The sequence below is a fragment of the Haematobia irritans genome, chromosome 4 (genome assembly GCF_050003625.1).
Source record: "Haematobia irritans isolate KBUSLIRL chromosome 4, ASM5000362v1, whole genome shotgun sequence".
Taxonomy (NCBI): domain Eukaryota; kingdom Metazoa; phylum Arthropoda; class Insecta; order Diptera; family Muscidae; genus Haematobia; species Haematobia irritans.
The window spans coordinates 102,821,956-102,894,044 of NC_134400.1; the positions used below are offsets into that span (position 1 = coordinate 102,821,956).

At 34.9% G+C, this 72,089-nt stretch overlaps 2 long non-coding RNA genes across 2 annotated transcripts; one reads left to right on the plus strand and one right to left on the minus strand.

The window, feature by feature from the left end:
- Positions 1 to 30,939: 30,939 nt before the first annotated feature.
- LOC142233581 (uncharacterized) lies at positions 30,940 to 31,341 on the minus strand. Its single transcript, XR_012721442.1, has 2 exons — positions 31,231 to 31,341; positions 30,940 to 31,165 (listed from the first exon to the last, which is right to left on the minus strand). It is a non-coding gene; the product is annotated as an uncharacterized LOC142233581 (long non-coding RNA).
- A 16,084-nt stretch (positions 31,342 to 47,425) lies between these two features.
- On the plus strand, positions 47,426 to 48,179 carry LOC142236572 (uncharacterized). The gene is made up of 2 exons (XR_012722098.1): positions 47,426 to 47,883; positions 47,949 to 48,179. It is a non-coding gene; the product is annotated as an uncharacterized LOC142236572 (long non-coding RNA).
- The last annotated feature ends 23,910 nt before the right edge of the window (positions 48,180 to 72,089 follow it).

Consider the following 72,089-nt stretch of genomic DNA (forward strand, 5'->3'; position numbering starts at 1 on the left):
TTACAAACGGAATAACAAAGTTAATATACCCCCATCCTATGGTGGAATACTGTTTTCTGAAGGGAAAAAATACGGTGGAAGCAAAAACTTGGCTTGATAATGAGTTTCCGGACTCTGCCCCAGGGAAATCAACAATAATTGATTGGTATGCAAAATTCAAGCGTGGTGAAATGAGCACGCAGGACGGTGAACGCAGTGGACGCCCGAAAGAGGTGGTTACCGACGAAAACATCAAAAAAATCCAATGATTTTTAATGACCGTAAAATGAAGTTGATCGAGATAGCAGAGGCCTTTAAGATATCAAAGGAACGTGTTGGTCATATCATTCATAAATATTGGGATATGCGGAAGCTCTGTGCAAAATGGGTGCCGCGCAAGCTCACATTTGACCAAAAACAACAACGTGTTTATGATTCTGAGCGGTGTTTGCAGCTGTTATCTCGTAATACACCCGAGTTTTTCCGTCGATATGTGACAAGAATGAAACATGGCTCCATCACTACACTCCTGAGTCCAATCGACAGTCGGCTGAGTGGACAGCGACCGGCGAACCGTCTCCGAAGCGCGGAAAGACTCAAAAGTCCGCTGGCAAAGTAATGGCCTCTGTTTTTTGGGATGCGCATGGAATAATTTTTATCGATTATCTTGAGAAGGGAAAATCCATCAACAGTGACTATTATAAGTCTACAAATAATTACGAATCAATATGGACTATTGCACGGTACGTAGGGAGCCAGAATAGAAATATTGGGGTCCCTTATATGGGGGCTATATACAATTATGAACTTGATATGGACCAATTTTTGTGTGATTGGGGAGCGATTTATCTATATATAACTATAGACCGATATGGACCTAGTTAGGCATGATCGTTAACGGCCATATACTAGCACAATGTACCAAATTTCAACTGACTCGGATGAAATTTGCTCCTCCAAGAGGCTCCAAAACCAAATCTCGGGATCGGTTTATATGGAGGCTATATATGATTATGGCCTGATATGGACCACTTTTGGCATGGTTGTTAAATATCATATACTACCGCCACGTACCAAATTTCAACCGAATCGGATGAATTTTGCTCTTCCAAGGGGCTCCGGAGGTCAAATCTGGGGATCGGTTTATATGGTGGCTATATATAATTATGGACCGATTTCGACCAATGTTTGCATGGGTGTTTGAGGCCATATATTAACACCACGTACCAATATCAACCGAATCAGATGAATTTTGGTCTTCCAAGAGGCTCCGGAGGTCAAATCTGGTGATCGGTTTATATGGGGGCTTTATATAATTATGCACCAATGTGGACCAATATTTGCATGGTCATTAGAGACCATATACTAACACCATGTTCCAAATTTTAGACGGATAGGATAAAATTTGCTTCTCTTAGAGGCTCCACAAGCCAAATCGGGGGATCGATTTATATGGGGGCTATATATAATTATTGACCGATGTGGACCAATTTTTGCATAGTTGTTAGAGATCATATACCTACACTATGTACCAAATTTCAGCCGGATCGGATGAAATTTTCTTCTCTTAGAGGCTCCGCAAGCCAAATCTGGGGATCGGTTTATATGGGGGCTATATATAATTATGGACCGATGTGGACCAATTTTGCATCGCAAGCCAAATTTGGGGGTCCGTTTATATGGGGGCTATACGTAAAACTAGACCGATATGGCCCATTTGCAATACCATCCGACCTACATCGATAACAACTACTTGTGCCAAGTTTCAAGTCGTTCGGAAGTTAGCGTGATTTCAACAGACGGATGGACGGACATGCTCAGATCGAATCAGAATTTCACCACGACCCAGAATATATATACTTTATGGGGTCTTAGAGCAATATTTCGATGTGTTACAAACGGAATGACAAAGTTAATATACCCCCATCCTATGGTGGAGGGTATAAAAAGTGTTGTTCCACCAAGACAACGCACCGTGCCACAAGTCATTGAGAACGATGGCAAAAATTCATGAATTGGGCTTCGAAATGCTTCCCCACCCACCTTATTCTCCAGATCTGGCCCCCAACGACATTTTCCTGTTCTCAACCTCAAAAGGATGCTCAAAAAGATGCAAATAAGTTAATAATTTTAGTAAGTTAATAATTTGTTTATAGGCTATAAATAGGTTAAATAGTTGGTAGTGTCCGTATAAATAAGTTTATTATAATTTGTAATTATAATAAATTAAGTAATAAATGAATAAATAATAAATAATAATTTGTATCAAATTGAAGAAAATTTATTAAAAATTATATTTTCTTTTCTGTTGTTTAATAAAATTTCATATTTTGGAAGAGAAAAATGTAATTAAAAATTGTTAAAATGTCTTTATATGCAGTTCAAGTCAGACACAATTTAATTTAAAAATTTACAAAAACACTTATGAACTCAAGCAAACTTCACCCATTTTAGGAAAACAATAACATGAATATGAATAAAGTTAAATCGGCTATAAAAAGTTTCGTTGTCTTTTTTCTGGAGTGGGATGAAGGCTTTAATAAATTCGATATTACCGAACAATAAGTCTTATTTGCTGGTTTTTAATTGCGAATAGGAAAAATATGTACTGGTCACCAATCCAAGTTTGTAAAATTTGTTTGTCAATATAATACCGAACTGTGAAGAGAAACAAGAATGCTCCATCAAACTGTTCTAACTAAACTCCATTATTCTTCATTAAAACAGTCACTCTATTCCAACAACCATAACAATAAATAACCATTGAATTTGTGGTGCACAACATTCCGCCCCAGCAGTCACTTCCCAGCAAAACATGGAGCACTATTTTAGCTGTATTGTAAGGGAGAGAGGCAGTACCAACTGCTTACAAAACAACCGAATCAGCGCCAATGTCCTGATTTAGAGCAGCTTCTACATAGCGCTGATCTAATTGCTCATTTTAATAGAAATATTGCTCAGAAGTGATATATAATCTTGAGTATAGCATTGTTGGCGTGAAGGAAAACAGCACTACCTTTCATGTCTCTATACCGAATGAATTGGTTGCAATAACGTAAACGAATGATGATAAACTAGTTTGATTACTCGTTTTCGTTATTGCCACCGATTCATGCAGTGTGGATGCACTGCCTACTTTATTGCATACCAAAAAGCGCAACTTAACTCTTACTGCTGAAGTATTTTTTGCTGGGTTGTACCCATTATTCGTGTCGTCCAAGAAGTGGCATCATCAAAAAAAAAACGAAACTACAAAATCAAGGAAAAATCACCAACTCTAACCAAAAGGCATCGCTGAATTGCAGTGCACTGGAAGAACACATCAGCCAACCCGCAACAAAATTTATTTATGGATAATGGGTTGTCATTGTAGACGACGTTATACACCATCTTCGAATCTGGCTATAATGGTCTACATTGTTTTGCCAACATTGGATAAGGAAATGTAGTGGGTGAACAAACGGTTTTTGTTTTCGGACCGAAGTAATCAACATGCCACATTTGCATGTGAGCCTATACAAAAGTTTTATTGCTGAAACACTACTCTAGTACACTGAAATAAAGGTTATCGTGGTAAAAATCCTATCTCCAAATTAAGGATGCCTTTATATAAACGAAATTTTTGAGAAGCAAATACCGTTTCTCATTTCCTTTTCGGCGTAAGGAAGTTTGTTTGGAAGAAAAGTATATACAGTATGTCAAGAAAGTCTTTTGACATTGCCAAATATTTTAAATTCTAGAAATAATTGAAATATTAAATATTTTATTAAATTTTTAATTCTGTGTACGTATGTATACTTTGCAAAATACATAATAAAATATTTTTTTAAAATTTCATTATATTTAATTTTGGAACAAAACATAATTTTTATCCCATTGTCAAAACACTTTCTTGACAAACTGTACATATTACTGTTCACAAGATTTCGAAAAGATATTCGGCATTACATACCACTGAAACTTTTATTATGAAACTTCAAAATGTTTCTTATTATAATATTAATGGCAGAAAAGACCAGTGCTTGATACAAACGAAACAGACTGTGATTTTGGAACAAAAATATTAACCATGATTTAGCCCTTAAGATTTTTTCAACTTGTCTAGTTTATAATTCTCTTAAATTTTAGTTAATCCATAACATTGTATTTTAGTTCATTTTTACAACACCATAAGATTTATATACCCCCAGCCAAGTTAAAAAGTCAGTATTATTTTGGTTTACTTGCTTATTTTTTGGGAAACCCGATAATAAAAATTGGTTAACAGTCTCTTTAAAATGTCGACGACTAAACTATTTTTAAATCAATCATTCCACAGTAAAGAGAAATTAAATAATTAAAGGAACAACAAACCGTTTTACTATTATGAAAATTTTCATACAATAAAATTAAACTTTCTTTAAGCAAAAGTACTTTATTATAAAAACTTATGATGAGAGTTCTTAATACAATGTTTTTGTGAATAAAAATTATGACCACGCGGAACAAGAAAGTAGTTTATTTTAACTCGCTATTTGGACTTTTTGACTTTTCCTTAGTTTTTTATTCATCGTTAGTATATTCACATATCTTGCTGAAAAAAATGGAAGGAATAATGAAAATTGTTAAAAATTAACATGTAATAAAATATAATTTTTAATCTCTAGCTTGTAACTTACCATATTTGGGGGCATTTTATTAAATGGTGTAAGGAATTCAACTTTTCTTAGATAAACGTACCTCATAAAGTTTGTACCTGAAACAATTAGAGAAATATTGAATTAAGTAATATATTAACTCATAAAACTGTGTTGTTATCGATGTGAAGGCATAATACAATAAATATTCTTGTTAAAAGAAAGCCAAAGTTTTAATATAAAACTTACCAATTCTCTATTAAATTGTACGCTGAGGTTAGGTTATGTTAGGTTATGTGGCAGCCCGATGCATCAGGCTCACTTAGACTATTCAGTCCATTGTGATACCACATTGGTGAACGCTGAGGTTAAAAAGTTATCGAAATTCATTTGGGGTTACTCTGAAATTAAATATTTATTTTTTACATTAAATAAAAAACATTAAATTGGTTTCCAAAAAATCTAATTAAAGAAATAATATGCATAAAAAAGTAAATATTCTGGTTAAAAGAATGTTAAAGAAAGCTTACCAATTCATAAAAATGTTTCCAAATTGTTATTCTGAAATTAAATATTTGTTTTTTACATTAAAAATATTAAATTGGTTTCCAAAAATATTTGATTAAAGTAATACTAAAATAAGGTATTAAAAACCTGTAATTTTAATAATAAAAAGGTCATAAAAACGTAAATATTCTAGTGAAAAAAAAAAAACAATTTTTAAAAGAAAACTTACCACTTCTCTATAGTTTACGCTGAGGAGAAATATAAAAATTTGCACGAATCCATCTGGGGTTGCTCTTAAATTAAATATTTTTTACAACAAAGAAAAACATGAAACTGGTTAAAAAAAAAAAATAATAATAATAATTAGCAAATAATAATATACATAAAGAATATTATTTTTTAAAAGAAAACCACATTGAAAAAAGAACACTTACCTATTTATGATTAAACTATACGCTGAGGTGTAACAAACAATTTTCCAAATTCATCTGGAGTTACTCTGAAATTGAATATTTATTTTTTACATTGAATAATAAAAATTAAATTAGATAAAACAATTTCAATATACTTTCCATTTCAGCATTTTTTCCTAAATATTGAACATTCTTAATAACTTTTTTCTAAGCTACCGATCATCACTTCGCCATTGTACACCTCATCGCTAAAATATTAATAACTTTCATTTAAAAGTTTTAATAAACAAACACCAATATATGTCTCAAAAAAATAAAATATTCCATACCTTTATATTCCCTTGTTACATACTTGCTAAAAAGGTGCAACAGCCCACGCCAACGCCAACTATACAACTGAAGCATGCCAAACAAAACCAAGCAAATCCAAAACATATCTACAACAACAAAAACACATGTGCCTTCATTGAAAACAACACCTCATCACGACAAATAAACCATTTGCGAATAATAAACACACACACATACACACGCAAACCACTGACAGAACAAAAATAAAAACAACCCCACGCTCAGATATACACAACATCCCCATCACTCGCTACCATTTCTCATTATTGCATTGCATGCTCTCACTCTCAAAAAAATTTCAAGTAACATCATCTTTACATTAAACATATTCCACTTTGACTAGAAAGATCTCTGTACTATGCATTAGTTAATCGCATCTGACCACAATTTACTCTAAAAACAATAATCTTAAATGCATATCAGTATAAGAACGATGAAATGTTTAACTTAAAATTAGCAAAAACTTCATGAAATGATATCTACCCATTTTTGACGAAAATGTCTATAAATTTAATTACATGTGAACTAAAAATATTTCATTGAGAAATGTTGTTCCAACTATTATTAACTATAGGAATTGCCAGTAAGAAATTGCTATCCGCTTTCAAGTTCAATTTTCGTAAAAAAAAATATTTTCTCATACAAAAACTCTTTATAATAAATTACACTTATTATTTAGAAAGTATTTTACATTTCATAAGTAGTTTTATAGTATGACGAAAGAATTTTTAACTACCAGTTAAGAAAAATTTTAAGGAAATTTCCATCGTATTTTGTAGGCTATGAACTAAACGATTGCTACTTAAAATTTGTAAAATTTCCTTTCGAGTAGTTAATTTTCGTTAAAGATACGAAAAATGAACTAAAATTCTGGAAAATTCTTGTAATAAATTATTATAAAAATCTTCTTAAATTTACGAGACACTTTTTTTTCTGTGTACGGAGTTAGTATTTATGCCACTAATATTGAGCCCATTATTAAACAAGTAAGTAAAGTAGAAAGTCGGGCGGGGCCGACTATATCATACCCTAAACCACCATTACAGAATTAGTAATCATAAGCATTTGTGGGTTAACATTGATATAGGTCTGGGAGATAAACCGCAGTTGCATATTTAAGAAAATTAAGGGGTACATGTTTATGGGTGCTTTGTCTCAATCTGACTATAGCTCATAGTCAGTGTTGCCAGAGAAAATGTTCGGTTTACCCTACAAGGACATAAAAGTTCCCTACTTTCCCATATATTCCCAAATAATGTTCCCTACAATATTTTTCGTTAAATTTGAACAAATTTTACAAATCAACAAGTATATACGGCCGTAAGTTCGGCCAGGCCGAATCTTATGTACCCTCCAAGGATTGCGTAGAAACTTCTACGAAAGACTGTCATCCACAATCGAATTACTTGTGGTATCTTAAAACTTCTTAACATCGTTTTCTAAATTGCGAGGTATTCCATACGTGGTATATATTACACAAAATTGTTATGTATAGGTAAGTCTATAAATAATTACGAATCGACATTGACTTTTGCACGGTACGTAGAGAGCCAGAATTGAAATATGGGGGTCGCTTATATCGGGGCTATATAGGATTATGAACTTGATATGGACCAATTTTGGTGTGATTGGGGATCGATTTATCTAAGGGCTATATATAACTATAGACCGATATGGACCTAGTTAGGCATGGTTGTTAACGGCGATATACTAGCACAATGTACCAAATTTCAACTGACTCGGACGAAATTTGCTCCTCCCAGAGGCTCCAAAACCAAATCTCGGGATTGGTTTATGTGGGGGCTATATATGGCTATTATGGACTGATATGGACCACTTTTGGCATGGTTGTTAAATATCATATACTACCACCACGTACCAAATTTCAACCAGATCGGATGAATTTTGCTTCTTCGAAAGGCACCAGAGGTCAAATCTGGGAATCGGTTTATATGGGGGATATATATAATTATGGACTGATATGAACCAATCCCTGCATGGTTGTTGGATACTATATACTAACATCACCAAATTTCAACTGAATCGGATGAATTTTGCTCTTCCAAGGGGCTCCGGAGGTCAAACCTGGGGATCGGTTTATATGGGGGCTATATATGATTATGGACCGATGTGGACCAATTTTTGCGTAATTGTTAGAGACCATATACTAACACCATGTGCCAAATTTCAGTCGGATCGGATGAAATTTGCTTCTCTTAGAGGCTCCGCAAGCCAAATCGGGGGATCGGTTTATATGGGGGCTATATGTAATTATGGACCGATGTGGACCAATTTTTTTTCTCTTAGAGCAATAGCAAGCAAATTTGGGGGTCCGTTTATATGGGGGCTATACGTAAAAGTGGACCGATATGGCCGATTTGCAATACCATCCGACCTACATCAATAACAACTACTTGTGCCAAGTTTCAAGTCGATAGCTTGTTTCGTTCGGAAGTTAGCGTGATTTCAACAGACGGACGGACGGACATGATCAGATCGACTCAGAATTTCACCACGACCCAGAATATATATACTTTATGGGGTCTTAGAGCAATATTTCGATGTGTTACAAACGGAATGACAAAGTTAATATACCCCCATCCTATGGTGGAGGGTATAAAAGAGAAAATCGTTCAATAAGTGTGGGTAATAAATCCAAATTTGTAAAAATCGAGCAATATTCTTATGTAAGAGCTACGAGTACGTATAAATACGATCGGCCAGTACATCAAAATTTGAAATTTGAGTAACATAAGAGTACTATGGCCAAATTTGGGAAAATCGAGCGATCCATATATATGGAAGCTATATCTAAATCTGAACCAATTTGTAAAATATTTTGCGGGTTTGATTAATACCACAAAAGGTTACCTTGTGCAAGATTTGAGTAAGATCAGTTAAGAAATGAGGCCTGTATTGTCAAACAAAATGTTATTAGGGGCATATTTTTCAAAATCGGGCGATACATATATGGGAGCTATATCTGCATCTATCTGAATATCTGAACCGATTTCGATGAAATTTTGCACATATAGTTAGTACTATAGAAGACTATATTTAGCCAAAGTTGAGTAAGATCGGTTCATAAATAACGGTTTTATGGCCAAAATTAAAAAAAATCGGGCGGTACATATATATGGGAGCTATAGCTGAATCTGAACCGATTTCGATGATTTTTTACACATATAGTTAGTGCTATAGAAGACTATATTTAGCCAAATTTGAGTAAGATCGGTTGATAAATAAGGGTTTTATGGCCAAATTTAGAAAAATTGGGCGGTACATATATTTATATGGGAGTTATATCTAAATCTGAACCGATTTCGATGAAATTTTGCAGACTTGAAGGGCGATGAAAAAGATTACCTTTTTGCCAAATTTAGTTAAGATCCGTTTGAAAAAATGCGCTACGTGACCCCAGTTTTCGAAATCGGGCGATACATATATATGGGAGCTATATCTAAATTTTTATCCGATTTCTTCCAAATTCAATAGCGTTCGTCCTTGTGCCCAAAAAACGCCCTGTACCAAATTTCATCAAAATCGGTTAATAATTGCGACCGGAATCCTGTGAACAACAAATACATGGACAGACGGACGGACACCAAGCGCTAGATCGACTCAGGAGGTGATTCTGAGTCGATCGGTATATATTTTATGGGGTCTTAAATCGATATTTCTGGTAGGCACATTTTTTGGCAGATCAAACTTATTATACCCTGACCACTATATGGTTTAGTGTATAAAAAGAGGAAGTCGGTCAATAAGTTGTCGGTAATAAATCCAAATTTCTGCAAATAGGGCAATAGATTTATGTAAGAGCTACATGTAAGTCAAAATACGATCAGCTAGTACATCAAAATTTGAAATTTGAATAACATAGGTTAATAAATAAGAGTATTATGGCCAAATAAGACAAAATGGAGCGATGCATTTATATGGGACCTATATCTAAATCTGAACCAATTTGTATAATATTTTGCACGTATGATTGATACCACAGAAAGTCACTTTGTGTAAAATTTGAGTACGATCAGTTAATAAATAACAAAAATAAAGTTATTAGGAGGAAATTTTTCAAAATCGGGCGATATATATATATGGGTGCTATATCTAAATTTGAACCGATTTCGATGAAATTTTGCACATACAGTTAGTGCTATAGAAGATTACATTTAGCCAACCTTGGTTACGATCGGTTGATAAATAAGGGTTTTACGGCCAAATTTGTCAAAATCGGGCGATACATATATATGGGAGCTATATCTAAATTTGAACCGATTTCGATGAAATTTGGCACATACAGTTAGTGCTATAGAAGATTATATTTAGCCAACCTTGGTTACGATCGGTTGATAAATAAGGGTTTTATGGACAAATTTGGCAAAATGAGGCGATACATATATATGGGAGCTATATCTAAATCTGAACCGATTTCGATGAAATTTCGCACATACAGTTAAAGGTATAGAAGATTATATTTAGCCAACTTTGAGTATGATCGGTTGACTGCCAAATTTGGCAAAATCGGGCAATACATGTATATGGGACCTATATCTAAATCTGAACCGACTTCGATTATTTTTGGCACATATTGTCAGTACCATAAAAGATTAGAGTAACCCTAGTTTGAGTAAGATCGCTTTATACATAAGGTTTTTATGGCCAAATTTGTGAAAATCGGGCGATACATATATATGGGAGCTATATCTAAATCTGAACCAATTTCGATGGAATTTTGCAGACTTAAAGGGTGATGAAAAAGTTTACTATGTGCAAAATTTGATGACGATCGGTTTGTAAAAAAGCGCAACGTGACTCCATTTGTCGAAATCGGGCGATACATATATATGGGAGCTATATCTAAATTTGATCCGATTTCTTCCAATAGCGTTCATCCTTGTGCCTAAAAAACACCCTGTTCCAAATTTCATCCAAATCGGTTAATAATGGCGACCGGAACCCTGTGAACAACAAATACAATGGACGGACGGACGGACGCCAAGCGCTAGATCGACACAGGAGGTGATTCTGAGTCGATTGGTATATATTTTATGGGGTCTAAAATCAATGTTTCTGGTAGGCACATTTTTTGGCCGATCAAACTTATTATACCCTGACCACTATGTGGTTTAGGGTATAAAAACCGGTAAACGTCTTATTTTCTAAAATTTCATTTGCGAAGAGAGAATTATGTTTCGGCATACTGAGTTTGAGACCAATATTTCGATACGTTACAAGCGGAATAACACAGTTAGTAAGTCCTCAATTCTCTGGTGGAGGGTATAAAAAATGCCCACTGTGTAACTCCAGGATTTTAAAGTTTAAACACCCTCAAAAAAAAAACGCTTCTGTAACATATGCCCAAACATATTTTACTTCAAGCATATATATTTTCGGGAGCCACCGTGGTGCAATGGTTAGCATGCCCGCCTTGCATACACAAGGTCGTGGGTTCGATTCCTGCTACGACCGAACGCCAAAAAGTTTTTCAGCGGTGGATTATCCCACCTCAGTAATGCTGGTGACATTTCTGAGGGTTTCAAAGCTTCTCTAAGTGGTTTCACTGCAATGTGGAACGCCGTTCGGACTCGGCTTTAAAAAGGAGGTCCCTTATCATTGAGCTTAACATGGAATCGGGCAGCACTCAGTGATAAGAGAGAAGTTCACCAATGTGGTATCACAATGGACTGAATAGTCTAAGTGAGCCTGATACATCGGGCTGCCACATAACCTAACCTAACCATATATATTTTCAGTATTGGTCCAAACATAATATTGTTTGTATTGTTAAAACATATTATGTTTCACCTCAGGCATACACTGATAGAAAAAAATTTAATGAAATTTTCTTTGTGTATATATTTTTCAGGCACCAATTGGTTACTTTCAATATTTTACTTGCAGCATACTCTCTAGGTCTATCTTTCTAAACACATATATGTTTATAGGCTATTTCTAAATTAATATATGTTTACATCCAGGGATATTATATTTACAAACATAATATGTTGTAACATATTAACATATATGTCCCCAACATGTTATGCTAGTTTATGAATATTATATACATGCACTTAAAAATATTGTGTTAAAAATTTTGAGTTCCAAACATATAATTTTTACACACAAACATATGAAAAACAGCCTTTTTCGTCCGTGAATGACTTGTCTTTATTCAAAATAACTCAACTCCTAGAAGTAGTTTGGTCTTTACTACGACTTCTCAAAGAATCAGTCAAGCAACAACGTCGAATATGAGTAAGTGGCAGAATTTCGGTTTATTAGCATAAATTCTATTGTAGTAGTCAACATCCGCCCTCAAACGCACAAGCATTTCATATTTCGCTATATAATCATAAAATTGTGCGAAAGTTTATTAATGAGCAACAACACTTCCGGCATTTAACTGCCTCGCTAGAAGAATGGGCCACGGGCCCAACCTGACACTCCTGGCAACCAACTATTCATTCTCGTATTCAAGTCAGCTAACAATCCATAAAACGCACACCGACCCGATGAACAATGAGAGCAAAATACATATTAGATTTTAACACTTAGCATTTAAGTGTCCTTAAGAGGCTTTTCGAAGAACAATTTAGGGGTTGGGTTTAAATAAGGCCATAAGTGTTTACAACTCCATTTCATTGCGTTTTGGCCTACTAGGTCTATTTTGCATTGTCCCCTTTCTAAGAAGCCTAAAGCTAGTTGTTATTTGGACTATTAGCAGTATTATGAAGGCTACGTGCTCACTGAGGGATATGTTTGAATTGTTCAAACAATTGGTATTCAAATAATAAAACAATAGACGACGGTTACTAAACGTCGTTATCCATAATTAATATTAGCAGAATTATTTTCCCGTTTCGAAAGAAATGTATATTCAAACAGACATTATGGAGCGTAAATATTTAATTGCCATGTAAATGATGGATGGCAATGGAGGTACAATAGGGGCCATGAAACTACTAACTGTTTTATACTGTAATTCGGCAAAAACACTATAGGTGGAGAACTATCGATTGTCGGTTCCATCGACATAGTCGACAATCGTAATTTCTTAACCATCGATAGATGACGATATACTGATAAAAAAAAACTTCGGTATATTAACAAAATATTTAACTAAAATTAAGCCAGTGAAACAAATTAATTAATATAACGATATTTTTCGTTATTATAACGAATTTTCTATTACTTAACGAAACGTTTTGTGCTACTAACGAATATTTCATTGTCTTAATGTTCCGTTCAAAATAATACATATATGTGGATAGTATTTAATGTTACTTTAATATGAAACACCAAGTAGGGAATGTCTAAAGTCGGGCGGGTCCGACTATATTATACTGTGTCCACATTTTCGGTACCATATCAAATCCTTCACATGTGTTGGTTGCTATATATAAAGGTTTATGTCCGAGTACACCTATGTTTACATATGAACCGATTTGGACAACAATTTCTAGACTTCTACAAATTCTCAAGATGTAAAATTTAAATCTGCTAATACCGTGGGGCGAAACACAATGTGGCGCATCTAAAGCCATTTTTAAGCAATTTCGCAAAAGTGAATTTATTATTTATCGGAACATAGACATGTATTTGATGTATAGGAAAATTTGATTATTAATCATTTTTATAATTTTTTATAGTTTTTGGACTTAGCAGTGTCGATTTTACAAGGAAATGGGTATTTTGGCTATATTAGCCAAATTTGGAGGAACATAAGTATGGGTGCTATATCAAAATCTGAAACGATTTCAACCAAATTTAGCATACTTGACGATACTACACCTTGTGACAAATTTCAAAGCAAAATTGTGTAAAATTCTGGCTTCCAGGGGCGTACAAGTGCATATCGGACGAAAGATATAACAGGTTGGCTGGTAAGTCCCCGGTCTGACACATAGATGGTGTTGCTAGTATTAAATGCATATTATTTTTATATAGTACCAACCTTCAAATGATTCGTGTCAAAATTCGACTTCTGTAATTGATTTGTGAGATAGAGCGTCTTTTGTGAAGCAACTTTTGTTATTGTTTAAAAAAATGGAAACAAGAATATACGGCCGTAAGTTCGGCCAGGCCGAAGCTCATGTACCCTCCACCATGGATTGCGTAGAAACTTCTACTAAAGACGGCCGATTAAATACGTATATAATTAAGTTTGAAAAAAAATTTCTATAGAATAAAATTTTGACTAAAGTTTCTATAGAAATAAAATTTTGACAAAATTTTCTATAGAAATAAAATTTTGACAAAATTTTCAAAGAATTAAAATATTGACAACATACTCTATAGAACAAAAATTTTGACATTTTCTATAGAAATAAAATTTGACAAAATTTTCCATAGGAATAAAATTTTGACAAAATTTTCAATAGAACAAAATTTTCTATAGAAATAAAATTTTGATAGATTATTTTTGGCTCGAGTGGCAACCATGATTATGAATCGATATGGACCAATTTTTGTGTGATTGGGGATCGGCTATATATAACTATAGACCGATATGGACCAATTTTGGCATGGTCGTTAGGGAACATATAATAACACCACGTACCAAATTTCAACCGGATTGGATGAATTTTGCTTCTCAAATCTGGGGATGGTTAAATTGTAAGGGCCGATGTTGAATGTGAACCACACCTAAACGCCAAGTCTTTTTTTCGAATTTTATTTGACATTTTTCTATTTCAGACTTACTCAATTTGAACCATTGAGAGATACACAATCCAACAACGTGTTAAATGGTTCCAAGAAATGGCAACAGTGGATGATCAATTTTCGAAGAAAATCATCTTCAGTGATGAGTCACATTTTCACCTCAGTGGATTCGTCAATAAACAGAATTGCCGCATTTGGGCTGAGTGATTGTCGAAAAACCAATGCACCCACAAAGAGTGACTGTTTGGTGCGTTTTATGGGCTGGCGGCATCATCGGGCCGTATTTTTTCCAAAATGAGGCCGGTCAGGCAGTTACTCGCTATCGTGAGATGATAACGAACTTTTTATGGCCCGAATTGGAAGATATGGATGTGGACGATATGTCGTTTCAGCAGAACGGTGCCACTTGCCACACAGCTAACGAAACAATGGCTCTTTTGCGCAACAAATTCAATGGTCGTGTTATCTCACGTAATGGCGATGTCAATTGGCCGCCAAGATCATGTGATTTGACACCGTTGGACTTTTTTCTTTGGGGTTCTTTGAAAGAAAAGGTGTACGTCGATAAGCCAGCAACAATTCAGGAGCTAAATGATGAGATAATTCGGCACATTAACGGCATAGAACCTCAATTATGCCTCAGCGTTATCGAAAATTTGGACCATAGGATGAAGGTGTACCATCATTAGAAAACATATACCAACACCATGTACCAAATTTCAGCCGGTTCGGATGAAATTTTCGTTTCTTAGAGGCTCCGCAAGCCAAATCGGGGGATCGGTTTATATGGGGGCTATATATAATTATGGACCGATGTGGACCAATTTTTGCATGGTTGTTAGAGACCATATACTAACACCATGTACCAAATTTCAGCCCGTTCGGATGACATTTGGTTCTCTTAGAGGCTCCGCAAACCAAATCAGGGGATCGGTTTATATGGGGGCTATATGTAATTATGGACCGATATGGACCAATTTTTGCACTGTTGTTAGAGACCATATACCAACACCATGTACCAAATTTCAGCCGGATCGGATGAAATTTGCTTCTCTTAGAGGCTCCGCAAGCCAAATCGGGGGATCGGTTTATATGGGGCCTATATATAATTATGGACCGATGTGGACCCATTTTCGCACGGTTGTTAGAGACCATATACTAACACCATGTACCAAATTTCAGCCAGGTCGGATGACATTTGGTTCTCTTAGAGGCTCCGCAAACCAAATCGGGGGATCGGTTTATATGGGGGCTATATGTAATTATGGACCGATATGGACCAATTTTTGCACGGTTGTTAGAGACCATATACTAACACCATGTACCAAATTTCAGCCAGATCGAATTTTTACCACCCTTTATAGGGGCTATATATAATTATGGACCGATATGGACCAATTCGTGCATGGTTGGTAGAGTCCATATACTTACACCACGTACCAAATTTCAATGGGATCGGATGAATTTTGATCCTTCAAGAGGTTACGGAGGTCAAATCTGGGAATCGATTTATATGGGGGCTATATATAATTATGGACCGATATGGACCAATTCGTGCATGGTTGTTAGATACCATATACTAACACCATGTACCAAATTTCAGCCCGATCGGATGACATTTGGTTCTCTTAGAGGCTCCGCAAACCAAATCGGGGGATCGGTTTATATGGGGGCTATATGTAATTATGAACCGATACGGACCAATTTTTGCACGGTTGTTAGAGACCATATACCAACACCATGTACCAAATTTCAGCCGGATCGGATGAAATTTGGTACATGGTGTTGTACCAAATTTCAGTCGGATCGGATGCAATTTTCGTTTCTTAGAAGCTCCGCAAGCCAAATCGGGTGATCGGTTTATATGGGGGCTATATATAATTATGGACCGATGTTCACCAATTTCTGCATGGTTGTTAGAAAACATATATCAATACCATGTACCAAATTTCAGCCGGATCGGATGAAATTTGCTTCTCTTAGAGGCTCCGCAAGCCAAATCGGGGGATCGGTTTATATGGGGGCTATATATAATTATGGACCGATGTGGACCAATTTTTGCATGGTTGTTAGAGACCATATACTAACACCATGTACCAAATTTCAGCCCGATCGGATGACATTTGGTTCTCTTAGAGGCTCCGCAAACCAAATCGTGGGATCGGTTTATAAGGGGGCTAAATGTAATTATGGACCGATATGGACCAATTTTTGCACGGTTGTTAGAGACCATATACCAACACCATGTACCAAATTTCAGCCGGATCGGATGAAATTTGCTTCTCTTAGAGGCTCCGCAAGCCAAATCGGGGGATCGGTTTATATGGGGGCTATATATAATTATGGACCGATGTGGACCAATTTTTGCACGGTTGTTAGAGACCATATACCAACACCATGTACCAAATTTCAGCCGTATCGGATGAAATTTTCGTTTCTTAGAGGCTCCGCAAGCCATATCGGGGGATCGGTTTATATGGAGGCTATATATAATTATGGACCGATGTGCACCAATTTCTGCATGGTTCTTAGAAAACATATATCAATTCCATGTACCAAATTTCAGCCGGATCGGATGAAATTTGCTTCTCTTAGAGGCTCCGCAAGCCAAATCGGGGGATCGGTTTAAATGGGGCTTATATATAATTATCGACCGATGTGGACCCATTTTCGCACGGTTGTTAGAGACCATATACTAACACCATGTACCAAATTTCAGCCAGGTCGGATGACATTTTGTTCTCTTAGAGGCTCCGCAAACCAAATCGGGGGATCGGTTTATATGGGGGCTATATGTAATTATGGACCGATATGGACCAATTTTTGCACGGTTGTTAGAGACCATATACTTACGCCATGTACCAAATTTCAGCCAGATCGAATTTTTACCACCCTTTATAGGGGCTATATATAATTTTGGACCGATATGGACCAATTCGTGCATGGTTGGTAGAGTCCATATACTTACACCACGTACCAAATTTCAATGGGATCGGATGAATTTTGATCCTCCAAGAGGTTACGGAGGTCAAATCTGGGAATCGATTTATATGGGGGCTATATATAATTATGGACCGATATGGACCAATTCGTGCGTGGTTGTTAGAGGCCATATACTTACACCACGTACCAAATTTCAACTCAATCAGATGAATTTTGGTCTTCCAAGAGGTTCCGGAGGTCAAATCTGGGAATCGATTTATATGGGGGCTATATATAATTATGGACCGATATGGACCAATTCGTGCATGGTTGTTAGAGACCATATACTTACACCACGTACCAAATTTCAACTGAATCAGATGAATTTTGGTCTTCCAAGAGGCTCCGGAGGTCAAATCTGATGATCGGTTTGTATGGGGGCTATATATAATTATGGACCGATGTGGAATAATTTTTGCATGGTTGTTAGAGACCATATACCAACACCTTGTACCAAATTTCAGACGGATCGGATGAAATTTGCTGCTCTTAGAGGGTCTGCAAGCCAAATTTGGGGGTCCGTTTATATGGGGGCTGTACGTAAAAGTGGACCGATAGGGCCCATTTATAACAACTACTTGTGCCAAGTTTCAAGTCGATAGCTTGTTTCGTTCGGAAGTTAGCGTGATTTCAACAGACGGACGGACGGACGGACGGACATGCTCAGATCGACTCAGAATTTCACCACGTCCCAGAATATATATACTTTATGGGGTCATAGACCAATATTTCGATGTGTTACAAACGGAATGACAAAGTTACCCCCATCCTATGGTGGAGGGTATAAAAATAGGGGAAACATTTAAATCTGAAGCAATTTTAAGGAAACTTCGCAAAAGTTTTTTTATGATTTATCGCTCGATATATATGTATTAGAAATTAAGAAAAATTAGAGTCATTTTTACAACTTTTCGATTAAGCAGTGGCGATTTTACAAGGAAAATAGCGACAATGCTAATTCTACTCCCTGTGCAAAATTTCAACTAAATCGGAGTTAAAAATTGGCTTCTGTAAATCGGGCGGAAGCTATATATGGGAGCTATATCTAAATCTGATCCGATTTGGCTGATATTTTGCTAGTTTTTCGAGACTCATAAAATATTCGGATGTACGGAATTTGAGGAAGATCGGTTGATATACACGCCAATTATGCACCCAAAAAAAGTGAACCCACCGTGGAAGAAAATGTAGGTTTATTTTAGAAAATTTTAACCAAAATAGTTTTCTAATTGCAACATGTTCCAAATGAGTTCATACTTTTTGTCAAATTGAAGAAAAATTTTTTAAAATAATGATTTTTTTTCTGTTGTTTAAGAATATTTCATATGTTGAAAGAAAAAATTGGATTTAAAAATTGTTAAAATGTCTTTAGCGCTGTACGAAGTTCAAGACTGGTACATTTTTAGTAAAATTTACTCATTTGAGAGACTTATGAACTCAATTTAAGAAAACTTCTGTCATTTTAGGAAAATATGAACTAATTTATTTTTTAGTAAAATTGTGCACTATATTTGTATACAACTTTTTTTCTTGGTTTTAGTTCACGTCATTAAAGTTAGCAAAAAATTATTAAAATAAGGAACATTTACTCATATTGTGCAAAATTTAACTAAAATCAACTAATCTTCATGAACTAAAATAAAGTTCAGTTGGCATTAGAGCCCCTTTTTTCTGGGTGTGACCAGATGGTTGAAAAATATAGATGACAGCTATATCTAAATCTGAACCGATTTTTCCAAAATCAATAGTTATCGTCTTTGAGCCGAAACAGGACCCTATACAAAATTTTAGGACAATCGGACTAAAACTCCGAGATGTACTTTGCACACAAAAATACACCAACAGACAGACGGACAGACAGACAGACGGACATCGCTAAATCGACTCAGAATTTAATTCTATGCCGATCCGTATATTAAAAGGTTGGTCTATGATTACTCCTTCTTGGCGTTACATACAAATGCACAAACTTATTATAGCCTGTACCACAGTAGTGGTGAAGGGTATAAAAAGAGAAAATCGTTTAATTAGTGTGGGATTTCAATGATTTTTTGCACATATAGTAAGTGCTATAGAAGACTACATTTAGCCAATTTTGAGTAAGATCGGTTGATAAAAAGGGTTTTATGGCCAAATTTAGAAAAATCGGGCCGTACATATATATGAGAGCTATATCTAAATCTGAACCGATTTCGATGATTTTTTGCACATATAGTTGGTGCTATAGAAGATTACATTTAGCCAACTTTGAGTTAGATCTGCTGATAAATAAAGGTTTTGTGGCCAAATTTGGGAAAAGCGGGCGATACATATATATGAGAGCTATATCTCTATCTGAACCGATTTGGATAAAATTTTGCAGACGTGAAGGGCGATGAAAAAGATTACCTTTTTGGTTACGATCCGTTTGAAAGAAAGCGCAACGTGACCCCATTTGTCGAAATCGGGCGATACATATATATGGGAGCTATATTTAAATTTGATCCGATTTCTTCCAAATTCAATAGCGTTCGTCCTTGTGCCCAAAAAACCCCCTGTACCAAATTTCATCAAAATCGGTAAATAATTGCGACCGGAATCCTGTGAACAACAAATACATGGACAGACGGACGGACGGACGGACGGACACCAAGCGCTAGATCGACTCAGGAGGTGATTCTGAGTCGATCGGTATATATTTTATGGGGTCTAAAATCAATATTTCTGGTAGGCACATTTTTTGGCAGATCAAACTTATTATACCCTGACCACTATGTGGTTTAGGGTATAAAAAATAATCTAACATTTTGTGATATATAATTCGAGTTTCAAAATTATTTATTTAATATAAACATATCGCGTACTAGCTGATATATAATATTACCAAGAGTGCGATACGATTATTATAATTTTCGATAAGGATCTTAATAATATTGGCCAGCATAAAATGTCATATGAAGAATTATTGTAGTAATGAAGGGGCTTTTATGGATTAAATTAGAGCATTCCCCAATTTATTGTTTTTGTTCAACTGCACTTGTACAGGTGATTTCAATTTTTCGGCTAAAGCAATGTGCGTTGGTTTGGTATGGTGAATAGAGCAACGTTGTTTATAAGTAACCGGAAACGGAAGTGCCCTAACAACCGCGACACACCATGATTGCAAAGCGCTTTGTTCATGTAGTGGAAACTCCTAAGTGTGTAATTATTTCCTTTCATTTGAGTTTTTCAACTCATGCGTTGAATGTGGCATTTGGTTACCCCGATGATTACTCCCCACATTTGTTGGTTTGTGAAAAGAAGGCGCCTTAATGAAGACTTATTTTGTAGGATTCAAATGTGGAATAATAAAGGAGTACAATTTTCTTTATTTCAAATGACAAAACAATGGAAGTTTCTTGGTTTTGATAAATGTGAGTGAACATTAAATTGTTCACAGTAACAACCTAATTCGGGTTTTCAGTTGAAAAGATCTTTATTTTCGTGATTAAATTTTCTAAAATACAAATTAAAATAGTTCGGCAAACACTTTGGTGATAAAAACAGAACGCTTCAATTAAATAAACTTATCTGCATTAAAATGAATTATTTTATCGGAGTAAAAGCGAAATGTTCAATGGGAAAACCGAACATAGTACCTGTCTATACACAGAAAATAGTCCTTCCTTAAACTGATGCAAAATCTAACGTTGCATATTGCGAAACAAGTATACATATATGGCAGAGATGGTCTCTATCAAACTTTTTATACCCTCCACCATAGGATGGGGGTATATTAACTTTGTCATTCCATTTGTAACACATCGAAATATTGATCTTAGACCCCATAAAGTATATCGTTAGCTTAATGTGTAAAAGTGCTAAGTCTAATTTTTTAAATTTTACAGGAGAGACAAAAAACTGAATAAATTGTGAAATAAAACTGTTTTCTAAAAATTGTAAATGTAGTTTCCATAAATGCTTTCAATAAAAACAGACAAACAATTGCTATTAAATTTTTTTAGCAACGCCTACTCAATCTAAAATTTGATTTAGCACGTGTATTTTAACAGGTGCTGACTTAGCACTTTTACACATCATTACCAAACAGAGATAAAAACAGATATTTTATATATTTATTATGGTAAACTATGTATTTTTGATTTATCTGTCGATCTGCATCTTAATCCATGTTTTTGTAAAAGGTTGACTAGCACCTTTACACATTAAGCTAACGATATATATTCTGGGTCGTGGTGAAATTCTGAGTCGGTCTAAGCAAGTCCGTCCGTCCGTCTGTTGAAATCACGCTAACTTCCGAACGAAACAAGCTATCGACTTGAAACTTGGCATAAGTAGTTTTTATTAATGTAGGTGGGATGGTATTGCAAATGGGCCATATTGGACAACTTTTATGTATAGCTCCCATATACACCGATCCCCATATTTGACCTCCGGAGCCTCTTTGAGGAGCAAAATTCAAAGTATAGTATATGGTCTCTACCAACCAAAAAGTATATGGTCTCTACCAACCATGCAAAAAATGGTCTATATCGGTCCATAATTATATATAGCCCCCATATAAATCGATCCCCAGATTTGACCTCCGGAACCTCTTGGAGGAGAAAGTTTCATCCGATTCGGTTGAAATTTGGTACATTGCGCTAAAATATGGGCGCTAACAATCATGTCAAAATTGATCCATATTGATCCATAAAGCCGATCCCTAATCACACAAACAATGGTCCATATCGTCAAAATTAATCTACCAAAATTTTATTTATTGTTATACCCTCCATCATAACTTTGTCATTCCGTTTGTAACACATCGAAATATTGCTCTAAGACCCCATAAAGTATATATATTCTGGGTCGTGGTGAAATTCTGAGTCGATCTAAGCATGTCCGTCCGTCCGTCCGTCTGTTGAAATCACGCTAACTTCCGAACGAAACCAACTATCGACTTGAAACTTGGCACAAGTAGTTTTTATCGATGTAGGTCGGATGGTATTGAAAATGGGCCATATCGGTCCACTTTTACGTATAGCCCCCATATAAAGGGACCCTCAGATTTGGCTTGTGGAGCCTCTGACAGAAGCATATTTCATCCGATCCGGCTGAAATTTGGTATATGGTGTTGGTATATGGTCCTTAACAACCATGCAAAAATTGGTCCACATCGGTCCATAATTATTATAGCCCCCATATAAACCGATCCCCAGATTTGGCTTGCGGAGCCTAAAAGAGAAGCAAATTTCATCCGATCCGGCTGAAATTTGGTACATGATGTTGGTATATTGACTCTAGCAACCATGCAAAAATTGGTCCATATAGGTCCTTAATTATATATAGCGCCCATATAAACCGATCCCCAGATTTGGCTTGTGGAGCCTCTAAGAGAAGCATATTTCATCCGATCCAGCTGAAATTTGGTACATGGTGTTGGTATATGGTCTCTAACAATCATGCAAAAATTGGTCCACATCGGTCCATAATTATATATAGCCCCCATACAAACCGATCCCCAGATTTGGCTTGCGGAGCCTCAAAGAGAAGCAAATTTCATTCGATTCGGTTGTAATTAGGAACATGGTGTTAGTATATGATCTGTAACAACCGTGCCAGAATTGGTCCATATCGGTCCATAATTATATATAACCCCCATATAAAACATTCTCCAGATTTGACCTCCGGAGCCTCTTGGAGGAGCAAAATTCATTCGATCCGGTTCAAATTAGGAACGTGGTGTTAGTGTATGGTCGCTAACAACCATACCAAAATTTGTCCAATCACACAAAAATTGGTCCATATCGGTTCATAATCATGGTTTCCACTAGAGCCAAAAATAATCTACCAAAATTTTATTTCTATAGAAAATTTTATCAAAATTTTATTTCTATAGAAAGTTTTGTCAAAATTGTATTTCTAGAGAAAATTTTGTTAAAATTTTATTCGGTTCATAATAAAATTTTCATCATTATCAAAATTTTATTTCTATAGAAAATTTTGTCAAAATTTTGTTTCTATAGAAAATTTTGTTCAAATTTTATTCGGTTCATAATAATGGTTGCCACTCGAGCCAAAAATAATCTACCAAGATTTTATTTCTATAGAAAATTTTGTCAAAATTTTTATTTCTATAGAAAATTTTGTGAAAATTTTATTTCTATAGAAATTTTTGTCAAAAATTTCTTTCTATAGAAAATTTTGTCAAAATTTTTATTTCTATAGAAAATTTTGTGAAAATTTTATTTCTATAGAAAATTTTGTTAAAATTTTATTTCTGTAGAAAATGTTGTCAAAATTTTATGTCTACTTTGTCAAACTGAATTATATACGTATTGGATCGATCTTTTTATACCCTCCATCATAGGATGGGGGTATATTAACTTTGTCATTCCGTTTGTAACACATCGAAATATTGCTCTAAGACCCCATAAAGTATATATATTCTGGGTCGTGGTGAAATTCTGAGTCGATCTAAGCATGTCCGTCCGTCCGTCTGTTGAAATAACGCTAACTTCCGAACGAAACAAGCTATCGACTTGAAACTAGGCACAAGTAGTTGTTATCGATGTAGGTCGGATGGTATTGAAAATGGGCCGTATCGGTCCACTTTTACGTATAGCCCCCATATAAAGGGACCCTCAGATTTGGCTTGTGGAGCCTCTAACAGAAGCAAATTTCATCCGATCCGGCTGAAATTTGGTACATGATGTTGGTATATGGTCTCTAACAACCATGCAAAAATTGGTTCACATCGGTCCTTAATTATATATAGCCCCCATATAAACCGATCCCCAGATTTGGCTTGCGGAGCCTCAAAGAGAAGCAAATTTCATCCGATCCGGCTGAAATTTGGTACATGGTGTTGGTATATGGTCTCTAATAACCATGCAAAAATTGGTCCACATCGGTCCATAATTATATATAGCCCCCATATAAACCGATCCACATATTTGGCTTGCGAAGTCTCCAAGAGAAGCAAATTTCATCCAATCCGGTTGTAATTTGGAACATGGTGTTAGTATATGATCTTTAACAACCGTGCCAGAATTGGTCCATATCGGTCCATAATTATATATAGCCCCCATATAAAACATTCTCCAGATTTGACGTCCGGAGCCTCTTGGAGGATTAAAATTCATCCGATCCGGTTCAAATTAAGCACGTAGTGTTAGTATATGGTCGCTAACAACCATACCAAAATTGGTCCAATCACACAAAAATTGGTCCATATCGGTTCATAATCATGGTTGCCACTGGAGCCAAAAATAATCTACCAAAATTTTATTTCTATAGAAAATTTTGTCAAAATTTTATTTCTATAGAAAATTTTGTCAACATTTTATTTCTATAGAAAATTTTGTCAACATTTTATTTCTAGAGAAAATTTTGTTAAAATTTTATTCGGTTCATAATAAAATTTTCATCATTGTCAAAATTTTATTTCTATAGAAAATTTTGTCAAAATTTTATTTCTATAGAAAATTTTGTTCAAATTTTATTCGGTTCATAATCATGGTTGCCACTCGAGCCAAAAATAATCTACCAAGATTTTATTTCTATAGAAAATTTTGACAAAAATTTATTTCTATAGAAAATTTTGTTAAAATTTTATTTCTCTAGAAATTTTTGTCAAAATATTCTTTCTATAGAAAATTTTGTCAAAATTTTTATTTCTATAGAAAATTTTCTGAAAATTTTATTTCTATAAAAAATTTTGTTAAAATTTTATTTCTGTAGAAAATTTTGTCAAAATTTTATGTCTACTTTGTCAAACTGAATTATATACGCTTTGGATCGATCTTTTTTGATTTAATATATACCACGTATGGACTTACATACAATTTAGAAGATGGTGTTAGGAGTTTTTAAGATACCTTGCCATCGGCAAGCGTTACCGCAACTTAAGTAATTCGATTGTGGATGGCAATGTTTAGATGAAGTTTCTACGCAATCCATGATGGAGGGTACATAAGCTTCGGCCTGGCCGAACTTACGGCCGTATATACTTGTTTGATTTAATATATACCACGTATGGACTTACATACAATTTAGAACATGGTGTTAGGAGGTTTTAGGATATCTTGCCAAGCGTTACCGCAACTTAAGTAATTCGATTGTGGATGGCAGTGTTTAGATGAAGTTTCTACGCAATCCATGATGGAGGGTACATAAGCTTCGGCCTGGCCGAACTTACGGCCGTATATACTTGTTGTTTTTGATTTTAGCTTAAAACCATGCATTGAATAAACTATAAGCAAACCAACAATAACAAACAAAACAAAATTTTATTTCTATAGAAAATGCTGTCAAGATTTTATTTCTATAGAAAATTTTCTCAAAATTTTATTTCTATAGAAAATTTTTCTCAAAACTTTATTTCTATAGAAATTTTTTCTCAAAATTTTATTTCTATAGAAAATTTCGTCAAAATTTTATTTCTATAGAAAATTTTGTCAAAATTTTATTTCTATAGAATTTTTATACCCTCCACCATAGGATGGGGGTATATTAACTTTGCCATTCCGTTTGTAACACATCGAAATATTGATCTAAAACCCCATAAAGTATATATATTATGGGTCGTGGTGAAATTCTGAGTCGATCTGAGCATGTCCGTCCGTCCGTCCGTCCGTCTGTTGAAATCACGCTAACTTCCGAACGAAACAAGCTATCGACTTAAAACTTGGCACAAGTAGTTGTTATTGATGTAGGTCGGATGGTATTGCAAATGGGTCATATCGGTCCACTTTTACGTATAGCCCCCATATAAACAGACCCCCAAATTTGGCTTGCGATTGCTCTAAGAGAAGCAAATTTCATCCGATCCGGCTGAAATTTGGTACATGGTGTTAGCATATGGTCTCTAACAACCATGCAAAAATTGGTCAATATCGGTCCACTTTTACGTATAGCCCCCATATAAACGGGCCCCAAAATTTGGCTTGCGATCGCTTTAAGAGAAGCAAATTTCATCCCATCCTGCTGAAATTTGATACAATGTATTAGTATATGGTCTCTAACAACCATGCAAAAATTGGTCCATATCGGTCCACTTTTACGAATAGCCCCCATATAAACGGACCCCCAAATTTGGCTTGCGATCGCTCTAAGAGAAGCAAATTTCATCCGATCCTGCTGAAATTTGGTACATGGTGTTAGTATATGGTCTCTAACAACCATGCAAAAATTGGTCCATATCGGTCCATAATTACATATAGCCCCCCATATAAACCGATCCCCCGATTTGGTTTGCGGAGCCTCTAAGGGAACCAAATTTCATCCGATCCGGCTGAAATTTGGTACATGGTGTTGGTATATGTTCTCTAATGGCCATGCAAAAATTAGTCCATATCGGTCCATAATTATATATAGCCCCCATATAAATCGATATGATATGGTAGTATATGATATTTAACAACCATGCCAAAAGTGGTCCATATCAGTCCATAATCATATATAGCCCCCATATAAACTGATCCAGAAATTTGGTTTTGGAGCCTCTTGGAGGAGCAAATTTCATCCGAGTCAGTTGAAATTTGGTACATTGTGCTAGTATAAGGCCGTTAACAACCATGCCTAACTAGGTCCATATCGGTCTATAGTTATATATAGCCCTCAGATAAATCGATCCCCAATCACACAAAAATTGGTCCATATCAATAATTGTATATAGCCGCCATACAAGTGACCCCCATATTTCAATCAAAAGTCCATATCGATTCGTAATTATTTGTAGACTTACATACCTTTTTGTCAAATATATACCACGTATGGACTAACTCACAATTTAGAAAATGATTTAAGATACCACAACCCAAGTAATTCCATTGTGGAATTTTCTTTCGTAGAATCATTCTTTCGAAGAAGGTTCTACGCAATCCATGGTGCAGGGTACATAAGATTCGGCCTGGCCGAACTTACGGCCGTTTATAATTGTTTTTTTTTTTCAAAATTGTATTTGTATAGAAAATTTTGTCAAAATTTTATTTCTATAGAAAATTATGTCAAAATTTTATTTCTGTAGAAAATTTTGTCCAAATTTTTTTTTTTCTCGAGAAAATTTTGTCAAAATACGGCAAGTGTTACCGCAATTCTAGTAATTCGATTTTGGATGACAGTCTGTAGTAGAAGTGTCTATGCAATCGATGGTGGAGCGTACATAAGATGCGGCCTGGCCGAACTTACGGTCATATGTACTTCTAAAGGTTTGCAACTGTCGCAAAGTGGTAAACGTCACATACACGTCGTAAATGTAGAAAAAGTAGCAAACTCGGAAACTCAAAATACTTCAGTTCTTTCAGGTAGATAAACAACTTGTAGAGTTATTTCAATTGGAAAGAAAAAAAAAACGTTTAGAAAACGTGTACGGAAACGTTTTTCTTGAATTTCTTCGAAAATTTTAAACTTTTATCACAAAAAAAAAATCATTTGTAACAAAATTTTAATTTTTTTAATAAAAAAATATTTTTGAACCAACAACACAGTTCATTTCGTTTGTATCAAGCACTGTTATTTTCTAACTTTAAGTCTTTAACCTTTTCGGAATCTTCCGAACATATCTGGAATATATGTAAAAAAACTCTTTGGTGTTTGGTCGGAGCGAGGATCGAACCCAGAAACTTTGGTATGCAAGGCGGACGTAGCAACCACTGCTCCACGGTGCCCAACTAAATGTATGTTTCTGTTAAATAAAATTTTTTTTAATCGGCTCGTGGGCGCCGCAAGCTATACTATATAAATATAACTTACATGGATACTTGTCTATTGATGACAATAACAGCTACATAACTCAGTGTATAGTGTGTTGGCTTACAAATTGCATTTTTTGCACGTTGAAGAAAAGTTCTCCGATTTCCTTGGCAATTTTAGGGATTGTTGAGGTTCGTCTTAGACAAAAAAATATATTTTTCGAAGTTTGGTGGTCTGGAAGGAGACAATTTTATTTTAACATATCCGATTTACTTTAAATTCACAGAAAACATTGGGGGAGGTTATGAAAGTAATACAGCATACTTACCTTTTCGATATGTGGTCCGACTGTTTGAGGAAGGTTGGGATAAGCCATAAACAGGAACACCATGAAAAAAGTGGCCACCAAAAAAAGAGAAACTGTAGATTTATTTTAGAAAAATTTAACGAAAATAGTTTACTAATTTATTATAGTTCCATACAAATAAGTTAATAATGTTTGTCAAATTTAAGAAAATTTTTGAAAAAAAAATATTTTTTCCTTCCACCATAGGATGGGGGTTATATTAACTTTGTCATTCCGTTTGTAACACATCGAAATAATGCTCTAATTGAAATTTGGTACATGATTTTGGTATATGGTCTCTAACAACCATGCAGACATTGGCCCACATCGGTTGATAATTATATAAAGAGCCCCCATATAAACCGATCCCCAGATTTGGCTTGCGGAGGCTCAAAGATAAACAAATTTCATCGGATCCGGCTGAAATTTGGTACATGGTGTTGGTATATGGTCTCTAACAACCATGTTAAAATTGGTCCACATTGGTCCATAATTATATATAGCCCCGATATAAACCGAACCCCAGATTTGGCTTGCGGAGCCTCTAAGAGAAGCAAATTTCATCCGATCCGGCTGAAATTTGGTACATGGTGTAAGTACATGGTCTCTAACAACCATGTTAAAATTGGTCGACATCGGTCCATAATTATATATAGCCCCCATATAAACCGATCCCCAGATTTGGCTTGCGGAGCCTCTAAGAGAAGAAGAGAAGACGGTGTTAGGAGGCCTTAAGATACCTTGCCATCGGCAAGCGTTACCTCAGCCCAAGTAATTCGATTGTGGATGGCAGTGTTTAGAAGCAGATTCTACGCAATCCATGGTGGAGGGTACATTAGCTTCGGTCTGGCCGAACTTACGGCCGTATATACACGCAAAAAAATAATTCTTTCCTCCCAAACGAAATTTTAGACAAACAAAGTTCGTTTCTCATTTGCTTTTCGCTGTAAGGAAGTGTATTTGGAAGAAAAGTATATACTTTTTGTGATAAACGTTTATTCTTTTCCAGGATTTCATAAAGACAAACTCAAAAAAAAAAAAAAAAAACATTATTTTCTTGCTAATTGCATTGTCCCTCACATCTTTCTCACATCCACGAGGATTTTTAGTTCTTAACACCTTTTCCTGTAATACCAACAATGTAGAAGAAATTATACAATTTTATAAATTTTTAAAATTTTGTTTACCTTTCGCCTGGACGGAGAATCGAACCGCGGACCATGCACATTGTAAGCCAACACACTAACCACTGAGCTATGTACCTGTTATGGTTATCAATAGAAAAATATCCATATAAGTTATATTTATATAGCATAGCTTGCGGCGCCCACGAACCGAATAAACAAAGTTTATTTAACAGAAACAAACATTTAGTTTGGCACCGTGGAGCAGTGGTAGCTACGTCCGACTCTCATGCCAAGGGTCGTGGGTTCGATCCCTGCTTCGGCCAAAGTTTTTTTTTTTTTGATTTTGTTTTTTTTTTACATATATTCCAGATATATTCGGAAGATTCCGAAAAAATGTTCAACATTACATTGTACTATATTAAATTTTGAACTGTAAAATGTGTCTTATTAAAGACCTAAAGTCAGAAAAGAACAGTGTTTAATATAAACGAAATGGACTGTGTTGTTATTTCAAAAATAACTTTTTTTATTGAAAAAATAAAAATTTTGTAACAAACGAATTTTTTTGGTGATAAAAGTTTAAAATTTTCGAAGCAATTCAAAAAACTCTTACAAAAGAAAAACGTTTTCGGTACACGTTTTCCAAATGTTTTTTTTCTTTGCGTGTACTTGTTTTGTTTCAAATAGTATAAAAACAGAGTAAGAATTAATAAAATAGTACAAATCATTTAAATTTTGCCGAAAAAAATGCTAAATCCAATCTGAAAAAAATTGTAATTTTTTGAAAATATTTGAGGTCAAACATTTTCGACAAGCGTTAGAATTCATTAAAAATTATAAAAATTATTTATTTGACAAAATATCACAAAATTTTTTAATTTACATCCATACAGAAAAAAGTGAATAATTGAATCAAATACAAAAATTGTGAATTCAATTATTTTTGTATTTGATTTTCAGCTTATGACGAAAATTGTAAATCCAATTACCCAAATTGTAAGGTTGTCATAAAACTATTTTCAAATGAAGTAATATTTGCGTTGAGTATAAATGTAATTGGAATTTGTCAAAATATTCAAATGACATAGTACTCAATCCAAATACATTAGTATTTGAAGTATATGAAGTGTTTTCAATTACAGTCGTAATTGAACTGAGTACAATGTTTATAGGATTTTGTAACCTATACAATTACTATCGTAATTGTGTTTATTACGATGTTAATACAATCTTTGTACTATAATATTATATTATAATATTAATTTAAGAATATTATACAAATACACTCTGAAAAAGGTTTAATGCTTTTTATTATAAAAAAGAAATTCTGAAAATATGTATAATTGAAAATACAGCGAAGTACATGTTTGGTAGAAAAATACAGAATATTCATTATAAACGACGTATTTAACAGGCTAACTCACAAAGAAAAAACTGTTTTTGAATTATCTGTACTACCTGCTGAAATTTCCCAAATCTTCCTCATTTATATGCGATTTGTTTAGGCATCCTGGTCTTCTGTAATACAAACATCCATTCATTTCAAAGTTTCGAAAATATTTCAAAGTTCTACATGATTTTACCTTCTGTTGCTGGGAAGAAATCCTCGAAATCCCCGTTTTCGAAGTAAACACATTTTCCTCTAGGCCACATATTTTTGACAGTCGGCTTATATCCATTAATAGGGCAATTTGACGTGTAAGTTAATACATTTGGTTTCTTTTTCGTTAAAAAAATATTCTTTATTTTCATTTTATTTTTCTCACAACTACTGTCTCTGCCCATTGGCAACTTACAACTAGTGTCACTGCCCATTGGCAACTTGCAACTGCCTAGTATAACTTAAAGCTATCTTTTTTAAAAAAGCAAGCATAACTGCTGACAAATCTAAATATGTTAAATAAATATTTTCCACTGCTGACTTAGTGTCTGCAGAATAGTGTAATATGAAACTTTTGTTTTTCAATTCCACAATTCGGGTCGCGCGTGTGGCAAAGAATGCAAAGAAGCAAAAAATGACAAATAAAAAATATACAAAAATATTTGAAGATATTCGATCCCGTATCTTAACTCCTCCCCTCGTAAAATCAATCGTCCCGATTGTTAAAAAGTTGGGAGATCATTAGCACTACAGAATTTTCTCGTAGTTTCCGGTAAAGAAGATGAAGCGTTTGGAATAGTTTCTTCATTGACTATTTTAATTACGTTAATATCCGAATTGTTTTTATGTTTGCGAAAAAGTAAGCAAATTGCAAACGCTAGTATAACAAATAATCCGATATTACTACAAAACATTAATTTTCCTTTAGTTGATATGGAATTTATTGAATCAATATTATTATTTTGCAAATTTTTCATCATTTCTAACGATAGGACTTCTTCAATTAATGATTTATTTGTTGTTATTTGTAGCAAAGCCGGAAGGGGTTTCAAAGTCGAAATTTCTCTTGAAATGAATGTTCGATTCTCTATTTTTATTGATTCATTGTGGAATTGAATTAAGTACGATCCCGATAATTCGTATGTCTTATTTTCTGATACTTCGACGATACCGTTAAATTTGTTCAAAAATATAATTCCCGGATGTAATTCTTGTATTTTAATGACATGTTGATTATTTGTAAACGTGCAATTATGATTCTTGCTTTTCAAAAGTGAAGGTATACAATTAGTGTTACTTATATCAGTTAAATGTTCAGTATTGCATATTGTTAATTTATTAAATTGATTACATTCATTTATAATTTCAAAAAATCTATTTTCACATTTAATTATATTTTCTTTATTAATTTTTGTAATTATTTTGTCTTGGTTTACTGGTTTAATTAATAACTTTTCACAATTCGTTCGTTCGATTGATGGCAAGCTAACAATATAAACTAGTGACGAATGGTCAGTTGCTATTTTAATTTTTGCAAATCCTAAAGCTTCTTCCAAATTATTATATGGAAATTCCTCATGATCCAGAAACTCTTTAGATTCGTTAATTTCTTTTTCTGATAATATGAACGAATTTACTACACCTGCTTTAGCCCATTGCAGAGCGTACTCTATATTAGTTATTTCTGTTTTTAGAATGTTAATTTTGGTCCGAATAGATTCTTCTAATGTCCTTTGAACTTCTTCGAATGATTGAATTGTTTTAATAATTGTATTGGTTGTACTAGTCAGTTTGTTAATCCTTTCTATTGTGTTTTCGTTGATTAGTCTCTGTCGTTCATTATTTCTTAACAGTCCGTTAATTTTGTTTACTACAATGTCATGGTCGTCGTGGTCTGGTGAGCCTGCTATCCATTTCCAAGCTGATCCCAATAAATTAATTGATCGTTTGACTCTTGGTCTCATTTTTCTTATTTGAGTTTTTAATTGATAGATCTCATGTCGTAAGTACGGAAGTATTGTTCTATTTCGGAGTACTTTTTCGTCAATGTCTCTTTCCAAGTTGTCAATGGTTCGTTCATAGTCATTTAATTCAATAATATGAATAAGCTTAAAATTTCCATTCTGTATCCTCGCTTGGCCTAAATGAATTGTTATTAATTGAGAATTTGTATAGTCCAATATTTGGACTTCAGTTCCGCAAATTGTGAACAATGTTAAAAACAATATTAAAGGAATCATATTCTAAAAAAAAAAAAATATTTCAAATATCTAATTAGGTTTTGATATTATCTTTGTGGATTATCCTATTACGAAAATTAATTCTAATCTTATTTCCTAAGTCTTCCTTAACTTTTTGTTTCCTGAAACGTGGTAATAATTTATTTCTTTGTCCAATGATTTTCTCGTAAACTATGTCGCCTTCTTCATATGTTTTTACTTGATTTGACTTATTCTTTAATAACATTTTCTCCTGCGCCTTCTTAAGAGTTCCTACTAAATTATGCTGTACTTTGTTAAAAAATATATCTATTGGTTTACTTTGTGTCACGGAATGTATTGTCTGATTATATTGTTGGGCCGCTCTATAAAAGGTTTCTCTATCATCCACTAAATGAAATTCGTCTTTAATACACCTTGCTATCTCTGTTAGGGTAGAATGGACTCTTTCGATTTGGCCATTCGTTGTGCTATGACGTGGGGTACAAAAATATAGTTCAATTCCTAATCTTTGCATAAGAGATTTAAATTGTGCAGTGCAAAAGCCTGGTTCGTTATCTAATGTAATTTTTCTTGCATTTGGGAAGGATTGTAAAACATCTAAAATTTTTTCACCTAAATTAGTTTTATCTTCTATGTCTTTTATAACTAAAAATTTTGAATAAGAGTCTATGCAAGTTATAAATTTCAAACCTTCTGCATAGAAAATGTCTATATTTAGATACTCCCCCTCCTTGTTGGGAATCGGAGCCTCTCCGATTGGGACTTTTTGAGGATGTCTGTTATATTTATGCCTGTTGCATATAGTACAATGTCTGATGTATTCTTTAAAGTCTTTTGCCATTTTTGGCCAATAGTATTGTTTATAAATCTGTTTATGATTTTCTCTACAGCTTCGATGAGCTCGAGAATGTGTGTCCTGTATTATACTCTGTTGGTCATCAACATTTGTTACGTCTATTGGAAAAATACGCGTGTAAACAAATTTATTTGTAAAAACTCCTTTTACCGTCTCTTTAAAATCATAAAGATCCTCTTGAGTGCAATGGATCGCAGTTACTAAATTTGGCCTAAGAAATTCAATAAGGATGGATTTTAAATTTTCCCTGGTGTCATATTCGATGATATGTCTAGTCCTTTCAAAGTTCACTATTGTTTGGTGCAATGAAAAATTAGATTTACTTAAAAGAATCTGTTGTTTAAACTCGTTTAGAGGTTTTGCAATTTCTGTAATATGAAAATCATCACTACTTTCTGTGGAATGTTGGGTTTCACGCAAAAAAACCTTCATCAGATATATTATTTAAATACTGTCGAGAAAGAGCATCTGCGACAACATTACTGACCCCTGGTTTATAAATCATTTTGGGAGAAAACTCCTCAATAAAAGAACGCCATCTTTTAATTTTTGCATTAGGATTACGTGTGGAAATAGCGAATGTTAGTGGTTGGTGATCTGTATGGATTTCTATATTTGAGCTACCGTATAAATAGTTCCTTAAATTTTTTAAAGCCCAAACTATGGCATAGAGTTCCTTTTCGTTTGTTGCGTAGTTCTTTTCTGTCGAGTTTAATGTTTTGGAAATGAAAGTGATGGGTTTGCCCTCTTGACTAAGCACAGCTCCTATTGCGTCATTAGAGGCATCAGTAGTTAATACGAATTTTTTGTTGAAATCAGGCTGTACTAATTCTACTTGTTCTAAAAGCAATTTTTTTAATTTCTCAAATGTTAAGATTCCTTCTTCATCAATTTTTATTTCAATTTTTTTCGAAAGGTGTTGAGATACTTTACCATTTTCCCCTGTCAAGTATCTAGTTAACGGTTTTGCTATGTCCGCGTAGTTTTTAATAAATTTTCTATAATATCCGATCATGCCGAGAAAACTTCGGAGTTGTCTTAGAGTTTTAGGCAATGGATATTCATTAATCGTTACTATTTTCTTTGGATCAGTTTTAATTACGTTTTGAGCAACAACGTAACCCAGGAATTCTACTTCCTTTTCATAGAATTTAGATTTTTCTAAAGATATTTTCATATTGGACTCTTTTAGTTTATTTATTATTAAACTCAAATGTTCAGAATGATCTTTTATAGTGGACGAGTAGACGATTATATCGTCTATATAAACGTGACAAAATTTTCCTATAAATTCGCGAAGGATATCATCCATAGCGCGTTGAAAAATGCTTGGACTATTTTTTAGCCCAAAGGGTAATCTAATAAATTCATATTTTCCGTTATTAACGGAAAATGCCGTTTTTTCTATGTCTTGTTCTTTCATAAGAATCTGATGAAATCCAGATTCCAAATCTATCGTGGAAAAATACTTTGCTGTCCCCAAATTGGACAATATTACATTACAGTCGGGTATTGGGTATTTATCAGAAATTGTCTGTTCATTCAATTTTTTATAATCAATAACCATTCGCATCTTTTGCGTTCCATTCTCATTTGTTCCCTTTTTTGGAACAACCCATATGGGTGAATTGTAGGGACTTTTACTAGGACGTATAATTCCGTCCTCTAATAACCTTTTTACTTCTTGATTTACAAAACTGTTGGCAGAGAGGGGATAGGGATATTGCTTGCTCCATATAGGGGCTTCAGCAATTGTACGTATCTCTGCTTTAACATCCGTCCTAAACGGTAGATTCATATTTATGCCGGAATGTAACTTTTCTATATTCTGTACAACATTCCTTTTCAAAATATTTATCGAATCTTTACTTTCGTCATAAAGATTCTCATTATTTACCACACTTTCACTAAAAACATTGCTTTTAACGTTGTCTACTAAATTATCATTTTCACGAATTATATTTAGCGGTTCGCAGTTTATAATTTTCTCACAATGGTTACCACAAGTTAAAATACCTTCCTTAAAATTCAATATTATATTAGCTTTCTTCATAAAGTTATACCCGATAAGAATGTCCGCTTCTAAATTTGAAATTTCATAAAATCTCTCTTTGAAACCAAAAACCGTTGCTTCATAAAAATAATTGATGATGGTAAAACCATTGATGGTTCTTACCCTTTTTTTAATTTCTAATTCTTTTCTATTCGTGAGAACACCCGGACTACAGTAACAGCTAGTTGCGCCACTGTCTATCAAAATTCTGAGTCGTCTTCCTGTAGATGCTGTCCTGATGATGTAGGGCAGTCCGATCCTACTCCTAAAAAAGACTCCTCGTGTAAGTTGTTTATCCTTTGTGTCTTGTGTTTAGGTTGGTGGCTAAGTTGGCCACTGCTTGTAATCTGTCTTTTAACACCGTACTGATTACTATGGTGTTGCGGTTTGTAGTGGTTATTATGGTAAAAGGGTGTCTTGGTTACGATATTTTGGGAACTTCCTAATTCCATAGGTTCTGGTTTGGATTCAATCTGTCTGTTAAACTGTTGGTTAAAATGTGGTTCAGGCTGTCTATTAAAATGTTGGTTAAAATGTGATTCCTTTCGACCACGATTAGGAAAACGTAAATAACTCGGGGATTTAAAATTATTTTGACTATTCTGCCTACTAAAATGAAAGGCAAAATTAGCTCGAATTTTGTTGGATTCCAGTTCTTGGGCCTTTGCTAACGCATCTGGCAAACTACTTGGTGATATGGAAAACAATATATCGTTCAATGGAGGATTTAATCCTGTCATAAATACTCTAAGAGCGTACTGTCTATTGCGGTTGTTTAATTCCTTGGTCAGGTTCGAATTATTTCCGTGTGTCATTATTGTTTTATTAATTAGATCGGTTAGTTTTTTATTTACCTCATTATAATAGGTCATTATTGACTGTGGTCCCTGCCTCATTACACTGAGTTCCTGTTCGATAAGATGTAGTGGTCTTTTGTCCGCATACGCAAAATCTAAACGACTGATAATAGCGTCAAAATTTAGAACAGTTCCATGGTTAGTTAATGTGTCATTAGCTTCGTCTATAATTTTATTACGCAGAATGGTTAGAGCAGAGTAGTATCGCTTACTACCTCTGGTATACAAGTTCATGGTATGGGTTGCAGCTTCACGCCAGCTGACATACGAATTTTTGCCGTCAAACGTCGGCATAGATTTAACTACGTCTAGCGGTTCGTCACATCGAACGCCTATTTGAATGACTTCTTCCTCAAATTCTGTAACCGCATCAGAAGAGGTTAATCGCCCTAAGCTCCTAGTTATCTCCTCTATTTTGGTCAACAACGGACTTGTCTGTGCTATGATTAAAGCTTTTACTTCCTCTGTTGTAGCCATGGTGTTGGTGCTTAGTGAACTGAACAACTGTGACAAGTTATTAATTTCTGAATCCAGTTTTGACAATTTTCCAGTATTAGTTACAACAAATCAATCTCTTTTTTTAATACGCAGTAATTTTATCAACAGAAAGTATTATAGGCAATTCAACACAAATATATTCTATCGAAAGTATGGCTTAACAATTATTTAATATTTTGTAGTTATTTTTCCTTTATATCAACACAGTAACACAATTTCGCACAAATTCAAGACATTCAAAGATTATATGGTTCAATAAGATCTATATTTGTTCAATAGTTTAATATTCAAATCATTCAATAATTTCAAACAAAATCTGTATTTTTATATAGTATATAAAAGATTTTTAAAAGTCTAAATAATATTAATATAAATGACAATATTCTTACTATTCTTAGCTATAGTTGTAGGTGGTTGATGTTCCTGGTAATGATGATGATGTCGTCTTATTTGCTGTTGTTGATAATGATGTCGTCTTGGTTGCTGTTTCTGATGATGATAATGTTGTCGTCTGGGTTGTTGTTTCTTCTCTTATAGCATTTAGTTGGTTTTTCTCTTGCAATTTTAGATTTTAGCTTTCAATGTTTAATTTCTTCGTGAGATTTTTGTTTTATTTGTTAATGATTGACGGCACAGTCATTCGTAAATATTTTTGTTCAATTTGTTAATAATTCACGCACTGTCTTAGTTTTTTTCTTCTCTTATTGAGAATACTTTTAATTTTTTCTCCTTTTTTAGGATACTTTTTTATCACCTTGTAGCAAATAGTTCACTGCACAGTTATATAGTTTTTTTCTTCTCTTTATTGAGAATACTTTTAAATTTTTCTCCTTTTTTTTTTTTCAAGGATACTTTTTTGTCACTTTGTAGCAAATAATTCACTGCACAGTTATATAGTTTTTTTCTTCTCTTTATTGAGAATACTTTTAATTTTTTCTCCTTTTTTTCAAGGATACTTTTTTGTCACTTTGTAGCTTTGGAACACCACCGAAGTCCTTACTTTTTCTTTTCAGGACATAACTTTTCGATGGGACATCCCGGACGAACCCCCAGTTAATACATTTGGTTTCTTTTTCGTTAAAAAAATATATTCTTTATTTTCATTTTATTTTTCTCACAACTACTGTCTCTGCCCATTGGCAACTTACAACTAGTGTCACTGCCCATTGGCAACTTGCAACTGCCTAGTATAACTTAAAGCTATCTTTTTTAAAAAAGCAAGCATAACTGCTGACAAATCTAAATATGTTAAATAAATATTTTCCACTGCTGACTTAGTGTCTGCAGAATAGTGTAATATGAAACTTTTGTTTTTCAATTCCACAATTCGGGTCGCGCGTGTGGCAAAGAATGCAAAGAAGCAAAAAATGACAAATAAAAAATATACAAAAATATTTGAAGATATTCGATCCCGTATCTTAACTTGTACACGACCTAATTGTAAAAACAAAATAGAAAGAATGTAATTGTATATATATTCCAAAGCTTATTCGCAAGTTTTTAAACGACCCAATTCAGGATGTGTGTAAGTTTACACAACGAAAGAAATCATTTACATATTTTATTAAAGTTTTCAGCGAATTTTAAAAATTAAATATTAAATTAACTTTCCATAGTAAAAAGTTTGTGCTGTGATACTTTCGTCGTGATCCCGACTAATAGTCGAAGTCACGAGAATTCTCGTGAGTCTAAAAATTGTTGTGAACCGTTAATCGTCTTTAAAAGTTCTGTTTGCGTGAACGTACATGAGTATTTCGTGAATGTGCTTGAGAGAGAGAAAGAATTCTACCAACACGTCACAGGTTAGACTCACAATGAAAATGTTCATTTTTACGAAGAGAATTCTTTCAGTGTAGTTTCCAAAAAACGCGCTTGACCAAAAAAACTGGTATTTAGATAAAGGTACTTACCTGCGATAAAAATACGATATGGTGCACCAAAAATGTTGTAAATGTTAACATTTCGAATCGCGGTACCGATACCACGGTTTATTTGCGGGTAAATTCGACCATGTTCTTAAGAAGATTCTTAATAATAACAATAAATGACATTTTATTGTTTGTATTAATTTATTTTTCGTTACGTAGCAACGTCATAAACAGTTTTATCAGGCAATTACGCATTATACTTAAATCAATAACTTTTATACTTGGTCCAATTGAACATAGTAATTGATGTGTTGTGAATTCAATTACCAGTGCATTTTGATATTTTTGCCAGTTTTTCATTCAACCAATTATTTTCATGTTTGACTTAATAAAAATCGTATTTGATATAATTTTTTCATTCAATTATGCCAATAATTGATTTTTATTTTGCTTCAGTTTTTTCTGTGCAAAACATTGAATTCGGATCACACCTAAAGAAGTGATGCAAATTCAGTGCAACGGCTTTTGAAGTGGAGGACATCCGTCCTATGACAAGCCCATGTTAAATTCATCGCTTCTGCGCAAATTTTCCACCACTTCCGGATCGAAAAAGAACATTTGCAGTACTTTTTGGTGATGCTTTTATTTTTTTTTTTGCTGGGTATCGCAATTTTCTAAGTAAATGTGATATTTTATACAAATACTTGCTCAGTTTTAGAAAATTCATTCTCAATATATGTTTATTTATTATTTATAGTTCCCCAGCAAATGTTAATTGTACATTTTACTTGTCATCGATTATTTCAGCGTTTTAATTTTATTTCTTATATCCCTCTCTATATTCTTTATATTCATGTTTATAGCATTAAATTACAAAATACCAGTGCAATACATTTTGCTGAAGAGTGAGCCCTAAACTACAAGAAAAAAAAAACAAATATCTGTTCGTTGTAATCACAAAGAGGAAAATCTCATTAAAAACTGATATCTGCAGTAAAATCATGTATTCTGTTTATGAGCAAATTTTTATTGAAAACATGGTAGATGCATACGAATGCTTAGTATTAAAATTCTGAAGCATTGTATGATTCAGGCTGTTGTTCTCGAACCCACACTAAAGTATTCACACCTGTGTACCTGGCCCCGAAAGCAAAGAGACACTCTAACATTCGCTGAAACAGTATATCCTGGGTATGGGAGTAATGTCATAAACATGTTCACGTAGAAATTTAAGAAATGCAACACGTAACATTACTGCCATTGCATGTCGCCGTAAGTTTACTCGTGCATTCGAATATGCGTTTGTCTTAACAGTTCTTCCTTTTTCAGATTTAAGTTTCATGTGACAACCCTCAAAGAATGTTTCGGGATGAGTATACACTAGATGGGATTAATAGCGAAGATGTGAAAAGATATATACAGTGGGGAGCAAAACCGAGTGCACGTTTTCACATTTTGCAATCTTTATTAAAAAGAAAATGTCTGCTTTAGCCCACAAAGATTGGTCCAATCTTTGTGGACTAAATGACTTAAAATAAGTTATATGGTCAGATGAAACAAAAATAAACCGCTTTCCATCCGATGCAAAAGAACAATAGCGGTAGCGACCTCAGATAACCTGGTAACGACAAAGCCTCCAAAAACACCACGTCGAGCAAACCGTTAAACAAAGAGGTGGTAGACCATAGTATGGGGATGGTGGCAAACTTGGCCGCTTGTTAGTAAAAAGGAATCGTGAAAAATGAGGCTACCTTGACATTTTGCAATCAAATTTCACTAACTTTGTGGAGGTTTTCGCCTACTTTGAGGAGCAAGCAAAATTTTCAAATGGCCGCCACAAAGCTCCGATCTCAATCCTATTGAAAATGTATGGTCCTTGGTTAAAAGGCGCTTGAGATTACACCAAATATCACCAAAACTGGCGACGAGATCTAGAGCCAAGTTCAGCACAATTAGTCGGATGTCACAAAAGAAATAATAACAAGTATATACAGTAGTAAGTTCTGCCAGGCCGAAACTTAAATACGCACCACGATCACCACCACGAATCAAATATAATAGTTTCCTTTGAAAATTTCAGGGGGGGTAAAACCCCAATTATTTAAATGATTACGAGGAAATTTAATTAATTTTGGAAATTTAACATTCAGTTTCAAGCAATTTTCATGATCAGTGCACCTTCTGTACCGTCAATATCTGAAATCGGTCTATGTTATATGGAGACCTTGCCAAATGGACCGATAAGAACTAAATCATATACACATTTTTGTGGGTCTAAAATGCCAGTATATTTTCAATTTGTGGCAAATCGGATAAAAACTACAATTTCTAGAAACCTTAGGAGTTAAAACGGGAGATCGGTCTAATGAAGGCTATGCCAAAAACACGGAGGGATACACACAGTAGTCAGCCCATCTAATTGTAGTTCTAGAATCTAGACCCCAAATCGGAGGGCCGGTTTATAAGGGGACTATATCAAAAACTGTACCGATACACAATATATTCGACACACCTCTTTATGGTCCTAGAATACCTCTAGATTTCCGATTTCAGGCAAGGATAAAAACTACGGATTCTAGAAGCCCAAGAAGTAAAATCGGAAGATCGGTCTCCAATTTCCGGCAAATTGGGTAAAAACTACGGATGCTAGAAGCCCAAGAAGTAAAATCGGGAGATCGGTCTATATGTGGGCTATATCAAAACATGGACGTGTAATTTCTTTTTTGGCATACCTATTTATGGTCCTATAATACCTCAAGATTTCCAATTTCAGGTGAATTGGGTAAAAACTACGGATTATAGAAGCCCAAGAGGTAAAGTAGGGAGATCGGTTTATATGGAAGCTATGTAAAATCTGGACCGATATTGCCCACCTTCGAACTTGGCCTGCGTGCAGACAAAAGACGATTCTGTGCAAAATTTTAGGACGATAGCTCTATTATTGTAGCGTGATTACAACAGACAGACACACGGACTTATAACCGATTTCAACCTTATTTGGCACACTTCACGATACTATTAAACATACTTCTTGTGTAAAATTTGAAGTACATCAGGCTTTTGAGGCCATAGAAGTGCAAATCGGACGAAAGATATATATGGCGATTTGGCTGATGCTTAGTATATTTTACGAGAGCTCCAAAATATTTGGCTGTGCGAAATTTTAGGAAAATACGTTGATAAATAAAGGGCGATACGGTCAAAATAATCATTATAAACTTGACGTATTTCTTTCAATTTTGCATTTAAAAAAACTGAACACCCCTCATTTTGAAGGTGTGTGTGTGTGTAGAATGTTGCTCCTATTTTGATTTTGGAATTCACTCTTCAGTTGTCAAAATGCCGTCCAAGCATGAAGAGCAGCGTATCAAAATCTTGCTCGCGCATCGCGAAAATCCGAGCTACTCGCACGCAAAGCTGGCAAAATCGCTAAAAGTTGCCAAATCAACCGTTACAAATGTAATTAAAGTGTTTGGGGAACGTTTGTCGATAGCTAGGAACTCTGGATCGGGGGAAAATCGAAAACCGGTAGCCGCTGAGACGAAAAAGAGAGTTGCCGGTAGTTTCAAGCGAAACCCTAACCTCTCTCCGAGATGCCGCAAATAAGCTGGGTGTATCGTCTACAACCGTGCATCGAGCCAAAAAACGAGCCGGACTATCGACTTACAAGAAGGTAGTGACTCCAAATCGCGATGATAAACAAAATACGACGGCCAAAGCGCGATCCCAGAGGCTGTAATGGACGACGAAACCTACGTCAAAGCCGACTACAAGCAGCTTCCGGGACAGGAGTTTTATACGGCAAAAGGAAGGGGAAAGGTAGCAGATATTTTCAAGCACATAAAACTGTCAAAGTTCGCAGAGAAATATCTGGTTTGGCAAGCCATCTGTACCTGTGGCTTGAAAAGCATCATTTTCATAGCTTCCGGGATTGTCAATCAAGAAATTTAGCGAAAGAGTGTTTGAATAAACGTCTGCTGCCTTTCCTGAAGAAACACGGTTGTTCTGTACTGTTTTGTCCGGATTTGGCATCTTGCCATGATGGTAAAAAGGCCATGGAGTGGTACGCCGCCAACAACGTGCAGGTGGTTCCCAAGGACAAGAACCCTCCCAACACGCCAGAGCTCCGTCCAATTGAGAAATACTGGGCTATTGTCAAGCGGAACCTAAAGAAGACCATAAAAACAGCCAAGGACGAGCAGCAGTTCAAGGCAAACTGGCTTTCTGCGGCGAAGAAGGTGGACAAGGTGGCTGTACAAAATCTGATGGTAGGTGTCAAGCGTGAGGCCCGGCAATTCGGATTTGGAAAAGCGAAAGCCTAACTGAATATTTTTCCTGAATTTTATACTAATTGAACTTGAAAAAGAAATTTAATTTGATTTTTTAAATAACCGATTTACACGCGTTTTCCCTTGACCAAATTTTGACCGTATCACCCTTTACGTCAATTATGACCAGATCAGTGATAAATATATATGGCAGCTATATCTAAATCTGAAAAGATTTTTTCAAAATCAATAGCGATTGTCTGTGAGCCAAATTAAATCCCTGTGCAAAATTTGAGGACGATTGAACTTAAACTGTGAGCTGTACTTTGCATACAAAATTACATACACAGACAAACGGACATCGCTAAATCGACTCAGAATTTAATTCTAAGACGACCGGTATACTAAACGATGGGTCTCAAACTTTTCCTTCTTGGCGTTACATACAAATGCACAAACTTATTATACCCTGTACCACAGTAGAGGTGAAGTGTATAAAAAAAGGTTCAAAAATGTGAGATGTTCACTTGAAACACAGTATAATTTTTAGTTAACCCTCTAATGCCCCATATTTTTTGCCAGCTGATTAAATATTCAATGTTAATGACACCAAAGCAAGAAAACTAAACTAGAATAAGTATATCGTTAGCAGAAATGCAAAAGAACGTAACTAACAAAAATTCGAAAAATGGTTTTTTGACTGCATTTGGCGTGTTTTATCAACAGCCATGGTCTCACAAACTTTAAGGTTGCTACGATCAAAAATAAGTCGGAGCGTTTTAATCAGTATTTAAAAAAAATGGTTACGTAAACATTATTTTTGCAGATTTTATAAGGTTTTTTTTCTCCTGTAAAAAATGAAAATTGTAGTTACGTTCTTTTGCCTTTCTGCCAACGATATACGGCAGTAAGTTCGGCCAGGCCGAAGCTTATGTACCCTCCACCATGGATTGCGTAGAAACTTCTTCTAAACACTGCCATCCTCAATCGAATTACTTGGGTTGCGGTAATGCTTGCCGATGGCAAGGTATCTTAAAACCTCCTAACACCGTCTTCTAAATTATAAGTAAGTCCATACGTGGTATAAATTAAATTAAACAAGTATATACAGCACTAAGTTCGGCAGTGCCGAATCTTAATACCCACCACCATAAACCAAATATTAGGGTTTCCTTTGAAATTTCAGGAGGGCTTGGGGACTTGAGGACACTTCCCGAAGATAAATTTAAAGATTTCACCTATGAGGACTATATCAGATTCTGGATTTATAAGAACCATTTTTGTTTGAGTTTTAGAGGAATCATTAACATCTCTTGTAAGTGTGCAAGAAAATTATAAAATAACGTCTTGATTTGAAATCTTAAATCTGTAGAAGTAAAATCTGGAAATTTTACATTGAGTTTCAAGCAATTTTCAGTGCGCCTTCTACACCCTCAAGAAGTGAAGTCGGTCTATATGGAGGCATTACCAAATGGACCGATAAAAATTTAATCCTATACACGTTTTTGTGAGCCTAAAATACCAGAATATTTACAATTTCAGGCAAATCAGATAAAAACTACGGTTTCTAGAAACCCAAGGAGTTAAATCAGGAGATCGTTCTTATTGGGACTATACTAAAATATGGACCGATACTCACCGTTTTCGGCACACCTCTTTATGACCCGAAAATACCTCTATATTTCCAATATCATGCAAATAGGATAAAAACTTCGGATTCTAGAAGCCCAAGAAGTAAAATCGGGAAATCGGTCTATATGGGGGCTATGCCAAAGTATGGACCGATACTCACCATTTTCGGCACATATCTTTATGGTCCTAAAATACCTCTAGATTTCCAATTTCAGATAAATTGGATAAGAACTACGGTTTCTATAAGCCCAAGACCCCAAATCGGGAGGTCGTTTTATATGGGGACCATACCAAAACATGGACCGATACTCACAATTTTTGGCACACGTATTTGAGGTCCTACAAAACCTCTAGATTTCCAATTTCAGATAAATTGAATAAAAACTACGGTTTCTATAAGCCCAAGAAGTAAAATCGGGAGATCGGTCTATATGGGCACTATACCAAAATATGGACCGATACTCACAATTTTTGGCACACGTATTTGTGGTCCTACAATACCTCTTGATTTCCAATTTCAGGTAAATTGAATAAAAACTGCGGTTTCTATAAGCCCAAGAAGTAAAATCGGGAGGTCGGTCTATATGGGGGCTATACCAAAACATGGACCGATACTCACCATTTTTGGCATAAAATACCTCTAGATTTCAAATTTCAGGCAAATTGGATAAAAACTACGATTTCTATAAGCCCAAGACCCCAAATCGGGAGGTCGGTTTATATGGGGACTATATCAAACTCCGAACCGATATAGCCCATCTTGGAACTTGACCTGCCTGCAGACAAAAAACGAGTTTGTGCAAAATTTCAGCACGATTGCTTCATTATTGAAGACTGTAGCGTGATTACAACAGACAGACAGACAGACGGACATCGTTATATCGCCCTAGAATTTCTCCCTGATCAAGAATATATATACTTTATATAGTCAGAAATCGATATTTCGATGTGTTACAAACGGAATGACAAACTTACTATACCCGCGTCACCATTCTATGGTGGTGGGTATAAAAAGACCGTTTAAATATGTATATAATTCAGTTTGACAAAATTTTCTATAGAAATGAAATTTTAACAAAAATTTTTTTTAAAAATAAAATTTTAACAAAATTTTCTATAGAAATAAAATTTTGACAAAATTTTCTATAGAAATAAAATTTTGACAAAATTTTCTATGGAAATAAAATTTTGGTAGATTATTTTTGGCTCGAGTGGCAACCATAATTATGAACCGATATGGACCAATTTTTGTGTGATTGGAGATCGGCTATATATAACTATAGACCGATATGGACCAATTTAGGAATTGTTGTTAGCGGCCATATACTAACGCAACGTTCCAAATTTGAACCGGATCGGATGAAATTTGGTCCTCCCAAAGGCTCCGGAAGTCAAATCTGGAGAACGGTGTATGTGTAGGCTATATATAATTATGGACCGATATGGACCAATTCTGGCACGGTTGTTAGTGACCATATACTAACACCATGTACCAAATTTCAGCCGAATCGGATGAATTTTTCTCCTGCAAAAGGCTCCGCAAGCCAAATCTGGGAATCGGTTTATATGGGGGCTATATATAATTATGGACCGATGTGGACCAATTTTTGCATGGATGTTAGAGACAATATACCAACACCATGTACCAAATTTCAGCCGGATCGGATGAAATATGCTTTTCTTAGAGGTTCCGCAAGCCAAATCTGAGGGACCCTTTTTATGGGGGCTATACGTAAAAGTGGACCGATATGGCCCATTTGCAATACCATCCGACCTACATCAATAGCAACTACTTGTGCCGAGTTTCAAGTCGATAGCTTGTTTTGTTCGGAAGTTAGCGTGATTTCAACAGACGGACGGACGGACATCCTCAGATCGACTCAGAATTGCACCACGACCCAGAATATATATACACACAGAGAACATATTGGTTGAAAATTGATTGTTGTAATAAAAATTCTGCATCTACAATGAAATCACAGTTGTGTCAATCAATTTACATTATTTACAACCTTAATTCGTTCCTACTACCATTTGACGATAATTATTATAGAGTTTTGTTTGTAATACAAGTCAAATAGTTGTCTGAACTAAATGTCTCTCTTTTTAAAAAAATTTGATTGAATTCGATACGCGCAACCAACATTAAAAAACCTTCATAACTGTCATTTAGTATTCAGAAATTACAATTGATATTCGCAACCAAATTCCTTTGGAAATATTTCTCAAATGTCATTAATATTATTAAAAATTATTCAATGTTGAAGGAAAACGTGTCTTTTCAATTTAAAACAATAAAAATTACTGAAATCAGAGTATTTTCAGCTTCAGTTTATTTGAACTCTTGGTGGATTGCCTATCAAATATTTCATGAACAACTCGCGCAGTGTGAAACTGTTCTAAGTACACCATATTCGATACGAGTCATATAAACAGTTCTATCTTCAATTGTTTGGGATCGAGTTTTAGATGTGGAACAATTTTATAGTGTTAAAAGGTAAAAGTTTGAACCATGTTACAAATTTAAAGCGGCTCTAATGGGAAAATTCATCTCCACGTCTGTCTTTATCTATGGAACACATAAGGAAGTGATGGTGGCGAGTATGTTCTTATTTATTTTTTTAAACTCCACACTAATTTTCTGATTTAATTTGTTGCGTTTTTAGACTGGCTATGTCATCCCATTTATCATGTGCTCAATTCGGACGCCACTTATAAATACTTGTATACTAAGAGTTCCAAAGATTTAACTACCATTGCCTGTCAATTCTGCAATCAATGCTGGAGGGTGTACTTTCAAAGGTGTATATTTTTTAATTGTTAATGTATTGTAATTTTATGTACTTTTCTGTTATTCATAAAAATATGAATAAAATACAATATTCTGAAGGAAAAAATCATTTTCAATTCGGTTAAGGTGGGTGATATAACCATATAAAGAAAGGAGCAACGACCAATTCTATCGTCTAATACAACCAACTCTATATATAGTATTAGTTGGATTTTCCATAATTCGATTGAGTCGACTGAATTTGTCGGGTGTCACAACTGCTAACAGAAGGTTGCTGCAACTGCCAAAAGGAGGTTGGCAATAAATTCGGTTATCACAACCAATCTGTATTCTCTGTGTACTTTATGGGGTCTTAGAGCAATATTTCGATGTGTTACAAACGGAATGACAAAGTTAATATACCCCCCATCCTATGGTGGAGTGTATAAAAATGTATACGGTTAAATTCTCTATATGCTGCAAAGCCTCTTGAACAGTTTCAACTAAGTTTTCTTTTTATATTACCGATTTTTGGCCTTAGCGTGTGTTTTACTAAAAGTTTTCTTATTTAATGAAGGCCGCCTAAAGGCGGGATTGGGTCGGAAAACTCGAGTCGGAAATTGAAAATAATTTGTCGTTAATACGGTTTAAAAGATTCTGTTAGCACAGGGGGAAAACAGCAGAAATAATTTATAAATTCAAATGTGTCTCCTAGCATCAAGTACATTGTTAGCTCAAATTTAAACGTAATTTTAATTGTATTGACAATCAAATTAATTGATATTTTTTTGTGTGTACGCAAAACTCAAATTTAAAAGAGAATGTTTTCCTAAAACTATCCTTACTTCAATTTTCTGCTTCTTTGGCTCGGAATCAATACCAAAATCATTAGTATAAAGACAAAACGCTTGGAACCAGGCAAGCTTTTTTCAGTGTATGAACTTAACTTTTTCCATTTAAATTTCTAGCGAGTAGCGACCCCACTTAAAACTCTACCATGTGTATAGTCACATTCTATAAACACAAATGTTTCTATGTTTACTACTCTTACATCCAGCATCGTTGTCATATGATTCGCTGGACACTATAGTTCTTGAACTGCAATGAAAAGGAATAGAAGACGTTGTTAAAAGAATTGAAAATACTGATGCAGCTACCAGCAGGTTGAAATATTTATTCCTGATGTATGTTTAGAACCGGAAATAATACATGTTGTGGAAGCCATATATCTATGGGACATGACATCCACCCATGGTGAACTCACGTCTATTGATACACCTACTCTTTCAAAGTTGCGCTTCTTTATTCTGTTGTCCTTTGTCCAATGGACAAAAAGGTTATAGGAAAATATAGACATAGAGGAAAGCTATAAATGTCATACTAAGTGTTATTTAATAGATTGAAGGAATTGATCAATTAAGAAAAATGTAATGTAAAAATAATGTGAGCTTTCCTAAACGCTGTCGAAATTGTATCAGAGAATACTGTCAAACTGTGATACATTATCGGCAGTGATTTTCCATAGGAAAATTTTCATATCATTCGTTATAGAGGGAAGATTTGTCATTCTGTATGGAAAAGTTTTAATATTTGTTCTAACCAGGGATCAGGAATGTGAAAGTGAGGGATCCTTCTTTTTTTAGGCCTTTAGATATCTTGTTGCGTGTAATTTATAGTTCCTATTGTGTTAGTGTCCTGCATTTTCGGTAAAGCGTAAGCGAATTTTAATTAAGCAGTCTGCTAATGTCTTTGGAACAATCAGGTTGGTTCTAGAGACGGAAATAATCGAAATAATTTATTCTGATAATTGAATTCTGATGAGGAACATGGGAGTTTCGAAGCGATCGTTCATCCAACCATCTTGCAGCCCAAAGAAATTTTGACAAACTTACTTTTTCTCTGTTGGTTTGTAGTTTAGTTAACGTATAGTTTTAAGCTGAAATCTAAACAATAATGACCTGGCCGAACTTACGGCCAGGCCGAATCCAAGAAGGCTCCGCAAGCCAAATCTGAGCGTCGGTTTATATGGGGGCTATACGTAAAAGTGGTCCGACATGGCCCATGTGCAATACCATCCGACCTACATCAATAACAACTTATTGTGCCAAGTTTCAAGTCGATAGCTTGTTTCGTTCGGAAGTTAGCGTGATTTCAGCAGACGGACGGACGGACATGCTTAGATCGACTCAGAATTTCACCACGACCCAGAATATATATACTTTTTTTTTTTTTTTATTTTCATCTATGGATTAAACCCTTACAGACTAACAGTAATATATTACATTATATACATATCGTTTGTTAATATATCAAGTATTTAATAATAATGTTATCTTTTTCTTTACATTGTATTTCTCTTCTGACAAATCAAGATAATAATAAAATTTATTGAATTCATTACAAAGACGGCGAAGTGGATCGTTGTTTTCAAAGTTCGTTCGAAAGTATTCAATGTGGAGCAGTTCAAAGTTGCGGGTAGGTCTAAAGGGTACATTGAATGATATGCTGTTAATAAGGAAGTCAGATTTAAATCTTCCGTTAATTAAATCAACCGTAAAACAGATATTCAGCATGGTACGTGTACTTTTCAGTGTAGGTAATTTGATGAGCGATAGTCTTTCGTTGTAAGACGGCAAGGTTTGAGGTGTCCAGTTATTCCGACGTAAACAAAACAGTAAAAATTGTTTCTGAACAGATTCAATACGATTGCAATGAATTTGGTACTGTGGGTCCCAAATTACAGATCCATATTCCAGGATAGGACGCACAAGTGAAGTATATAAGTTTCTTGTAACAAATGGGTCAGAAAATTCCTTACTCCAGCGCTTGACAAATCCAAATGATCCGTAGGTCTTATTTACAGTCATAGAAATGTGAGATCTAAACTTTAGCCTGCGATCCAAAAGTATTCCAAGATCTTTAAAGGATTCAACAGTTTCAAGCGTTGTGCCATTCAAGTTATAATTCGTGTCGATATAATTGAATCTATAACAAGTATATAAAGCAGTAAATTCGGCCGGGCCGAATCTTAAATACCCACCACCATGAATCAAATATAATAGTTTACTTTGAAAACTCTTCGTCGTAGTGGGTTACTTGATAATATATAGAATTATAGGAGGTTTGATGACAAATCTTCTCCCAAGCAAGTCAGTTCCCAAAGACAAACTTTAAGGATCCTACCTATGACGACCAGATCAGATTCTGGATTTATGAGAACAAATTTTGTTTGAGTCTTAGAGAAATTATAAACATATCGTGTATATGATGAAAGTACGCCTTGATTTTAAATCTTAAATCTGTAGATTTTTTCCGTCATTATTCAAATAAATACGACGAGTACAATCTGGAAATTTTACTTTCAGTTTGAAGCAATTTTCATGATCAGTACGCCTGCTATACCATGAAAGAAGTATTTTTCTTTTTGAGAAACGAAATTTTAGACAAGCAAAGTTTTCTTTTGACACAAATTTTAGAGACAATCGTTGAATAAACGAAAATACTTTATAAGAAAATGAAATTTCGTTTGTCTAAAATTTCATTATAGATTTCTAATTTCCAGCAAATTGGATAAAAACTACGGATTGTAGAAGTCCAAGAAATAAAGCCGGGAGATCGATCTATATGGGGCTATACCAGAACATGGACCGATAGACACCATTTGCTACGCACATATCTGTGATCTTAAAATACCTTCAGATTTTCAATTTCAAACAAATCGGCTAGAAAATATAGTCTCTAGACGCCCAAGAAGTAAAAAATCGAGAGATCAGTTTATATGGGGGTTATACCAAAAAATGGACCGATATACCTCAATTTCGGCGCACTTATTTGTGATCCAAAAATACCTCTAGATTTCGAATTTCAGGCAAATCGGGTAATAAATACAGTTTATAGAAGCCCAAGAATTTCAGGTAAATCGGATGGTAAATATAGTTTCTAGAAGCCCAAGAAGTAAAATCGGGAGATCGGTCTATATGGGGGCTATACCATAACATGGACCGATGGGCACTATTTTCGGCACACCTTTTTATGGTCCTCAAATACCTCTATATTTCCAATTTCAGGCAAATTGGATAACAACTACGGTTTTTATAGGCCCAAGACCCAAATCGGGAGGTTGGTTTATATTGGGGCTATATCAAAACATGGACCGATACGGACCATTTTCGACACACCTCCTTATGCTCCCAAAATATCTCTAGATGTTCTATTTTATACAAATCGGATAGAAAATACTGTTTTTAGACGCGTAAGAAGCACAATCGGGAGATCGGTCTATATGGGGGCTATACCAAAACATGGACCGAAACGGACCATTTTCGACACACCTCTTTATAGTCCCACAATACCTCTAGATTTCCAATTTCAGTCAAATCGGATGGTAAGTATAGTTTCTAGAAGCCCAAGAAACAAAATCGGGAGATCGGTCTATATGGGAGCTATATCAAAACATGGACCGATACGGACCATTTTCGACACACATCCTTATGGTCCTAAAATACCTCTAGATTTTCAATTTCAGACAAATCGGAGAGAAAACACTGTTTCTAGACGCCTAAGAAGCAAAATCGGGAGATCGGTCTATATGGGGGCTATACCAAAACATGGACCGATACGGACTATTTTCGACACACCTCTTTATGGTCCCAAAATACCTCTAGGTTTCCACTTTCAGGCAAATTTGATAAAAACTACGGTGTTTATAGGCCCAAGACCCCAAATCGGGAGGTCGGTTTATATGGGGACTATATCAAAACTTGGACCGATATAGCCCATCTTCGAACTTGACCTGCCTGCAAACAAAACACGAACCTGTGCCAAATTTCGGGACGATAGCGCCATTATTGAAGGCTGTAGCGTGATTACAACAGACAGACAGACAGACAGACGGACATGCTTATATCGTCTTAGAATTTCTCCCTGATCAAGAATATATATACTTTATATAGTCGGAAATCGATATTTCGATGTGTTACAAACGGAATGACAAACTTATTATACCCCCGTCACCATTTTATGGTGGTGGGTATAAAAAGAGATATGCTTGCATTTCCTTATGTTCAGTTCCATCATATTTGATGAGCACCATCTGTACATGCTATTCAGATCAGATTGGAGTAAGGATTGGTCATCACTACTCCGAATAACCTTTATAATTTTAACATCGTCAGCATACATGAGAGTGTAACCATATTTAATGGCTGATGGAAGGTCATTTATAAATAAGTAGAACAATAGAGGGCCAAGATGACTGCCTTGTGGAACACCAGAAGGCACTGTACTGATTTTCAAATAATGTTATCAAATACTACAAATTGTGTACGATTCTTTAGATAACTTTCAAACCAGGATACCATTAATTCACTGAAGCCCATGCGATGCAGTTTGTACAGTAAAAGTGAATGGTTTACTTTGTCAAACGCCTTACTAAAATCAATATAAATGACATCAGTCTGTAAACGATCTCTAAAGCCTTCATTAACCATTGTAGTCAATTCCAAGATATTTGTTATGGTCGAACAAGATTTACGGAAGCCGTGTTGTTTAGGCGATAGAAGAGAGGAGACTTGATGATTCAAACTATCAGAAATAATTTTCTCCAACAGTTTTGGAATAGCACTTAATTTAGCAATGCCTCTATAATTCGTAATATCTGACTTGCTTCCATTTTTAAATAGCGGAATGATAAATGAATTCTTCCACAATGTAGGAAAGTGACCTGTGCGCAAAGATTCATTAAACAGAAATGAAAGAGCAGTCGAAAGAGAATGAGCACAATATTTGAGGATGTTACTGGGAATCCCATCAGCGCCCGGGCGATATGAACATTTTATCTTTTCCATATAACTCATCACAATATCAGGAGAAATAAATGGAGTGGTGAATGTCGAATATTCCTGTATCTTATATGGGTACGCATCAGATTGCTTGAAATCCTTATGGCAGTAAGTTGTTGCAACGAACTTTGAAAACAAATTACACATAGATTCATTATCATCCCCTTCAACAGCACCATAGTGAAGGGTTCTTGGATACACATTTGATTGACGTTTAGAATTAACAAATCTGTAAAATGACTTTGGATTAAGCTTCAGTTCATTTTTAATTTTCGATAAATAATTGTTATAGGATTGTTTATTCCACAGGTTGTATTCTGAACGAGCAATTGAGTAGTTTGCATAGTCAGTCGCAGGTCCAGATTTTTTATACTTTTTATAAAGTTTATTCTTTCTATTCTTCAAGTTACGTAATTTACTGTCATTCCAAGGTGGACCAGTGTGAGAAGTTATTCGAATTAATGGAACAGATTGGGCAATGAATGAATTCAAAGTTTCATAAAATGTATTTATTGATTCATCAAGATTTCTCGCTGGTAAGATTTTATTCCAATCCACATTTAATAGTAATGAGTTCAGTTTTTCGTAATCAGTTCTATTAACAGAGAATATTTTATCAGTTTTCAATACGAGTTTTTTTCGCATAGATCTCGAAAAAGACATATTTATATTCATACAGACAGTGGGATGATGAACATCTTCAGAATTTACAACGGCATTGACGCGTGATAAAAACACATCTTTTAGTTCATTTGTAAAAAATAAATCAAGTAATTTATTTTTCGAATTTTGTATGTTGCTAATTTGAAAAAGACCATTTTTTAACAAGTTTTCAACAAATTCAGATTGATATCCATTTCTTAGCATTGGTACGGAGTAATTCATTTCCTCACAATATTTCCATGTAATAAATGGAATGTTAAAATCACCAGACAAAACAATCAAATCAGAGGATCTTGCAGTAGATAGGACCGATTGGATAGCAGTCAAATGAGCATTGTAAACATCGTTACAAGAACCAGGAGGAATATAGGAGCAAGTCACAAACAATGAATTATGGCCGCACCTTATTTTCACTCCTAAATATTCAATTTGAAGTTCGTTTGGAATATAAATTTTTGATGAAGCAAATTTCGAAGAAACGGCAATTAGGACGCCGCCACCAGATTTCTTCAAACCATTTGTGCGGTCACATCTATAAATTTGGTACTTGTCGCATAAGATTTCAGTATTTAAGATATTACTTTGAAGCCAGGTTTCAGTAAATATAATCAAATCATAATCAAAGCCAAAGCTATCCGTATATAGGTTGCATAATTTTGTGTTAAGTCCCCTAACATTCTGATAAACTAAAGTAAAATTCGTATCAGACAGGGTTTTATTCAGTTTTTTGATTGCTCAACGGGACGTGCAGGTAAACGGCAACAAAAAACTGGAGCAAAACGGGCAGCAAAAATGGTTTTCATTGGGGGTAAGACCCTTAAAGGTTTTGGAGCTGAACCAGCAGGCGATTGATTTGTAGGTGTATTAAAAGAAGAAAAGAATGCATTAGTATCAGTTAACACAGTAGCTGGTGCCACTACTGTTCCAGTGTTCAGTGAATTCGAATGCGACGGGGTAATAATAATAGGTGGAATAGGTAAAGGTGCAGTTTCAGCGTTGTTACTAGGAATGACAACAGTCTCTGAATCCTGAATATTATTGGCGTTAACTAGTGTCGGAGAAATTGTTTCAATCTCATTGTTAGATGAATACTTTATGGGGTCTTAGAGCAATATTTCGATATGTTACAAACGCAATGACAAAGGTAATATACCCCCCATCCTATGGTAGAGGGTATAATAACTTCAAACCCTTTATAATCTAATCTATCTAATATCTTATTCTGCGAGTTATCCTATGAAGGATATGGATGGCTAAGTTAACCCAAATAGTCGATCAGTTTAAAAATGTATAAATTGCTTAGATGGACTCAGAATTTCACTACGACTGTTTTTCATATGTTTGGGTGTAAAAATTATATGTTTGGAACGCAAACTTTTTAACACAATATTTAGTGCAAGCATACAATGTTTATAAACTAGCATAACATGTTTGGGACATATATGCTAATATGTCAGAACATATTATGTTTGGGACATAAAAGCTTGGATGCAAACATATATTAATTTAGAAATAGTCTATAAATATATATGTGTTTAGAACGAGAGACCTAGAGAGTATGCTGCAAGTAAAAGAATGAAAGTAACCGATTGGCACCTTAAAAATATATATACACAAAGAAAATGTCATTAACATTTTTTTACCAGTGTATGCCAAAGCGAAATATAATATGTTTGAACAATACAAACAATATTTTGTTTGGACCAACCCTGAAAATATATATGCTTGAAGCAAAATGTGTTTGGGGTATATGTTACAGAAGGGATTTTTTTGAGGGTGCATGAGGCTTTAGAAGACAAATCTGCTAATCGATTTATGTGGGACGGACGACGAGAATGGCTAGTTTGACTCAGAATTTAACCACGGCCAAGAATATGTATATTTTCTGAACAATGAGACAAATATATCGATACGTTACAAACGGAATGAAAAAACAAGTAAGCAAAGTAGAAAGTCGGGCGGGGCCGACTATATCATACCCTAAACTACCATTACAGAATTAGTAATCATAAGCATTTGTGGGGTAACATATAGGTCTGGGAGATAAACCGTAGTTGTATATTTAAGAAAATTAAGGGGTACATGTCTATGGGTGCTTTGTGTCAATCTGACTATAGCTCATAGTCAATCTTGCCAGGGAAAATGTTAGGTTTACCCTACAAGGACAAAACAAGTTCCCTACTTTCCCATACATTCCCAAACAATTTTCCCACTATATTTATACCCTAAACCACATAGTGGTCAGGGTATAATAAGTTTGATCGGCCAAAAAATGTGCCTACCTGAAATATTGATTTTAGACCCCATAAAATATATACCGATCGACTCAGAATCACCTCCTGAGTCGATCTAGCACTTAGTGTCCGTTCGTCCGTCCGTCCGTCTGTCCATGTATTTTTTGTTCACAGGATTCCGGTCGCAATTATTAACCGATTTAGATGAAATTTGGTACAGGGTGTTTTTTGGGCACAAGGACGAACGCTATTGAATTTCGAAGAAATCGGATCAAATTTAGATATAGCTCCCATATATATGTATCGCTCGATTTCAACAAATGGAGTCACGTTGCGCTTTTTTACAAACCGATCGTCATCAAATTTTGCACATAGTAAACTTTTTCATCACCCTTTAAGTCTGCAAGATTTCATCGATATCGGTTCAGATTTAGATATAGCTCCCATATATATGTATCGCCCGATTTTCCCAAATTTGGCCATATAAACCTTATTTATTAAGCGATCTTACTCAAACTTGGCTTACTCTAATCGTTTATGGTACTGACAATATGTGCCAAAAATAATCGAAATCGGTTCAGATTTAGATATAGCTCCCATATATATGTATCGCCCAATTTTGCCAAATTTTGCCGTAAAACCCTTATTTATCAACCGATAGTGCTCAAAGTTGGCTAAATATAATCTTATATTCCTCTAACTGGATGTGCGCAATTTCATCGAAATCGGTTCAGATTTAGATATAGCTCCCATATATATGTATCGCCCGATTTGTCAAATTTGGCCGTAAAACCCTTATTTATCAACCGATCGTACTCAAAGTTGGCTAAATGTAATCTTCTATAGCTCTAACTGTATGTGCCAAATTTCATCGAAATCGGCTCAGATTTAGATATAGCTCCCATATATATGTACCGCCCGATTTTGCCAAATTTGACCGTAAAACCCTTATTTATCAACCGATTGTACTCAATGTTGGCTAAATGTAATCTTCTATAGCACTAACTGTATGTGCAAAATTTCAGCGAAATAGGTTCAAATTTAGATATAGCTCCCATATATATGTATCGCCCGATTTTGAAAAATTTGCCCTAATTACCTTATTTTTGACCATATGGGCCTCATTTATTAACTGATCGTACTCAAATTTTACACAAAGTGACCTTCTGTGGTATCAATCATACCTGCAAAATATTTTACAAATTGGTTCAGATTTAGATGTAGGTCCCATATATATGCATCACTCGATTTTGTCATATTTGGCCATAATACGCTTATTTATTAACCTATGTTATTCAAATTTCAAATTTTGATGTACTAGCTGATCGTATTTAGACTTACATGTAGCTCTTACATAAATCTATTGCCCTATTTGCTGAAATTTGGGTTTATTACCCACAACTAATTGACCGATTTTCTCTTTTTAATAATGGACTCAATATTAGTGGCATACTAACTCTTTTGGTGCAAAATAAACTATAGCTCCTAATATTAGACATTTCTGCTCAGATTGTGACAAGACACCCATAAACATGTACCCCCTTTATGTTCTCCAAAACCTATACCAATGATACCCCACAAATGCTTATGTTTACTAATTCAGTAGGGGTGGTTTATGGTATGATATAGTCGGCCCCGCCCGACTTTCTACTTTACTCACTTGTTTTCGTTAAATTTAAAAAAATTTACAAAACAAAAATGGTTCTAAGCAATTTATTATCTTAAAACATGACTATGCAACGTATATAACTTAGAATATAAATTTGTATTACCACCACGGTTGCCACAGTTGGTAGAATTCTACCCAAATTAGTAATCTTTTTTGTTAAATCTCTATAAAAATAAAATTTTGGAAACAGTTTCTTTAAACAAATTTTTGTCAGAAATTTTTCTATAGAAATAAAATTTTGACAATAAATTCTATAGAAAAAAAATTTTGAGAAAAAATTCCACAGAAATAAAATTTTGAGAAAAATTTTTATAGAAATAATATTTTGAAAAAAATTTCTATAGAAATACAATTTTGACAAAATGTTCTATAGAAATAAAATGTTGACAAAATTTTCTACAGGAATAAAGTTTACCACACATTGTTAAAGATCAAGCCTTGCCGGCTTCTAATTTCCTCCTCTAGAGCCACCAATATGTAAAAATTATTACAAATTGTGTTGAGTGAAATGTCCTACATTGTGGCCATACGTCCCTACAAGACGCTAAATATTAGAAAAATCCTACATATAGGGAATTTCCCCTACTTCTAGCAACACTGGCTGTGTTGATATTGCGCCTTCGGAGTTAGTATGCCACTAATATTGAGCCCATTATTAAAAAAGAGAAAATCGTTAAATTAGTGTGGGTAATAAATACAAATTTGTAAAAATCGAGCAATATTCTTATGTAAGAGCTACAAGCACGTATAAGTACGATCGGCTAGTACGTCAAAATTTGAAATTTGAGTAACATTGGTTAATAAATAAGAGTACTATGGTCAAATTTGGGAAAATCGAGCGATGCATATATATGGAAGCTATATCTAAATCTGAACCGATTTGCATAATATTTTGCGAGTTTGATTAATACCACAAAAGGTTACCTTGTGCAAGTTTTGAGTAATATCAGTTGAGAAATGAGGCCTGTATGGTCAAACTTAAAGTTTTTAGGGGCGAATTTTTCAAAATCGGGTGATACATATATGGGAGCTATATCTACAACTGAACCGACTTCGATGAAATTTTGCACATATAGTTAGTACTATAGAGGACTGGATCTAGCCAACTTTTAGTAAGATCGGTTAATAAAGAAGGTTTCTATGGCCAAATTTGGGAAAATCGGGCTATACATATATATGGGAGCTATATCTAAATCTGAACCGATTTCGATGATTTTTGAACATATAATTAGTGCTATAGAAGACTATATTTTTGGCCAAATTTGGGTAAGATCGGTTAATAAATAAGGGTTTTATGGCCAAATTTAGAAAAATCGGGCGGTACATATATATGGGAACTATAGCTAAATCTGAACCGATTTCGATAATTTTTTGCACATATAGTTAGTGCTATAGAAGATTATATTTAGCCAACCTTGAGTAAGATCGGTTGATAAATAAAGGTTTTGTGGCCAAATTTGGGAAAATCGGGCGATACATATATATGAGAGCTATATCTAAATCTGAACCGATTTGGATGAAATTTTGCAGACTTGAAGGGCGATGGAAATGATTACCTTTTGCCAAATTTGGTGACGATCCGTGTGAAAAAAAGCGCAACGTGACCCCATTTGTCGAAATCGGGCGATGCATATATATGGGATCTATATCTAAATTTGAACCGATTTCTTCCAAATTCAATAGCGTTCGTCCTTGTGCCCAAAAACTCTCTGTACCAAATTTCATCAAAATCGGTTAATAATTGCGACCGGAATCCTGTGAACAACAAATACATGGACAGACGGACGGACACCAAGCGTTAGATCGACTCAGGAGGTGATTCTGAGTCGATCGGTACATATTTTATGGGGTCTAAAATCAATATTTCTGGTAGGCACATTTTTTGGCCGATCAAACTTATTATATCCTGACCACTATGTAGTTTAGGGTATAATTACTGTACCACCCATCCTATGTTGGACACAATAAATAAAAAGACAAATTTAGTTTTCTCTTGACAAAATACTATGTACTTCTTCGGAAATGATAACACTTGGAATGAGTAAGGAATTGTGAAAGTTTCTATTTAAAAAAGCTTAGTTGGTTGTTTGGTGTCATACACCCTGGACGTCCCGACATAGTGAGTGGGAGTTAAGCGAATAATAGAGCAATGAGCCACAAAAAAGTGAGTTTCAAGCATGTTATGTTCATCACAGACATTAATTTGCATCTTTTTTTTAAATACTGGGGACTGGGGTGTTTAGACTATAAATATTGCACAAATTTCCAGAGAATCAACAGTCAATGAAACATTTTCGAAACTAAAGCATTTATAAAGAATATGAAGGTGTTACAATTTTTAATACTAATCATTTTATCACATCAAATGAAATTCGATGATGAAATTCGAGCGTGCGGTCCAAGTTTGGACCAACTGCTGAGATCTGTTTGTGTGAATGGCTTCAACGGATTGACACTTTCCAAAAAGTCAAATGAGAGGCCTTGTGAGTATATTAATTGTAACGAAATTTACACAGATAAAAATAAGTTTAAGAACCAATAACTTTTTTTTGGAAAACCAAAGGCAAAATTTGTTCATTTTTCTGCAAAAAATTAATTTGTTATTTTAATAACCACTATTAGATATAAGTTGTTGGCAATCCTTGCCATCAGAAGGCAACAAATAATTTGTGTTCTCAACAACCTAATTTGTAAGTAATTTGTTGAGCACCAAAATATTTTGGAGTTTGAACGAAAATATTTGTATGTGGTTTGTTGAACGTCTATTTATGATCTGTTTATTGGTGTCTTCATTAAAAATGTGATTTGTTTGCTTTTGTTAATAAGAAACAAAAATTTTTGTTTTTTTTTTTTTAAAAATCATTCCCTATAAACTTCAAGTAAATCGGAGTAGTTTAGATTTTGCTCTATTAGTTTATAAAAGGAACAACCCCTTCCCCGATCAAATATCGTCAAAAATTTTGGCGTTTGTCGTTCAGATACAACCTTATGTTAGTCGTGGTGAAATTCTGAGTCGATCTAAACATGTCCGTCCGTCCGTCCGTCTGTTGAAATCACGCTAACTTCCGAACGAAACAAACTAACGACTTTAAACTTGGCACAAGTAGTTGTTATTGATGTAGGTCGGATGGTATTGCAAATGGGCCATATCGCTCCACGTTTACGTATAGTCCCCATATAAACGGACCCTCAGATTTGGTTTGCGGAACCTTTGAGAGAAGCAAATTTCACCCGACCCGGCTGAAATTTGGTACATGTTGTTAGCATAGGATCTCTAACAATCATGCACAAATTGGTCCACATCACTCCATAATTATATATAGCCCCTATATAATCCGATCCCCAGATTTGGCTTGCGGAGCTTCTAAGAGAAGCAAATTTCATCCGATCCGGCTGAAATTTGGTACATGATGTTAGTATATGGTCTCTAACAACTATGCAAAAATTGGTCCACATCGGTCCATAATTATTTATAGCCCCCATGTAAACCGATCCTCCAATTTGACTTGCGGAGCCACTAAGAGAAGCAAATTTCACCCGATCCGGCTGAAATTTGGTACATGGTGTTAGTTTATGGTCTCTAATAACCATGCACAAATTGGTCCACATCGGTCCATAATTATATATAGCCCCCATATAAACCGATCCCCAGCTTTGACCTCCGGAGCCTCTTGGAAGACCAAAATTCATCCGATTCGGTTGAAATTTGGTACGTGATGTTAGTATATGGTATCCAACAATCATGCAGGAATTGGTTCATATCAGTCCATAATTATATATAGCCCCATATAAACCCATCCCGAGATTTGGTTTTGGAGCCTCTTGGAGAAGCAAATTTCATCCGAGTCAGTTGAAATTTGGTACATTGTACTAGTATATGGCCGTTAACAACCATGCCGAACTAGGTCCATTTCGGTGTATAGTTCACCCAGAAAAATGGGGCTCTAATGCCAACTAAACTTTATTTTAGTTCATGAAGATTAGTTGATTTTAGTTAAATTTTGCACAATTTGAGCAAATGTTCCTTATTTGAATAATTTTTTGCTAACTTTAATAACGTGAACTAAAAATAAGAAAAAAAGTTGTACACAAATATAGTGCACAATTTTACAAAAAAATTAAATAGTTCATACTTTCCTAAAATAACAGAAGTTTGCTAAAATTGAGTTCATAAGTCTCTCAAACGAATACATTTTACTAAAATTGTAACTGTCTTAAACTTAGTACAGCGCTAAAGCCTTTTTAACACTTTTTAAATCCATTTTTTCTTTCAACATATGATATTTTCTTAAGTTACAGGAAAAAATTAATTATTTATAATAATTTTTCTTCAATTTGACAAAAAGTATTAACTTATTTGTAACATGTTGCAATTAGAAAACCATTTTAGTTAAAATTTTCTAAAATAAACCTATATTTTCTTCCACAGTGGGTTCACTTTTTTGTGGGTGTTATATATAGCCCTCAGATAAATCGATCCCTAATCACACAAAAATTGGTCCATATCAAGTTCATAATTGTAGCCCCCATATAAGCTACTCCCATATTTCAATTCTGACTCTCCACGTACCGTGCAAAAGTCCATATCGATTCGTAATTATATGTAGACTTACCTATACATAACTTTTTTGTCTAATATATAACACGTATGGACTAACTCACAATTTAGAAAACGATGTTAAGAAGTTTTAAGATACCTTGCCATTAACCCTTTCACTACCGATGTCCACTTAGAAGGACATTCGAAAAATACACCAAATTCTATTTTCCCACTTAGTTTCGATTTAAAGGGTGATACGGTCAAAATTTGGTCAAGGGAAAACGCGTGTAAATCGGTGAAATCGTTTATTTAAAAAATCAAATTAAATTCCTTTTTCAAGTTCAATTAGTATAAAATTCAGGAAAAATATTCAGTTAGTCTTTCGCTTTTCCAAATCCGAATTGCCGGGCCTCACGCTTGACACCTGCCATCAGATTTTGTACAGCCACCTTGTCCACCTTCTTCGCCGCAGAAAGCCAGTTTGCCTTGAACTGCTGCTCGTCCTTAGCAGTTTTTTGGTCTTCTTTAGGTTCCGCTTGACAATAGCCCAGTATTTCTCAATTGGGCGGAGCTCTGGCGTGTTGGGAGGGTTCTTGTCCTTGGGAACCACCTGCACGTTGTTGGCGGCTTACCACTCCATGGCCTTTTTACCGTAATGACAAGATGCCAAATCCGGCCAAAACAGTACGGAATAACCGTGTTTCTTCAGGAAAGGCAGCAGACGTTTATTCAAACACTCTTTCACGTAAATTTCTTGGTTTACAGTCCCGGAAGCTATGAAAATGCTGTTTTTCAAGCCACAGGTACAGATGGCTTGCCAAACCAGATATTTCTTAAAACTCCTGTCCCGGAAGCTGCTTGTAGTCGGCTTTGACGTAGGTTTCGTCGTCCATTACCACGCAGTCAAACTTCGTCAGCATCGTCGGGGATCGCTCTTTGGCCGTCGTATTTTGTTTATCATCGCGATTTGGAGTCACTACCTTCTTGTAAGTCGATAGTCCGGCTCGTTTTTTGGCTCGATGCACGGTTGTAGACTATACACCCAGCTTATTTGCGGCATCTCGGAGAGAAAGGTTAGGGTTTCGCTTGAAACTACCGGCAACTCTCTTTGTCGTCTCAGCGGCTTCCGCTTTTCGATTTCCCCCCGATCCAGACTTCCTGGCTGTCGACAAACGTTCCCCAAACTCTTTAATTACATTTGTAACGGTTGATTTGGTAACTTTTAGCGATTTTGCCAGCTTTGCGTGCGAGTAGCTCGGATTTTCACGATGCGCGAGCAAAATTTTGATACGCTGCTCTTCTTGCATGGACGGCATTTTGACAACTGAAGAGTGAATTCCAAAATCAAAATAGGAGCAACATTCTACACACACACACACCTTCAAAACGAGGGGTGTTCAGGTTTTTTAAATGCAAAATTGAAAGCAATACGTCAAGTTTATATTGACCAAATTTTGACCGTATCCGCTGTTTTTATTCAATTTACCTGTAATTCGAAATCTAGAGGTAATTTAGAACCATAAAGAGGTGTGCCAAAAATGGTGAGCTTCGGTCCATGTTTTGGTATGGTCCCCATATAAACCGACCTCTCGATTTGGGGTCTTGGTTTTATAGAAACATATACTACCACCACGTACCAAATTTCACCACGTATCAAATTTCAATTTCAACTGAATCATTTTGGTCTTCCAAGAGGCTCCGGAGGTCAAATCTGGTGATCGGTTTATATGGGGCTATATATAATTATGCACCGATGTGGACCAATTTTTGCATGGTCATTAGAGACCATATACTAACACCATGTACCAAATTTCAACCGAATCGGATGAATTTTGCTCTTCCAAGGGGCTCCGGAGGTCAAATCTGGGGATCGATTTATATGGGGGCTATATATAATTATGGACCGATTTCGACCAATTTTTGCATGGGTGTTTGAGGCCATATATTAACACCACGTACCAAATTTCAACTGAATCATTTTGGTCTTCCAAGAGGCTCCGGAGGTCAAATCTGGTGATCGGTTTATATGGGGCTATATATAATTATGCACCGATGTGGACCAATTTTTGCATGGTCATTAGAGACCATATACTAACACCATGTACCAAATTTCAGCCGGATCGGATGAAATTTGCTTCTCTTAGAGGCTCCGCAAGCCAAATCGGGGGACAGTTTATATGGGGGCTATATATAATTATTGACCGATGTGGACCAATTATTGCATGGTTATTAGAGAGCATATACTAACACCATGTACCAAATTTCAGGCGGATCGGATGAAATTTTCTTCTCTTAGAGGCTCCGCAAGCTAAATCTGGGGATCGGTTTATATGGGGGCTATATATAATTATGGACCGATGTGGCCCAATTTTTGCATGGTTGTTAGAGACCATATACTTACACCATGTACCAAATTTCAGCCGGATCGGATGAAATTTGCTTCTCTTAGAGCAATCGCAAGCCAATTTTGGGGGTCCGTTTATATGGGGGCTATACGTGCAATACCATCCGACCTACATCAATAACAACTACTTGTGCCAAGTTTCGAGCCGATAGCTTGTTTCGTTCGGAAGTTAGCGTGATTTCAACAGACGGATGGACGGACGGACAAACGGACATGCTCAGATCGACTCAGAATTTCACCACGACCCAGAATATATATACTTTACTATGGGGTCTTAGAGCAAAATTTCGATGTGTTACAAATGGAATGACAAAGTTAATATACCCCCATCCTATGGTGGAGGGTATAAAAATAACAGGTAGCTCATAGTTGTTTGACTTAAAACAGGTGTCCTCATATGGGGACAGAGGGCTGCAATGGGCTGATCAACAGAGTCATTGAAAAGAAAACACCAGGTACAAATCTATACACGTCTGAATAAACATGTTTCTGTTCGGACGAATGAACTTTTCCATATTATTTAGTATATATCTGACTGGGATAGATAACTCAATTTGAGTTCCTTATGCTAACTCTTAATGGAAAAACATATAGGAATTAATCTCCTTTAAATCGAATCTTCTTTAATATTACTGTGCATCATCATCTTCATATAACTACAAATCCCTTAATCTTATATTTATTTCACTTTATTACTGCAGTAATGCAGCAACGCGAAATCGATTTTTAGAGGCTATTGCTGGATTCACCTGATTGGTGAACGATCCTTGTCCATAATGTTCGAATAAAATAATTAATATTAAATTATTTTTAAAGCAATTAAAAAACAAGTATATACGGCCGTAAGTTCGGCCAGGCCGAATCTTATGTACCCACCACCATGGATTGCGCAGAAACTTCTACGAAAGACTATCATCGACAATCGAATTACTTGGGTTGTGGTATCTTAAAACTTCTTAACATCGTTTTCTAAATTGTGATTTAGTCCATACATGGTATATATTAGATTAGATATATTATGTATAGTTAAGTCTACAAATAATTACGAATCGATATGGACTTTTTGTACGTAGAGAGCCAGAATTGAAATATGGGGATCGCTTATATGGGGGCTATATACAATTATGAACTTGATATGGACCAATTTTTATGTGATTGGGGATCGATTTATCTGAGGGCCATATATAACTATAGACCGATATGGACCTAGTTAGGCATGGTTGTTAACGACCATATACTAGCACAATGTACCAAATTTCAACTCACTCGGATGAAATTTGCTCCTCCAAGAGGTTCCAAAACCAAATCTCGGGATCGGTTTATATGGGGCTATGTACACCCATAGAAAAAATCATGAACGACGTGGTAATTTCGAAACGATCCGTTCATGAAAGTGAATCAACACACATGTGTTGTCAAACTGAGAACAGATGGGGTCAATCTGACAACGTAAAAATGACACCATACGTTGTCAAAACAACAACCAGCGTTCATGATCTGAAAACGTAATGGTTACGAATTTATAAATAAAATAAAAAAAATATTTCCGCTACCGTGACTCGAACCTGTGTTTCCTGCACAATACGCGTTAACAGTCGCCTTAGCACATTGCACCAATGGCGGAGTTGCCATAACAACGTCTAACGATTATTTTAAGATTTTTCATGGCCAAAGAAAAACGAATGCCTTTCATGAAATCGTGAACGCCCGTGGACGAAATCGTGAACATTCCGTTTTGATTTTTTGTGAACGTTTCCGTTTCATTTTGACAACGTCCGTTCACGATTGTGAAACGTAATTTTTTCTATTAGTGTATGATTATGGACTGATATGGATCACTTTTGGCATCGTTGTTAAATATCATATATTACCACCACGTACCAAATTTCAAGCAGATCGGATGAATTTTGCTTCTCCAAAAGGCACCGGAGGTCAAATATGGGGATCGGTTTATATGGGAGCTATATATAATTATGGACTGATAGGAACCAATTCCTGCATGGTTGTTGGATACCATATACTAACATCACGTACCAAATTCCAACCGAATGGGAAGAATTTTGCTCTTCTCTGGAGGTCAAATTTGGGGATCGGTTTATATGGGGCCTATATATAATTATGGACCGATATCGACCAATTTTTGCATGTGAGTTTGAGGCCATATATTAACACCACGTACCAAATTTCAACTGAATCAAATGAATTTTGGTCTTCCAAGAGGTTCCGGAGGTCAAATCTGGTGATCGGTTTATATGGGGGCTATATATAATTATGAACCGATGTGGACCAATTTTTGCATGGTTGTTAGAGACCATATACTAACATCACGTACCAAATTTCAGCCGGATCGGATGAAATTTGCTTCTCTTAGAGGCCTCGCAAGCCAAATCGGGGGATCGGTTTATATGGGGGCTATATATAATTATGGACCGATGTGGACCAATTTTTGCATGGTTGCTAGAGACCATGTACTAACACCATGTTCCACATTTCGGCCGGATCGGATGAAATTTGCTTCTCTTAGAGGCCTCGCAAGCCAAATCGGGGGATCGGTTTATATGGGGGCTATATATAGTTATGGACCGATGTCGACCAATTTTTGCATGGTTGTTAGAGACCATATATTAACACCATGTACCTAATTTCAGCCGGATCGGATGAAATTTGCTTCTCTTAGAGGCCTCGCAAGCCAAATTTTGAGGTCCGTTTATATGGGGGCTATACGTAAAAGTGGACCGATATGGCCCATTTGCAATACCATCCGACCTACATCAATAACAATTACTTGTGCCAAGTTTCAAGTGGATAGCTTGTCTCGTTCGGAAGTTAGCGTGATTTCAACAGACGGACGGACGGACATGCTCAGATCGACTCAGAATTTCACCACGACCCAGAATATATATACTTTATGGGGTCTTAGAGCAATATTTCGATGTGTTACAAACGGAATGACAAAGTATAATATACAAGTAAGTAAAGTAGAAAGTCGGGCGGGCGATCAGTAATCATAAACATTTTGGGGGTAACATTGATATAGGTCTGGGAGATAAACCGCAGTTGCATATTTAAGAAAATTAAGGGGTACATGTTTATGGGTGCTTTGTCTCAATCGGACTATAGCTCATAGTCAATGTTGCCAGGGAAAATGTTCGGTTTACCCTACAAGGACAAAAAAAGTTCCCTAATTTCCCATACAATTTTCCCTACAATTGTTTTCGTTAAATTTAAAAAATTTTACAAAACAAAAATGGTTCTAAGTACTTTATTATCTTAAAACATGAATATGCAACATATATAACTTAGAATATAAATTTGTATTACCACAACGTTTGCCACAGTTGGTAGAATTCTACCCAAAATAGTATTTTTTTTTTTGTTAAATCTCTATAAAAATAAAATTTTGGAAAAAGTTTCTATAAACAAATTTTTGTGAGAAATTTTTCTATAGAAATAAAATTTTGACAATAAATTCTATACAATTAAATGTTAAGAAAAAATTCCATAGAAATAAAATTTTGAGAAAATTTTATATAGACATAATATTTTGAAATTTTCTATAGAAATACAATTTAGACAAAATTTTCTATAGAAATAAAATATTGACAAAATACAGGAATAAAAATTTGACAAAAATTTCTATAGAAATATTTGTTTGGGAGATTTGTGGTAATCTTCAAATTTTGTTAGATTTTTTTGGCACGAGTGGTAACTTGTTAAAGATCAAGCCTTGCCGGCTTCTATTTTCCTCCTCTAGAGCCACCAAAATGTAAAAATTATTACAAATTGTGTTGAGTGAAAATGTCCCTACATTGTGGCCCTACGTCCCTACAAGACGCTAAATATTGGAAAAACCCTACATATAGGGAATTTCCCCTACTTCTAACAACACTGGCTGTAGTTGATATTGCACCTACGGAGTTAGTATGTCACTAATATTGAGCCCATTATTAAAAAAGAGAAAATCGTTCAATTAGTGTGGGTAATAAATCCAAATTTGTAAAAATCGAGCAATATTCTTATGTAAGAGGTACAAGTACGTATAAATACGATCGGCTAGTACATCAAAATTTGAAATTTGAGTAACATTGGTTAATAAATAAGAGTACTAAATATGTCCAAATTTGGGAATATCGAGCGATGCATATATATGGAAGCTATATCTAAATCTGAACCAATTTGCATAATATTTTGCTGGTTTGATTAATACCACAAAAGGTTACCTTGTGCAATATTTGAGTAAGATCAGTTAAGAAATGAGGCCTGTATGGTCAAACATAAAGTTTTTAGGGGCGAATTTTTCAAAATCGGGTGATACATATATGGGAGCTATATCTACATCTGAACCGATTTCGATGAAATTTTGCATATATAGTTAGTACTATAGAGGACTGGATCTAGCCAACTTTTAGTAAAATCGGGATATATATATATATATATATATATATATATATATATATATATATATATATATATATATATATATATATATATATATATATATATATATATATATATATATATATATATATATATATATATATATATATATATATATATATATATATATATATATATATATATATATATATATATATATATATATATATATATATATATATATATATATATATGGCCAAATTTAGAAAAATCGGGCGGTACATATATATGAGAGCTATAGCTAAATCTGAACCTATTTCGATGATTTTTTGCACATATAGTTAGTGCTATAGAAGATTACATTTAGCCAACTTTGAGTAAGATCGGTTGATAAATAAGGGTTTTATGGCCAAATTTAAAAAAATCGGGCGGTACATATATATGGGAGCTATATCTAAATCTGAACCGATTTCGATGATTTTTTGCACATATAGTTAATGCTATAGAAGATTACATTTAGCCAACTTTGAGTAAGATCGGTTGATAAATTAGGGTTTTGTGGCCAAATTTGGGAAAATTTCGGGCGATACCTATATATATGAGAGCTATATCTAAATCTGAACCGATTTGGATGAAATTTTTGCAGACTTAAAGGGCGGTGAAAAAGATTACCTTTTGCCAAATTTGGTGACGATCCGTTTTAAAAAAAGCGCAACGTGACCCCATTTGTCGAAATCGGGCGATACATATATATGGGAGCTATATCTAAATTTGATCCGATTTCTTCATAATTCAATAGCGTTCGTCCTTGTGCCCAAAAACCTCCCTGTACCAAATTTCAAAATCGGTTAATAATTGCGACCGGAATCCTGTGAACAATAAATACATGGACAGACGGACGGACGGACACCAAGCGCTAGATCGACTCAGGAGGTGATTCTGAGTCGATCGGTATATATTTTATGGGGTCTAAAATCAATATTTCTGGTAGGCTCATTTTTTGGCAGATCAAACTTATTATACCCTGACCACTATGTGGTTTAGGGTATAAAAATAGAGATAAGCATCGCTGGTAATAAATTCGATTTTTTTTTGGTCACAAATAAAATGCTGTAAAACAAAGGAGACTTTAGTGTCGGAAGAAATACGTTTTTATTTGTGTATATATACTCGAGAGAGCACGTAAAATTGTGCAGGTAGATTAGATGATCGATAGACCAGCGTATATTGGGGTGTATTAAACTCGTACTGGTATGAACAAAATTTGACTGAAATTTCCAATTTCTGAAAAAATTTGTTTCTAGTATATTATTGATTATATTTTATATAAATGTCTTTTTCATGATTAACAAGCTAATTCTTTAATAATATCTGTTAAAATTCTTATAATACTTTGCAGTAAAATATAGTCTTCAAGGCTGGAATGATTTTAAAAGTGATGCGCCATTTCAACATGGATCAAGTTTAGTTCATGTTATATCTACACAGCAACATGTAAATATGGCTCAATCAAGGAGGCACTTTAGACTTACCGGTATATATGACGAGTGTTGCCGCAAATCTTGTGAATTGAATGAATTGGTAACTTATTGTATTTAACCCTTTTGAATGGACGAATTTAATTTTTATATTTAATTATAATTGCTCATCTATTTATGAATAAAGTAAATACTATTGTTCTTAAGATACATTATAACATAAAATACTCATTTCAAATATATGTGGATTTTTTAATTAACGGAAAGTCTGTATTTCTTTATTGAAGGAATTTAGTCGATTCAGCATTTAATTACAGTTTTTACATAAAATAACTAGTCGAACCAGGGCCGCTTTGCTGCATCTTCTGGATTTTCGAAAACTTATATCGTGTGTACTTTGAAGCACATTCTTAAGGAGCATCTTGCGTTATCTAAGTCAGCCATATGCCTCATAGAATATTTCGAAGGATAATATAATAAAGTAATCCTCCTAAAAAAAAACAAGTTGTTTTCAAAATTCGCCTGAATGGCTTTTTCTTGAGGTTAAGGATCCCGTAAGATACAATGTTTTCGTACGAACATAACAGATATGGTTTATTTTTCTTCAAGTGGTGTCACCCATAGCTTTATTATTCATTAAGCTGAATCGGGCAGCTCTTCTTTTTAAGAGGGGATTCCATCATGGAAGAGTTTCATGTATTGTGTTCTTGAAACTTCCCCGATCGATAATAATTTAATACAATTTGATAACATTTAATTTGGTATTGAGCCAAAGAAACGGACAATTCAAGCACGAGTACGTTTAAGACAGAACTCTCTTTTATGTTTGAGT